The 72,089-nt window shown below is 38.8% G+C and overlaps 2 protein-coding genes across 2 annotated transcripts; both read left to right on the top strand.

The window, feature by feature from the left end:
- Window positions 1-14,830: 14,830 nt before the first annotated feature.
- Window positions 14,831-37,710, top strand: LOC145982050 (peptidyl-tRNA hydrolase 2, mitochondrial-like). The gene is made up of 5 exons (XM_083115632.1): window positions 14,831-14,943; window positions 25,429-25,573; window positions 28,878-29,123; window positions 31,578-31,666; window positions 32,849-37,710. The coding sequence occupies exons 2-5, from the start codon at window positions 25,442-25,444 to the stop codon at window positions 33,048-33,050; spliced, it is 669 nt and encodes a 222-aa protein (XP_082971758.1). The 5' UTR covers window positions 14,831-14,943; window positions 25,429-25,441; the 3' UTR covers window positions 33,051-37,710.
- Window positions 37,711-65,732: 28,022 nt separating this feature from the next.
- LOC145981917 (uncharacterized) lies at window positions 65,733-66,302 on the top strand. Its single transcript, XM_083115413.1, has one exon. It carries the CDS (start codon window positions 65,733-65,735, stop codon window positions 66,300-66,302), a length of 570 nt encoding a protein of 189 aa, XP_082971539.1.
- The last annotated feature ends 5,787 nt before the right edge of the window (window positions 66,303-72,089 follow it).

The following is a 72,089-nucleotide window of genomic DNA, read 5'->3' as shown; positions in this document are numbered from 1 at the left end:
ACCGTCCAGTTCATACATATGTACGTACAAGGAACAATTTCCGAATGGTGGTGTGTTTTTACAAACACACACATTTACAATAATAACCTTGCAAGAAACTACATACCTAGTAGTACATAAGACGTAATACCAATCTCTTAAGAAATGTATACATTGTATATGTGTGATTTTGTAGGTTAACTTCCAAAATTGGCAAAAAAAGTTTACTGGTAACAAGCATCCTTACGATGTTGACATGCATGTACAAGGAACAATTTCCTACTGGTTTTGTACCTAACCTAACTAACCCTACCCTAATATTCATGGGAGAGCATAAGACGTAAATGCCAAAGTTTTTTTCGGTATTTACTACTTAGAGGAAACGTTTTATGCGAAGTAACATATTTTTCATTACATTGTGCGAGATTTTGTACTTTAACTTTAAAACTGGCAAAGAATAATAATAATAGAGACAGGTACAGCAGTATCTTTACGGCGTTGATACACATATACAAGGAACAATTTCCGAATGGTGTTACGTTTCGTAGATACAAAGAAAATGCACCATTGTAATAAACCTTGCACGAATCTACATGCCTGAAGATGCATAAAACGTGCACTCAAGTTTTTTCTGTTTTTTTTTTTTTAACATTCATATGCAATACACATGATCTTGTATTTGATTTTTCAAAATAACTGGCCTAAAAAGACGAGCGGCTAGGGGCAGCATTAGCACCTTGGGAAATACATGCTAACAACACCAAACCTGGCCTGCCTAACCTATCCACGTAGGCATATAATAGCATAAATAAGCATGTAAATAGGTTTGGCAAATTATAATTTGTTTATTTAAGCTATTATATACATACGTGGATAGGTTAGGCAGGCCATGTTTGGTGTTCTTAGCATGTATTACCCAAGGTGCTAATACTGTCCCTATCTGCTCGTCTAAAAAGGAACACAGCTTGTACGTATATACAATGTATATTTTCCTGGTGAATATTACTGTTTTTTGTAAAGAAATATATACGTTCTTGCATTGCACTAGCATGTAACGTTGCACGAAACTAACTATCTGAAAGTATATACAGCCTGGAGTTTCTTCTTTTTTCTTAATAAGAACAAAACATGCGTACATACAGTACTACGGTACTTTACATTACTATGACACGCACCTTCTGGCTTTAGGGCTTTATGCTAGTCTAGTTATAACCCTTTTATCGGACTTCTCAGGGGCTTCTAAGGGTTAGTAGGACCAAGCCCTTGCGAGGTCTGTGGTGTAGGATTTAATTTTAATTATCACCTATGCAGGTTTGAAATAAAAGATCCTTAAGATCTTTTACTCGAAGATTTATTTAAACTGATGATGTTATACAAACACTTTTCCAAACAGACAATTCACCCGGTATAACTTGTAGGCCTAAACCTATTAGTTATACCGAAGTTTATAACCCTGGTCTTTTAATGATGCAGGAGAACACCTTATTCAGAGTTGGGTTTGTAGAATATCTGCCAAAATGGAGTACAAGTACACCAGCCAACCCGAAGATTGAAGCAAGATATTCCCCAACGTCCCCTGAACCATCAACCTTTCGGCAACCAGGAGAATGTCCCGCAGACTCACAAAAGTCTAGCTCTTTTATATCATATTGTTGTTTACAATTTACCATGGTTATTACATAGTTGTTTAATATTTCCATAGTTTCATCATTTTCCCCTGATTTAAGTTCAACAATTCATTACATTAACAATAACACATTTTTAAAGAAAAGATTCCAACATAGATTAATATAATACAGATTGAATAGTTTTTTGCTTGAAAAATCATGTGTTGACAGGGGCGACACATAGCGTTCCCCCAGATAAAAATAAAATTAAATATAAGTGAACGTTATTTAATTTTGTTTTTTAAACATCTTCTAGTCAAACAATCGTCAAATTAGTCTTTAACTCAGCATATTTGAATATTTTTTAGTGGACCTTCTTCATTATGAATCCTTTGGATCACTGCTTATTTAAGAAAGAGTACAGCAATAGTCTCACGGTTAGTGCTATTAAAAACAGTTAATGTCTATTTTTTAGTTTAAGGTTGATACTTTTCTCATAGTGTCGTGATTTGAACAACATAGTTTATCAATTTTTTAGAGATAAGCAACTAACGCTTCTCAGAAGGGACAAACATCAAAAATTTCCTCTTCAGTTGCACTTTCCCTTTCCTTTGGTAAGTAAAGATCCTGAATACTTTTTTAGCCAGACTGATGTCTTTTTTGAAAATCCTTGATAGCTCTTGGGTTATTTGGACCACATTTTTCTTGTTTTTCAAACCATTGTGGATGCAGTTAACGCAAATTATGTCATCCCTGCTGTTTAAAATGTATCCCTCGTTCCACTGTCCTTGAAGGGACCTGTCGACTTTGGCAGACGGCCGGGTATCATCATGTTCAGGGTCTTCAGGTAACGGGGAAATTAGATCGGGTACTTTAAAGGATTTTAAGATCTGCTCTATCTCCGGGGTTTTTTCTTCCTTACGAGAACACACCAGGATATCGTGACATTGTCCCAACACTGATCTTAGAGAGTGATATTGAACACTGCTTACCTCCCTGCTAGTTATTATCTCCTGCTTCAGTTCTTCTGTAGCTCGACTCATTCTTTCCTCCGGATGTTCACTTGTGTTGATCAGACCCCCAACATCTCTAAACCATTTTTGATAAGCCGATGAAAATTCTATATTCCAATCGTCTTCCGTGTTACTTGCCATAATTTTTTGTTATCTGTTTGTTTATTCTTTCACCATGGATTTCCAAGAATGTGAATACAGGTGGGTATGATGACTGCTATGGTTTCCACAATTTCAGTAGTTCCGATTTTCTTTCAGGAGTGCAATTTATTTTTTTTAAATTTTGGAAATTTTCCTTTCCTGAATCTTCTTGAGTCCATGGGTTTAGCAATTCTGCGGCATTGTTTCTGATCTCTTTTACTATAAATGGTTCAGTAAAACATTCGAAAAATTTGGAAATGACATTATTTTTAGCGGAACTTAGCTTGTGTGACTTTTTTAGTACCAAGTCCCCTTTAAGTAGCTCGTAGGCTCTAGGATTTCCCTTTTGTAGTCTTTGTTCCTTTCTTCGAAGATTATTAGACTGAGCATGGAAAAGTTTATCCTTCCACGGCAGTTCGTGAAAACCATCGTTTTGTGGCCAATTTATTTGTTTCAAAATGCTAACTTGCACCGGTTTATTGTAGAAAAGATCTAAGGGAGCATACCCAGTTTCTCCCGACACAGAGCAATTCAATATCCAACAGATTTTCGATATAAATTTGTGCCAATCCTGATGTGAATTATGACAAAAGGTCCTAATTAACCTAACTATCTCCTGATTCGTTCTTTCCACAATGTTGCCCGCAGGGTGATAAGGAGTGGTGTGAACTGCCACAAGTGAGGGTTTTTTTGCAAACTCATACCATTTCTTCGAGGTGAATTGACTTCCTCGATCTGACAGTATATACTCCGGCTTAGGACAATGAAGTAAGTATCCGCTTTCTAATTTACTTATTATCTCCCTGGTGCTAGCTGTACGTAGTGGATATGCCATCATGAATCTACTTCCGACATCTATCATAGTGAGCAGATAGTAATAGTAAGATGATTTTGGTAGCTTTCCGATTAAATCTATGGATAAGACTTCATGAGGCTTTCGATTTGTGGTGGTCAATTTTTGTTTGGATAGGCCTTTTTTATCAGGTTTGTTTTTGGAACAAGTTAAGCATTCTCGTATATATTGGGCTATTTCCTTCTTCATGTTTTCCCAAAAGAACCTATCTTTTATTTTCTTGTAAGTTTTATTGAAACCAAAATGTCCAGTTTCGTCATGTTCGGACCTTAGTACTTCTCCTTTTAGTTGTGCAGGCACTACTTAACCTTTTAAACTTTCGTTCACTTTTTCCTTGGAAGAACAGTAAGTCGTAATGTGAGTTATACTTGGTTGAGTTTCCATCATCACTTCGGACTTCTTCCAGCTTAAGTTTACAAAATGGATCTTCCTGTTGTTCCCTTTTCCATTTGTCTAGTTCTAGTTCCTCCAAAGGTTTTATAAGATTCCATACATTATAAGTCTGGCTCTCTCGAGTTAGTTCGGTAGGCTGATCTTCAGGAACAGGATATCGGCTAAGAACATCTGCGATCCCATTGTCTTGCCCCTGGATGTAGATTATCTCATATTCATATTGTTGCAACTTTAAAGCCCACCGTGTTAATCGAGCATTCCAGTTTTTACTGTTCTCCAGCCATACCAGATTTTTGTGGTCAGAATAGATCCTAAACCTTGTGCCGTAAAGGTATACTTTAAAATGTTCAATCCCAAATATGATGGCTAGACATTCTATCTCTTGGGTTGTGTAATTTTTCTCAGCGGGTTTTAACTTTCTGCTGGCATATTGAATTATACTAATATCTTCTAAGTTTCCCTTTTGTTCTGTTTGTTCTTGGAACAATATTGAACCTAGCCCAATGCTAGAAGCATCACACATCAGCTGGAATGGCCGTTGGAAGTCTGGTTGAGCTAATGCAGGAAGTTTTACTAACTCCTGCTTTAGTGACTGAAAAACTCTTTCTTTTAGATTGTCCCATTCCCATTGTCTACCCTTTTCTAGTAGTTCTTCTAGAACGGCAGTTTTTGACGCTAGGTCTCTCACAAACCTACGTCGCCAGTTAACTAAACCCATAAATTGTTGAAGGTGTTTCCTCGTTTTTGGACGTGGAAATTTTAAGATGGCTTCATTCCTTTTGGGATCTATTCTGATGCACCTTCCTGACACAAGATGGCCTAAGTATTTTATCTCTGGTTTGATAAATTCACATTTTTTTAACTTTATAGTGAATCCTTCACTCTGCAACTTTTCTAATACAAATTGTATGTGCTGAAAATGTTCTTCTAGAGTTTCGTCAAAAATGAGAAGGTCGTCTATATAGACAGTGAGAAAATCTTCTGTCCAAGGCTCGAAAAGGCTATGCATCGTGTGCATAAAAATGGCTACAGCGTTTGATAGTCCGAATGGCATCCTGGTGAAACACCACGCTCGACCTTTGTAGGAGAAGGCGGTGAACTTCTGGTGCTCGGGTTTAATAGGAACTTGAAGGTAACCTGAAGCCAGGTCAAAGCACGAAAAATATTTTTTATCCTGAAATTTTTGTAGAGCTTCTTGAAGTCGCGGCACCGTACTTTTAGGAACTATAATCGTTTTATTTAATTTCCTGAAGTCAATGCAGGGTCTTACTGATCCGTCGGGTTTGTCCACCACTAGCATTGGATTCATGTAAGGAGAGTTACAGTTTCGAATTACTCCCCATTCATTCCATTTATTTAACTCTTCTTCTAATTTTTCACGTTTCGACATCGGAACGGGATAAGGTAAAGAAAACACTGGTTGGTTGGTGCTTAACAAAATTTCGCAGGTATGAGGTATGGTTTTTTGCAAGTCCTGGTTTGTCAGAGAATATAGGGCGATACTCAGTTAATATTCGAAATAGCTTCTCCTTCTCCCTTTGATCTAACAATTCTGGAGCAAATGCTTTCTTCTTCATATCTTCCTCGGATGCGGACCACTTGTCTAACTGAGATTCCTTTTCCGTCACTAATAGTTTTACATACGAAGTCTTATCATTTATTGCTTCAACACTATTTCCTTGACTATCTGGAATCAAAGTTTCTTCCACGACTTGTCCTTTTACCGTTAGATATAATTTGTTCGCACCTGCATCTAAATTGACTTTGTATCTTTTGAAGAAAGGATATCCGAATAACAAATCGGCTTCTAAATTCTTTACCACATAGACTTGATCTTCAAAATTATGCCCTGCAATCTCAAAAAGAATGGTTCGGTATCCCACAATTCGGGACCTCTCATGTCCAACAAAATCTTTTAACCTTATTCCTGGACATCTTTGCAATTTTAAGCCTGGTAATCTCTCTCTGAGCTTTACCCAAACATTATAATTCATGACGGTACATTCACTTCCCGTATCCAAAGTACATCTTATTTTTAATCCCAAAACTTCTATTTGAATTTCTGGCTTCTTGCTGCAATTTCCAGTTACTTCGAAAACATTAAACAATTTCTCTCCTCCCGAATTTGGATAAGAATTTATATCTAAACATAAAACATCTAAATTTTCATTAGTAATTAGTTTGTCTTCTTCGCTCTCACAAACATCAAGATTGTGTCGCGTTGTAGAAGGGAGAGCTTCATCTACAACGACCTCTGGTTTAAATTTGCTCGACTGGTAGAGGGAATATCCCAAGAAGGAACTTTAATAGCGGAGGGGATTTCCCACACAGGTGCTCTAGGGTTCAAAGCACAGTCTTCTGGAATTTCGTCAGTCTGTATTCCACACTCTTTCTTACTAGACTGGTTCCAGTTTCTTTGATTCTGGTTCTTATTCCAGAATGTCCTTCTATAGGAATCCTTCCTTTGGAATCTTAGATTTCCATTAAACCTTTGGTTTATTGGTGTGAGCCTCTTATCTTCTTCTCCTCCATTCCTCCGGGATAGCTCTAGATTCCTGATTCGAGGTTGAGGATTTCTCCGTTCATCAGTTCGTTGGTGATCGGCTTTCCATCCTTCCATTTGTTCAGACGCTTCGAACTTTCCCAGGAAACTCGTGAGTTGGTCTATGTTGGCGGGATCTCGAGTTAGTACCAGTTGTCGCACTCGTGAAGGTAATTGGCCAATGATTAAGTTCAACACTTCTGATTGGTTGACGGTTTCCGTCAGATTGCAGTATGCTGCATATACTTCCCAGCAATATTCTTCCAATGATAACCCCGCACCTTTGCTATAATGTTTATTCCTCAGGGTATTCATTTCCCTTTGTTTTGCTTCAGGTGATGCGTATTGCTTCCTAAAAGCAGAGCGGAAATGTTCAAAAGTTTTCCATCTCTTTTCGTTTGCCATAAACCAAGCCTTGGCTTTACCCACCATTAACGAAGGAAGGACCTTTAGTCGATACATCATGGGCATTTTCATTAAATCCATATAAGTATTTATCTCTTCCAGGTACCTCTCAGCGGATACTGAATTTATTTCTCCATTAAACTTGGTGAGGGAATTGACGTCAGACATTCGGAGAATTCGATTGGATGAATGGTTTAAGTAGGAATTATCTTCAACCATTTTTTCCGTAGCGTATTCTCTAGTTCGCCTCGTTCCGCCACTCCTTTTTCGTTTCTTTCTTTGGCATGGTTCAGAATATTCGGGGGATTCGGAACTGGAAGAATTAGAGGAGCAAGATGTTCGTACACATATTTTCTTCGGCAGAGTTTCCATCTCTTCATTCCTATTCTCCCTGCCCAGCTGCAAGGTCTCCAATTTAGAGTTTATCGTTTTTATAATTTCCACTTGTTGTGTTTGGACCTCATTCGTTTTTCTTATTTCATTTTCTAAATTCACGGATACTTCTCTCTGACTTTCCTTCAGTTCGGTTAGTAAGCCGCAGTTTTCATTATCCTTGTCCTCTCGATTCTTTATTTCTTGGTTCAGATTTTCTTGTAGCTGTTTAAAACGGTCATCATTGGTTTTGGTTTGAGTTGCTGTTTTAAGTCCACTTTATGCACAGTAAGGCTAATTGGGACTGGACCTACAGTTTAAAGTGGGATCCGAACCACTTGTGCCTCCACCGGGTATCGAACCCGGGACCCCTTGATTACAAGGCAATGACGCTACCACTGCGCCATGGGGGAGGCCCCAAAACGGTCATCATCTATCTGCCGATCTTCTCTCCTTTTTTCCACTAGTTCTTCGTATTTTTCGTCTCTCTCTTTTCTGATTTCAGCTATCGCTTCGGATATTTCTTTTCCTAGATTTATTTTAAAATCTTCAAACATTTTCTTACTCATTTCTCGTTCTCTTTCTCTTTCTGCTTTCTGTTCAGTATCTCGTTCACACAACGTTTCGATTAAATGTGCGAACTTTTGGTCATTTTCTTCCTTGTCCTTTAGTCTTTGCTCTTTTTCTGCCTCTTTCTCTATCTGTCTTCGCATTCCCTGTTCGGCTTCACGTTCTTCTAGCTTCTCGATCAAACGTGCGAATTTCTGGTCACTCATTTCTCGTTCTCTTTCTCTTTCTGCTTTCTGTTCAGCATCTCTTTCACCCAAGGTTTCAATCAAACCTGCGAACTTTTGGTCATTTTCTTCCTTGTCCTTTAATCTCTGCTCTCTTTCTTCTTCCTTTTCTTTCTTAAAATCACTCATAAAGGAGATCATCATTTCCCTCCAACTATCACCTGTTGGGGTTGGCATAACTTGTTTTTCCACGCACTGTCTACACTTAACGTCTACCTCCGCTGCTACGTCAGATCCTGGGGTTTTATGTGCGCAACTTTCATGAACGTATCTGTTGCAGCCGGAGCATGGTAATAAGGTTTCCTCCTTCTTTTCTTCGTTCGTACAGCAAACGAGCCTCTCCTTTTGCTGCCTGGTCAAAGGCCTCTGGGAACCTATCATCTTTGCTTCTTCTGTTTCTGGAATAGGCTTCTTCTTCAGTTTCTGGAAAAGGCTTCTGCTTCAGTTTCTGGAACAGGCTTCTTCTTCTTCTGCTGGGCCACGAAGATCCACAGGTGGTTGCTTCGATGGTCCTGTCACGGTCGCCAAAAATCACTGACACGCACCTTCTGCCTTTAGGGCTTTATGCTAGTCTAGTTATAACCCTTTTATCGGACTTCTCAGGGGCTTCTAAGGGTTAGTAGGACCAAGCCCTTGCGAGGTCTGTGGTGTAGGATTTAATTTTAATTATCACCTATGCAGGTTTGAAATAAAAGATCCTTAAGATCTTTTACTCGAAGATTTATTTAAACTGATGATGTTATACAAACACTTTTCCAAACAGACAATTCACCCGGTGTAACTTGTAGGCCTAAACCTATTAGTTATACCGAAGTTTATAACCCTGGTCTTTTAATGATGCAGGAGAACACCTTATTCAGAGTTGGGTTTGTAGAATATCTGCCAAAATGGAGTACAAGTACACCAGCCAACCCGAAGATTGAAGCAAGATATTCCCCAACGTCCCCTGAACCATCAACCTTTCGGCAACCAGGAGAATGTCCCGCAGACTCACAAAAGTCTAGCTCTTTTATATCATATTGTTGTTTACAATTTACCATGGTTATTACATAGTTGTTTAATATTTCCATAGTTTCATCATTTTCCCCTGATTTAAGTTCAACAATTCATTACATTAACAATAACACATTTTTAAAGAAAAGATTCCAACATAGATTAATATAATACAGATTGAATAGTTTTTTGCTTGAAAAATCATGTGTTGACAGGGGCGACACAACTATTTGATTCTTCCTTTTGTGCTAAGATGATAGTAATTCCCAAAATGTACCTTGTACATGGAACCGTTGATTAACGATTTTTTTTGTGCTATTCGAATTTGTTTTGAATACAAAAATTTAATTTTCATCTGCATCGTTAACCAACTTTCACAAAAGCTGCATTATAAATAGAGAAGAAACCTATAAGATGGTCAACGTTGATAATACTAATACTCGCTATTCGCTAAAGAAGGGGTTACGGATTGATAAATTATTAACAGAAACGAATGATAAATTCCGTATATTTACACAAACTCAGATATGTCAGCCTTACACTAAAAATTGAATAAATGTAACTTGCATTTGTTACGACTTCGTAAAATTTTGGTCACTGTTTAGTAGTGTTTAATATTTTTAAAAAAGTGACCGTATGTCTTACTGAAAGATAAGACGAGGAATATTCTTTTTTGCAGTATGTTAATTGGAATACGTGAAAAATAAATTGAAAATTTTGTAAGCTTCCCACTACTTCGAAAGATTACGGGTTATATTGTATCATTTAACATACATTTGATATTATATGAGAGTACGACACATGCATTACCTACTTCTATCAGCTGTTTCATTTTATTGCAATAAATATTTAGTTTTTTAAACATATTTCAGTTGAAAAAGCATCCATTTGGAATTGACAAGCAGATATTAGCACGTAATAAACAAACAAAACACAATCGAAAACACAACTTTCTCCAGTTTCTGTTGCCAGGTCGTACGGCAAGCAGGAGAAAGTTCCACCTTACAAGGCCGAGGATAAAAATGCTTGGTGCAACCCACCGTCGCCTAAATCTCCCGCCTGTCGTTATCCAACACTTTGTAGAGTGGCAGATTAAGTGGCGATGGTGCAACCGGCCCTAAGACTCCAAATTATCTTGGGAGTTGCAAACAAATCACCTATGTTCCAAACTTGCCAGGGTGGTATTTCTACTTAAAAAGCTTAGAACATGCATTAGCAAGGACTTGTTGCTGCAATCATATTATGCATATTTTCATAGCCTTCTGACTTATGGAATTCTCTTGTGGGGAAACTCATCTGGTGCTGGGGATGTATTTATCTGGCAGAAAAAAGCTTTACGAAGCATGGCAGGAGTCTTTGATCAGTCTGTTTCCTGTAAAAATCTCTTTAAAGAACTAAAGATAATGACTGTGCCAAGCTCATATATATTTACCTGTCTAGTGTATACCAAAGAAAATGTACATAATTATAACGCAAGACACACTGTGCACAGACACAATACAAGATTCTGTTACAAGCTCGACACACCATCAATCAGATTAAGTAAAACACAAAATAGTTACAAGTATTTAGGAATTAAGTTATACAACATGTTACCAGAAGCTGCTCACAGTGTCTCTCTTAAAAAATTTAAAAGTGTACTTCAACCCTGGTTAAAAGAAAAGGTCTTCTACAATCTAGAAGAATTCGAAATCCATCCCAAAAATGATTTAATATTCTACAATGTATTGTATTGTTTATTTCCTGTTTTATGAATTATTGTTATGTATATTGCCACTGCCATATTTATATTATTTCATCGTCACTAATATTATAATTGTCTTATGTCTATGTACTCTTACTTTATATATGCATATACTCTCATATTAGTATCTATAACATATTGGAGTTCCATGTAATCCCTCTCTCTATATATAATTATATATTTACATATATACAATAACAAATATGTAACCAATAACTGACGACATCTATTGTATTGTACAATGTCTAACGATGAATAAATATATTGTATTGTATTGTATTGATTTTGATCATGACGTGATTTTTATTTCTCTTGCTATACGATTCATTGGTTTGTATAACTGAATGAAGCGCAGATGGTTACTTTTGGTAACATAATTTTGTACTTGGAAAGATAAATTGATCTGGAGAATTTATTATGACGCTGCAGGTTGTTTTCTGCTATATAAACTGTTCAGGCAGCAGGAATATTTCACCCTGATTTTTCCAGGACGAGGATAGTAATTCAATAATATTTAGTTTCTTGAAATTTAGATGAATATGAATCCTAACCTACTTCAACAGTGACGGAAAAAGGGGGCTATTACCCCCAACCTTTGTCCCTGCAGTAGAGGTGTGCGGGATCCCGAAAAGTCGGGACCGGGATCGGGGGCAAAACAGGCCCGTAGCTAGAGGGGGCAGGGGGGCAACTGCCCCTCCCTGATAGCCTTCTTTGGCACACCTGTGAAAAATACAGAACACATTCCTACCTGAAACTCTCAATAATCTTTACAATTATATCATGTGTTACTCTAGCAACATAACAAATACACTTATTGATTTTGTGATTTATTAGGGTGTGTGGGATTCCGTAAAGGGGGGAATTCCCTTCCAGATTCAGACTTCGGAAAATGATTTCGCAATTTTCAGTATCTAGAAGAGCTGTGACATTTTGAGTAGTATTGTATTAAAAGTGCGTAAAGGTGTCGGATGTTTTTCTTGGGATGTGTTGCTATGAACTTGGAACTGCTTAAATTTTTGCTTCATGTGATAGAGAGAGGGAGTGGATATTTGAGTTTTGTTACGTATCGTTGCATTTCTGCCACTTCTAGCTAATGGCAACAATGACTGATGACGTGAAATTGATGAAGAGACACTCACAAACAGTGCCGAAACCACACGGGGCATGGGGCATTGCCCCCCCCCCCCCCACCTTGGACGGAAGTCCATTCTATGGGAAACAAACATTGAAGAAAAAACAAGACTAGGAGAATCTAAGAATAGCAGGACAATTGGATACTCATGATGGAATTAGTTTTTACGTGTTCCTTGCATTTTTCTTACAGACGGCCAAGGGGATTTGCAAGGGGCAATAGCCCCCCTCCATTTCAAATTTTATACAAATAACAATACATTTCGTAAAATGTTCTTGCTCGCTTCGCTCGCAGTTTCTCCGATTCTTATAGTCCAAGTTCAGAGCCATAGCTATGGGGCGGCGGGAGTCGGCCCTGGGAGCCAAATGATCTATAGTAAAAAAAAATGTTAAAGAGAATGCCATGGCACCCCGTAAAGTTATTTGCCCCCTATTAAAACAATTTCTTTCTATGAAATTTAATATGAAATATTAAAGATGACACTGTAATCCAAGAAGTCATTGATCAGTCAAGGGATTCCTATTTGTTTGTCAGGTGTCAAAACATGTATTTCAACTATAATATAATACAATTCACACAATATTTTGCAAAATGGTTAACGTAACCAGTAGGCAAACATTGTCTGTAGTGATGCAAGAGTCTCCCCTTTGAAGGAAATAGAGTCCGTGGTGGACTAAGGGACCCATGCTTTAATGTTTTAGCAAGTACAAAAAACTGTATTACAAATTTTTACACAATTCATCAAAGTGTAGATAATATGTAACCATTATTATTTAATTAATTCGATTTTTCTTACATAACACAATACAATGGTGTTGTTGGATTCACATTAGATACCTTTGTGAGTAAAAATCTTGCATCCTGGAAACCAGAGGGAATAATTATGAAGCATGATTTATAAAGGGCTCCCTTAATCAGTTTTGCAGAGAGGCCCAAAGCTGTTGGTACATATTAATCATCTATTAACATTATCGACTGTAGATATCAAGTTGATACAGTCTCTATTAGCTTATTTATGTTAAACTTTATATTCTTTGAAGTGGCGTGCCCAGGATTTTCGAAAGGGAGGGGTTATGTCTACATTTTTAAGTAGTCAGTCCTCATTTTGCCATATTTTCCTGCCTTTGACGTTATTTTTTTTTAAATATTGGACCAAAAGGTAGGTGTAAACTCCCACTAGTCCCCCCTTGGCCACGGCACTGATTCTTTGACAATCTGGAAAGATCATTATCGAAATGTTGCTATTTGATGCTGCTCGAAGTTTTTATTGATCGTTGCAGTTTCAAGATATCATCCACTTATCTCTTTTGGGGGAGGGGGCAAGTGCCTGTGTGTACCCTGCTATATCTGCCAATGTGACACAATATATTAAGAAATTACCCCCTCTAGGGTTGACTTCGCCCCCCCCCCCTCCCCTACAAAGAATTCCTGGCTACGGGCCTGGGGCAAAAATTCCCGGCCCGATCGCGACTTCGGGAAATGACTTCCCGACTTTTCGGGATCCCAAGCAGTCGGGAAATACCGAATGGTCATTTTAAAAGGTCGTCAATTCTCGACGTTTTCTGTATTGTAAATGTCTGGAACTTATCGGAAATTGTTAGTTTTGTACCAGAAGTGCAAAAACAAGCACTTAAGATGGAAATTACGTGTAGAATTCGAGATTTCAAGTGCTTTGGGAAATTTCGAACATATCCCGTCCCGAAAATTTCCCGACTTTGTCGGGAAATTGAGAATTTTCCCCGTCCCGAATGTCGGGATTTAAAGAATTTCCCGTCCCGACCCAAAAAATTGTGTCCCGCACACCCTGCAGTATGGTAGACCTTATCTCCAAAGGTAAATAAACTCTCCTTGCCGCCGCTACACTCATAAAAATGAGTATCTTTTCTTTAACGACTTTAACTATAATTTACTGGGAAAAGGTTGACTTTCTTTTGTTTAAAACATGTTTTTTTAACTCGTGTTTAAAACTATGTTTAATACAAAAAAAACATGTTTTAAACAAAAAAAAAGTTTGTTTTGTTCTTTTTAAAAAAACACAAATTTTGCCAACCCTGGGCCCAAAGCCTATCTACCGACTGCCGGGCTCACTGCAAGCAGAGGTGGAAGATCATCCAGACAGTTTGCGGGGTGACGTGTGGTCACACTACGAACCTACAGTCGTTGTAATTTTCCATGACCGGGTTACTCATTCGTAGCTCCCGAATTTCCTTACGATGGTGGATGGCCACCGGTCCCATACGCGATACACACGTCGAAATTTTATGTAAAAAGTTGATACGCTTCCCCCAGGAGACTCGAACCTGCGCACGTCCCGTAGCCGAGCTAATGACGTCACGTCAGCCAATCGGATTGTTTAAAACTGTTGTGGCAGCAATCACTACCGGATTTTAAAAGCCTGAAGATCTTATTGTTGTAGATTAGGCACACACAGGATATGTACGATCTATGGTACCATGTAGAAATTTTCAGCGAGAAATGCAGGCTCGACAGGACTCGAACCCGGGTCTCTGGCATACCGTTCCATTTCTCTAACCACTGAGCTACCGAGCCAGCCTGGCTTCTTCGCTATCGCTGTTCTACCTGCGTGGAATCGTCTCTGCCAGTCCTATCGCAACGGAATCTGTTGCCTTTGAAACACAGTAGACTTCGACGCAGGTAAAACAGCGAGAGCGAAAAATCAGGCGAGGTCAGGCGGCTCGGTAGCTCAGTGGCTAGAGTGATGGCATGTATGCCAGACAACCGGGTTCGAGTCCTGGTCGAGCCTGCATTTTTCGCTGAAAATCTTAGTTCTGCAGTTTTGTCGTTTCATGATTCATGTCTGAAAAAGAGAGTTGGCGTTACCAACACTGCCAAGTTCCAACATGGCCGAAAGCGTCTGTCAGATGACGTTTGAAGCGTAAAGAAGTAGGCGTAGCAGTAGGAAGAGGGCACAGATTGCAAATTGCTGTGATAAATGCTTTATCGAACTTATCAGTGTAAGTCGGTCTGCTGAATTAAAAAAAATTATAATTACGTATATAGTTTGGAAACAGGTCATGGGGAAGTGAGCTGCATGCTCTTTACCTCGTGCAAGGTTGTCACTTCGTAATCAATAGGATGATTTGTTACACATGATAAGTGCATTCAAAGATGATTAAATAAAATTGCATTTTGTGGACAATTAGGGAAAGAGATACACTTACGAATATTGCTCGTATATACTTCTTGTACGTGGCAAGACTGAGAATAGAGAATTTTAAATATATTACTGCATGTTTTTATTCTCATGCTGTGTAAGCTGGCTTCTCCATTCCTAATAATTTAATGGTAAGTTTGATTTTCTAAAGAGGAAATATATTTTAAAAATATGTTCGTAATTACATTTGCCGATACTACTCTCATTTAGTCAAAACATCTATAACTCATTTATTTCGTCCTTTTTAAGATTGCTACTTACTTATTCTGCATTGCAGAACATTCGGTAACAGTTTCATGCATCGGAGACACATTTAAATCGGATATTTTGTCTTTCTTGTGGTTTGTACTTACCAATTATGTATTGCGGAACATAGTGGAAGGTGCCAATATGCTTTTTGCACGAAAACAAACACCTTTTCTGCTAAAATAAACCATTTTCCTTCATGCTACGGAAAGCACGTCACGGTGCGATATCGCTTGCTTTGCGAATTGTAACGCTTCTTTTGTTTTCGAATATCAATATTTCCAACTCTATTGTGCATGAAAGTTGTAAAAAACCGGGGATCAAAAACCATGCACGGGTAGCCCCACAAACCATTGACGTTAGCCCCAAAAACCATCCACGGGTAGCCCCACAGACCATTGACGTTAGCCCCAAAAACCATCCACGGGTAGCCCCACAAACCATTGACGTTAGCCCCAAAAACCATCCACGGGTAGCCCCACGAACCATTCACACGAGGTTAGGTTAGGCCTGTTAGGTTAGGTTCCATTAGCACCCATTTCACCCCTAAATTAATCGAAAAACCATTTTTCTTTCTCGAAAAAAAACCGCGCGTTTCTCGAAGAAAAAAAACTCGCGTTTCTCGAAAAAAATCGCGCGTTTGGAAACCCTGATTCCACTAGCGAGATCGCGTGACTTCCGACGCTAGAGCCATCTGCAGGTACATCTTGGAAACAATGGCATGATGTTGTCGATTTTCACAAAATGCGCAATATTATTACATGAAAAGTGATTATTTATTGTTCTGCTGCATTGTAGGATGAAGTTTTAGGTAGAATATATATCGACGGAGGTTGTAAACCTTGGACAAACTCATTTCCGTAAGTAGTTTCTTGTGTAAAATTGAAGAAATGTGTCTCCGATGCATGAAACTGTTACCGAACATTCTATAAGGTGTAATTATGAATTTCTCACTAAAATAATTTCAATTTTTCATATTACGAGTAATTATTATTGTTCGTTTTCTTCGCTTGTGTGACAGAGAATATGGCGCGAGCGTTCTGGATCGTCGTGCTTGTGTTTTGTTGAGTGATGCAGTGTTTCCAACCTTCTAAACCAAAAAAGTGCCTACTTCCGTGTTATTATTTTTTTCCCCCAGATAGCCCCACGAACCATTCACGGGAAGGTTAGGTTAGGCAAACATAGCTAAAATTTGGAGTCACCTCATCATCTTGAAAAACACGGTGGTTGGAAACAGTGACAGGGGGTTACGTCATCAAGCGCACGGAACATCCGGTTCGTACATGGAAGCAACGGCAATTGCGATATTTTTATACATAAAAACATGAATTATTGCTAAAAAAGATGAAACGATGACAGAAAATGCATTTGGGAACTTCAACAGGTACTACTTCCGTTTTCTTCCCGTGAATGTGAATGAAAGTGGCCGCGGTGGCTCAGTCGGTAACGCGTCTGACTACCATGCTCAAGGTCCCGGGTTCGATCCCCGGCCGGTTCAAATCCGGGAACTTTTCTAACGGTGGAAGTGGCCCCGGCACCCACCCAGCGTCGAATAACATGGGTACCTGGGGGAAACCCTGGGGGGTAAAGGCGGTCAGGGGCGTGATGCTGATCACATCACCCCCACCCACGACCGGATCAAGAAAGTGTGGGGCATTACCCCCACACCCCCTATATGCCTTCATGGCGTGGTGCTATGCACAGGGGAACACTTTTTTACTACTTCCGTTTGGTCAAAACAGCTATAACTCACTTATTTCGTCCTTTTTAACATTGCTACTTACTTATTCTGCATTGCGGAACATTCTATAAGGTGTAATTATGAATTTCTCACGAAAATAATTTCAATTTTATATATTACGAGTAATTATTGTTGTTCGTTTTCTTCGCTTGCATGAAACACAATATGGCGTGAGCGTTCTGGATCATCGCACGTCATGCTTGTGTTTTGTCGATTTGGAGTGGTTATGCAGTGTTTCCACCATCGAAACCAACAAAATACCTACTAATACCTAAAATGTGGGGTCGTATAACCATTCCCGAATAGCCCCCACGAACCATTCAAGGTAAGGTTAGGTTACTTTAGGTTAGGCAAACATTGTTAAAATTTGGGGTCATATTTGGTTTTTCATCATCTTGCAAAACAACGGCATGTTTGGAAACACTGACTCGGGGGTTACATCATGAAACGCACGGATCATCTGCTTCACGTACAGGAAGTACATGGAAGCAACAGCAATTGTGATATTTCTATACATAAAAACATGATTTACCCCTAAAAATTTCACCAGGTGGTGAGAATAGCATACAGAGGTATTTTCATCAGGTGCTGAGAACAGCATATGGGGTTATTTTCACCAGCAAAAGTATTTACCTGCATTATACCATAACGTTGTCTTCTTTCAAAATTTTTGGCACTTTTGTAGTGTTGCTGAAGTTAGTACTAAGAAGTTAAATGGTAGAAAGTGCTGAAAACCAGAAATTACATGATTAGATTTAATGCTAATAGTCCTAAATCTGACCTGCCTAATCTAACAAATATGTACACCATGTGACATATTAGAAGCACCAGCACCTTGCAATATTTTTCCAACTCCACGGTGTGCAGGAAAAAGTACTTGTTGCTGACATGAAAATAGCAGACCAGACTTGTTGAGTTAGGTACCCCCCTTGAGAATTGTGTTTAATTTTTTTTAATCGATAATTTTCGGTGTTTTACATAATATAAAATTGGTTCCAGCATGCGAAAAACACAAGTAACAGAGATATTTGATCCAAAAGTATGGCATGTTTAAGTAAAATCCTGCCATTTCTGAGTACTTTTGCATTTTTTTATTAGTAAAAATGGTAACAGTTCGTTATATCGGAGACACATTTCTTCATTTTTACAGAAGAAACTACTTACGGAAATGAGTTTCTCTAAGGTTTCCAACATTCGTCGAGGTATTTTCTTTCATCGTGGAATCTATTTGACCGGGAAATCATGTATTTTTCAAGAGAAATATCTCACTGATGCACAAGTGCCATTGCTTTTGCTACATGAACCGGATGCTGCATACGTTTGATGATGTAACCCCCTGTCTGTGTTTCCAACCCTCTTTTTTTTTTTTTTTTTAACTATGCTTGCCTAACCTAACCTTATTGGAAATGGTTCGTGGGACTATCCGTCAGCTACCCGTGCATAATGTACAATTTGCACACGTGATGAACACGATAGTAGGTATTTTTCAGTGAAGAAGTTTGGAAACACTGCATACCTACAACGTTAGTCAACCTCTGCCTGCCATATTGTGTGATACGGAAGCGAAAAAAGGAATAAGAAAAACTACTCTCTATGTGAAAAATTGTGTTTGTTTTCGTGTAAAAAGCATAATGGCACCTTGAACTATGTTCCTCAATACACAATTGGTAAGTACGAACCATGCAAAACACACAATATCCGATTTTAATGTGTCTCTGATATAACTAACTGTTATCAGTAAAATAGTTTGTATGGACACTCAAATAGTGAAAGAACATGTCAAAAACCACTATCAGTCCAAAACCTAACCATGTAAAATCATATCGGCTGTTGTGGAATATCATGGCTATATTCACTTGCGCAAAGTGATCGGGCTGTTCTGCTTCACCATAAGGTAACACACTAAGGTAACAGATGTACTTTACTTCGCAATAACAACATTTCCGAGAACTAAAAATTACTGAAAACAACAAAATCTTCATAATCAATGCAAATTTTTTCACTTTCTCGAGTTGGGGGGGGGGGGGGTTACAGAGGGTCAAGGCTATTGTCGTAGATCATAAACATGCACTGGTGAAAATAGGTTTACCACCTGGTGAAGATAATCGCTCCATTTTTTCTTCCCCATAAACAGACATCCACCGTGAGACTCCATTTTAAACAAATATAGTGGAAAGGACCGTTATTACTGTACATGAAAATTTTAATGTAACTCTCAAAGTTTTATGTGTAACTCACACAATTCAGTTCAGTGCACTTGCACATGGGCACCTTTGGTGGCATAAAGAATGTCCGACTTGTAGTCAATTTCACCTCAAATGCTGGCCAACACTTGGCACGAGCTTAAGTATACTTTGGATTTACAGATGTGTTAAGTCCAGTATGTCCTTAACTCTTGTAGTGTACACTGTCTTTGACATGCTCCCAAAAGTTTTGTTGCACTTGGGTAATGTATTTTGTACCATCACACAACTGTGGTTCTAGCACAAACTACATTTAAAAAAAGGAAAGTTAAAGCCTTGTAATTTTGTTGGTGGAAGATAATTATCAACACTGTTGAGGGGGGAGGGCTCACAGGCCCACACTTATTTTTGTCACTAAATTTCAAGAAACCATTTTATTATTGAATCACTACTTCCTTTCCTGATTATACAGGGTGAACAGAGACTATAGGGACAAACTTCAGGAGGTGATTCCTGACAGGTAAAGGAAAAAAAAAAAGGTTCATATCAACATGTCCGGAAATGGACGGTGAGTCTGCGATAAAGCAATAAGTACACATTACATGGCATGACTTTCATCCATGTTACAACAGGTGTTCAAATTGGCCTCCATGGGATGCAATGCAAGCGTCCACACATCGCATCATGGATTACCTCACTCGTTAGAATATTCCAGCCTGTACCCGAATAGAGTCACAGGCTATGCGGACACACTGTTCAAGGGTCTGCACATGAGGAAATGGCTCAGCATACTCAACAGTTTTCAGGTAACCCCACAAGTAAAAATCAAGGGGCTTTAGTCCGGAGATCGAGCGGGCCATGCCGCAGGACCTCCTCGTCCGATCCATCTTCTGGGGAAGATGATGTTGAGGTGTTGATGAACAATAATGCGAAAGTGGGCTGGCGTTCCATCATGCATCAGCCATGCATGATGCAGGATTAGTGCAACTAATACTGGCTTTTCAGACCATGAAGCACAATGCATAAACCAAATACACTCACCATGCTAATTCATAAATACCACAAAAAATCAATATAGAATAGAATAGAATAGAATGGTCTTTATTTAAGCAGGCGTGTTTCGGCCTCATGGGCCGTTCTTACAACCAACCCTTGTCAAAGATACAATAAATGAATAAAAACAAAAAGAAAGAAAAAAAAACACATAATGATCATGATAATACAATAAAGATAATATAAAGATTATACAATGATAAAATAATACATTGAATAGATTAGTATATATACTGTTGAGTAAAGATAAGTAATAAGTCTTCGGTAGTTCAATGTGTATGCCGGGGGGGGGGGGGGGGGTAGGTTAGGTATGCATTATATGATGTATAAGTGCAGGTGCAATTGTTAACATATGAAGGTTAATTAAGTTGTTGGGACAATAGTAAGTTCTTCAGATTTTTCTTAAAACTTTGATGGCAAATAATGTTAGTCAATGGTGCAGGCAGTTTGTTCCATTCCCTGATCCCTGTAACAATGATGGACTTGTTATATGTGGCGGTTTTATGTTTGGGGATTTTTAGATTGTGCTTGTTGCGGATATTATGTTCGGCTGATGTTCTATGAGAACAGATCTTATCGGATAAGTATTTTGGGGAGCCACTCTTAAGTATTTTGTGCATCAAGGTGAGTGTTAAGTATTTTCTTCTATTGTTAATGTTTAGCCAAGAAAGTTTCTTTAAATAGGGGGATACATGTTCCTTTCTGTTTAGGTTAAATATGAAACGTATACAACAATTCTGAATTTTTTGAAGTTTATAGTTTAAGCCCTGGGATATATTACTGTACACTGGAGCGCAATAGTCTAACGTGGATAGGACAAGTGATTGCATAAGACGATCTTTAACATTAGCGTCCAGAGCATGTTTTAAATGATACAAAGATTTAAGTTTCCCCATACAGATTTTCACAATAAATTCGACTTGTGGCTCCCAATTTAAGTGTCTATCGAACACAATCCCCAAGTTTTTGCTTGTATCCACTTCGCATAGCGGTATACTGCCAAGAGTTGGAGGAGAAGGTGCGTTTTTGTGAAGTTTCTTAAGAGTACCATGAGTTCCTATGGTCATGAAGCAAGATTTTGTTGGATTTAATTGAAGGGAGTTCCTCCGTGACCAATTTGTTATAGCATCAAGGTCGAATTGAAGTTTGGTCATCGCATTATCGTAGTTTTCTGTATTACACTGAATATAGATTTGCGAATCGTCAGCATACTGATGGTAGTGGCAATATTGGACAGCGCGGTCGAAATCAGCTACGTAAATCATGTATAGTAGTGGACCCAATATACTTCCTTGAGGGACGCCTTGTTGAACAACTAACCATTTAGAGTATGTGACTTCCGGTTCCCGATATTTCACACGTTGTTTCCTGTTGCCGAGATATGATCGAAACCAATTTAACGCGTTTCCGGTAACGCCATAGTGATACAGTTTGGCCAATAACAATTCATGATTGATCGAGTCGAACGCTCTTGAATAGTCCAACAAGACTAAAAGTGTAACTTCATTTTCATCTATTCCTTTACTTACATTGTCTACGATATCTACCAGCGCAGTGCAAGTACTATGCATTTTTCTGAAACCAGATTGAAAGTGTGGTAGGAAACCTTGAATATGTGAAAGTATTTGTTCATAAATTACTTTTTCAAGTATTTTGGACATTGTGGATAGAATGCTAATAGGTCGTAGATCTTTTATTTCTGTGGGGTTGGATTTTTTAGGTATAGGTGTTACTTCGCATTTTTTCCACTCTTGAGGGAACCAACCTTTGGAAAGGGAAAGATTAATAATGTGCGTAAGAGCTTCTAAACAAAAGGGGATGCAATACTGTAAAATAGTTAGGTTTATGCCATCAAAACCGCACGCTTTCGATTTCATTTTGTTAAAAATTTTACGTACTTGTTCGCTACTTACTGGGGTAAAAAAGAACGTGTCATTGTTGGGTTGCTCAAGATACGTGTTGGTTTCATCAATCACCGCTGCATTGTTATCTGAGGGTGCACTCGGCTTAACAAAGAACTCGTTTACCGCATTCGGCCGAAATGTATCTGGGGAGAGCGCATTACTCTTTTTATTTGGTAAATGTCCCTGGCTTCTGAGGTTAGACCATAAATTTTTAGCATTTTTTACATTCATATTTACCGTTTCGTTATAGTGCTTAAATTTTGCATTTCTGACTGCTTTTTTGGCTCTGTTTCTGAAGTATTTGTACGATAGGAGAGCGTCTGGGTCTCCTGTATTTACATATCTCAGATGAAAGAAGTCGCGCAACTTCCAGAATTCCCTTACTTGATTTGAAATCCAGGGGGCGGGAGGTTTGGTTACACGAATTTTTCGCTGGGGGGCGTGCTTATCTATTAATCTGATAATGTTATCATTCAAGGCCTCCACCGCTGCATCTACGTCCTCGTTTCTTTCGATTTTGCACCATTCCACATTTTCCGCGTCTTTACGAAACTTGTCCAAGTCCATGGTTTTGAAATTTCTAATTTTGATAATTTTTTTAGGTTGCTTTGGTGTGTACAGGTCAAATATGGAGTATGTTATATGGTGATCTGTGATTCCAGGTAACTCGCTCTGCCCAATTTGCTTTACAATTAAATCTTGTGAACAAACGATTAAATCAATTAATGACTTTGACGTCGCTGTCACTCTGGTTGGCTTGGTAATTAATTGTTTCCCGTGAACTTCCTTGATTATACTCTGAAGGAGTCTAGTACTGCTTTCGTTTTTTCTTAACATGTTGATATTCCAGTCGCCTAACGCAATGAAGTAATCGTAATTTAAGTATAGGTGTTGGAGGATATCTGCTACGTGACTGATGTGAGTATAGCTGACATTTGGGGGTTTATATGCTACCATAAGTCCAATTTTTTTCCTATCGATAGTTAATTCGATTACAAGGTACTCTACGCCGATATCATTATTAACGAACCCGTCTAAAAGTTTCCATTTAAGCGATTTAGAAATGTATAAGCACACACCACCTCTAGATTTGTTTAATCTATCTTGTCGAACTAATGTGTAATTTTCGATGTCTACTATATTATTACTAATATTCGGTTTTAACCAGCTTTCTGTAATGGCTATCAGGTCAAAGTTTAAGTTCGATATCATTTCTTTAAATTCATCTATGGAGTTGAGTAAACCTTGAATATTTAGATGACATAATTTAAAGCCATTTTCAGATCTATTTATTTCAGCTTCAAGCTGTTCCTTTATATTGTAATTGCTGTGGCGGATATTAATGGGCGACTCATCAAAGTAACTGGAGTGAATTCTGATTGGGAGTGGCGTTTCTGCACCATTGACTACATTGGTAGGGTCATTTATATTTATCGTTTCCTCCACTGTTGGTCATGAAGTATATATTCTGTCCCAAGTGTGAATTGCATATTGGAATAACAATGAAAATGTGCATACGCATAAAAAAACAGGTGCTAGTTATCATAGTGACTTATTACTACAATCAATTTTTTTTAAAATGTAAAAAAATAATGAAGATAGCTTTAATTTCTTTAACAGTCTAATAAGTAAAGAATCTTGGGATGAACTCTACACACACACACAGATATGTACACATACTTTGAAATAAAATGAAAGTGGATAACACCTGATATCAAAGAAAACTAGAAAGATTTCATTACATTGAATAAATGCAGACACCAACTCAAAAGTGAACCATTTGTTGCATACCAAAAAGGAACCTTGACAATGAATCACTGAAATCGTGATTTTTTTTATACCCTTGATCCTCTGTACCCCTTGAAAAAACGGAAATATTTTGCATGGTTTCTGACGATTTTGTTGTTTATGAACGTTTTCAGTTAGATTTTAGCTTGCAGAAATGTGTTATTTTGAAGTAAAGTATGTCTGTTACCTTATTGTGTTACTTTAACGTGTAGCAGAATCGCTAGAAGGCTTCGTGTTTGTGCAAGTGAATATAGCGCCCAAAATGACTTTCCACAACGGCAGCTATAATTTTACGTAGTTACGTTACGATTGCTAGGTTTGGTACTGATAGTTATTTTCGACTGGTTGTTTCACTGGTAACATTATAGTATAAGGGAAACTGATTTCTTCAAATTTACAGGAGAAAGTACTTAAGGAAATCATTTTCTGTAGCGTTGTGGAAGTTCGTGAATGTAGTTTTGATGCATTTTAATGTCAAAACATGTTGTTTTCTGCGAAAATCTCTGTCCGACACGCTGTTTCTGCTGCCGCCATTTGCTTTCTGCAAGAGAGTACAATGTTCCATGTGTTAAGATGATGCAACCCCATAGTCAGTGTTTCAGCCTCGTCGTGTTTTCACTAGACATGACTTGTAGAGTATTTTTAATTTTGTTTTTATTTTTTTAACTATGCTTGCCTAACCTAATTTAACCTAACCTTATGGAAAATGGTTTTTGGGGCTAACGTCAATGGTTTGTAACGTATTAGCATAATTTTAAATCTGGGCACGAAAGTAGGTATTTTCCGGTGAACGAGGTTGCAACACTGCATAAATCGACAAAACGCTCGCACAACGTGCCCTGAACCAGTACGCTATCGCCCGCCATAATGTGTTACAGAATCGAAATAACAAGTAACAGTAAGTACTCGGAAATGTAAGAAATATACATTATCTTAGTTAGAAATGCATTATTTCACCTTAGGAAATGTTCCGCATTCCAAAATAGTACGTTAGCAATGTAAAAAAAAGTGCGAAATATATGATTTATAGGTGTTTCCCTTATACTATAATAGTACCCTTTCACTATTTCAGTGTGCATACAAACAGTTTTTACTAACAAAAAAAACTGAATTGCAGGTTTTAACTTATGTGAGCCATACTGTGGGATCAAATATCTCCATTATTTGTGTTTTCCGCATGCTGGAACCAATTTAATATTACATAAAACATCGAAATCTGTAGATTAAAAAGATATTCAACATAATTCTCGAGGGGGTACAGTGGGTCAATGACCCTGATTTTTATTAAAACTAGCATTAACTAAAATTATTATCTATTTGTGTGAGAAACGTCATCGTTAAGTGTCCATAAATAAAGTTCTTTTTTGCAGAATACGAGAGATAATGGAGAAGGAAGGTGAGGAAGAGTGGAAGTCTGGGGCAGTAGCCCAGCCCCAGCAAGTAGGTTGGCAGCCGAACGAACAATATTTGGAAATCTTAATGGGTATGGGGATATCAAGGAATGTTGCAGAGAAGGTGAGAACCATTAATTAATTTATATAGTGTTGATCATTTCTTTTATATAATCGCCTAAAAGAAATATACTAACATTATATGTACAGTGCTTTTTTCCTGGAAAAAATTTTCTGGTACTCTTCAGTATGTTTTGTTACTATTATGTTGTTCGTTATAAGAATTGCTGAAAATATTGTGGTGTATGTTCATAAATGATGGTGCACCAATGTAGTTACACACACATTTATTTTGTTGCAAGGATTGTCATTATTTTTATTCTCACCTACACAAATGGTGCTGGTATGACGTACTGCCAGAATAAAAAGCACTGCGTATATATACAAGCAAATTTATCATAATTGACAATAGGGGTGTGTGAGTGAAAAATTAGTTCAATAAATCAATACAGCCAGATCCTTGATGGTTGAAATTACTGATGGGACAAAAATATAAAAATTTTGTATTTGTAGCTGCCTGAAATGCTAAGTAATAGAATCCTTCCTATCTGCGTTATCTGCAATCATGTGCCTGCACTTACTACCTCCCCCTGCCTTTCTCAATCACATTTAAGAAACCTCAAAAATTATAAATATAGGAAATGGTCAGGTTGGATTTAAAAAAATCATGATTGGTGATTCATTGATTTAAATCAATTTTTTTATCAAAGAAAACATGCTTAAAATTATGCGTGTTTTTTGACACTCTACATGTAGATTTATCATTTTTTGTAGAAAAGCTTTTTTTGGTAAACAGGTCTGTAAAATGTTTCAACAGTTTGATTCAAGCAAAATAAAAATTTTTGTAAATATACATTTTTCTGTTTCTGATATGAACTTAGTTGGAAAAGTTGGTTGAGTGTGGTAATGCAACTATAATAATTTCAGTAACCTTTCTTCCAGTGAAAATAAAACATTCTGGATGCACTATATAATTGAACTTAAAATATTTAGTCTTTGTAGCTGAATTTTGGTAATATATTTTTTTAATTATGGTTTGTAAAATATCAGTTGCCATGTTTATTTATAATGATAATGACACTGTATGCTATTTTTCCCTATAAAGATTACTGAAATTCAGTGGAAATTTAAGTGTGTTATAGTTTATGTATGAGCTTCATCCCATCAGTTCATGTATTTTGTTCCCTTGCTTTTCCTTTCAAAATATTAGAGCCTAATTAAATGATTGCGATATTAAAGTACCTTCACCAAAGTGATTTAATCTGATTTTAATGAAACCACCTTGAATGGTTTCAAATGTTTGATGATTTCATCAAATTTTGTAGGAGTTTTAGGAAGTCTTCTTAAAATCGTTTTAGTAAACGATTGTGGAGAAATTATGATTTGGAAAGTAGTTTACCAGAACATTCACACTTCCTAGTATATGGTCATCTCAGACACAATTTTCATGCAATACCCCGAGACCAGATATTAGATGATCACTAATATGTTACTATGTCATGTGGTAGCAGAAGCAAAGTCCAAATCCTAGACAATAGTAAACAAATGGCTGCTAGCAAACAAATACACTAGAAATTAGGGATGAAACAGATTAATCAATACTCTATTTGGTATGGGTTGATATAGACATATCGGTTTATCGGTAAAATTACAGATTATTTTACGTATCCGATATCTATAAATATCTTATAATTTAGTGTAAAATTCTTAACATTTTGCTATATTTTTTATGGATAATCTGCCAGTTTTAAAAAGGAAATGTCTAAATAGGCAACTTCTTTTGCACTGCAGTCACCTCGAAACACACATCTATTAAGAAGGGCATGAACCTTTCAGACCTTCAAGGAACATTTGAAATTTTGTATCAGATCTGTAGAATATTTGTTATCGGTATTGGTAAATTTTTTATCGGTATACTAGATACTAGAAATCAAGCCATGTAAAAATGTGCGCCATGATAAGTTTACAATAAAACAATCAGAACTTGGGCTTTAATATGCAATAGGGAAACTAAATATTCAGAAAAATAAATCTAAGAGTATGCAGATAAATATCTTTCCTGCTTCTAAAGTATCAGAGCTTTTCGCTCAATCTCCTCTGTAGTTTGCACAGGTGACGCTAGATAGCATGAGGGATTGAGGAACATTCCCTCACCGTGATGTCGGAAGATTGAAAAGTGCTCGATTAGGTAAACCAAGTGACGGACACTCAGAGCTACACAGTATGTTGTCAGATATGGAATGTTAAGTGAAATTATTATGCATTGAGAGACATTGTCCTGTGTACATCATGAGCTGTGCAGCTGGTGCTCTTCTGACCACGTCTGCGATTTCATCATGGACAGAAAGTTAGAACAGAGAAAACCTGAAATTCTGTGTGAAACTAAACAAATCCGCCACAGAGACATGCGTGCTTCAAGAGTGGAAGAACATCACTGGAAGACGTCACGCTGACGGAGTTCTTGGCAGACTTGGACGTGCTGTTCCTTCTGCTCCTGGGTCAGTAGCCTGGGGACAAACTTGGTAGCAACACGGCGCATGTTCAAATCACACGTGAGGATTGCCTGCACTGTTCCGTATGACACACCGACAATGGCAGCAATGTTGTGGATTGTTCTCCGATGATCCTCATGCACAAGTTGCCGAATGGTTTTGACATTTTCGGGTGTTGTGCTCGTTGAAGGTCGTCCGGATCTCTCGTCATCTTCCAGTGATGTTCTTCCACTCTTGAAGCGAGCGTGCCACTCAAAACACCTCGCACGACTCATTGCAGCATCGCCGTACACTTGCCGAATCAAGTCAAGCATTTGCCCCGTTTCACACAGAATTTCACGTTCGCTCGTTGTTGTAACTTGCTGTCCATGATGAAATCGCAGGCGTGGTAACACACGTGGTCAGAAGAGCACCAGCTGCACAGCTCACGATGTACACAGGACGATGTCTCTTAGCACACTGACTTATGAAGGTTGGTGCTCCCTGTGCCTGTGCATGCAGCCTTGCGCTGCCATCTGTTGGCATGTTACAGAACTAGTCTCGAAACTTTTTGAAACCACCTTGTAATGTTCAAATGTATCAGGTTTCAAATAGTGTAAGGCCTGCTGTAGACGGATGCATTTCCTGTAACATTTTTGTTAGCATAAATGCTATGTAACTGCCTTAAAAAATCTTGTATATAGTGGCTACTTACTGAGAATTCCTTGAATTCTAGGAATTATGCTTGAATTATTGGCTCCAGGAATTCTGCATGAATTTTTCTCCATAGACATGAAAAATTACAACTTTTATTAATCCAAATTTTATTGAATTTATACATGTTAATTTTGTTATTGCATCTGCCCAAGAAGATTAATATGTTCTCTTTGATTTCAGGCTCTGTACTACACAGGAAATCATTCAGCTGACTTAGCAGCGTCGTACATATTCGATAATCCAGATAACGAGGACATGGAATCACCATTGTTCTTTGATTTCGTAGTAGAGAAGAAGGCAAGGAAACATAGAGGTGATGGGGAAACTGCAGATGAAGAAGATGACGACGATGAATTAGATAGATTCAAAATGGTATTTGTTGTCAACTGTGGACTGCAGATGGGGGTTGGCAAAATAGCTTCTCAGGTATGCTAATGAAAATTGTGAATGTAATGCACTTTAAGTTGCTAACAGCTTTTAAAAAATATATGAGTATTGATGGATATAGTCAAGACAGATGGGAGTATATTTTGAGTACAGATGCAGCAACGTATGGGGTTACTCAAAAAGTATGGTGCACATTGCAATACGACACAAATTGCTGTGCGGGCATGAGTGTTCATTGTGAGTGTCCATCAATTTCTTGATACCATGACTCATTCTCATTTTTGCAGTTAGCCAAAAGTGGAAGAAATATGAAGTGAAATAAACCGAATAAGTCAATCAATGAAAAAGAATGGTGCAAAAGTTTAGCTGATGTATTCATACCATTCATTGGTCAAATGGTGTATGTCAGAGTGGATAAAAATCATGATTATTATTAAAAAAAAAAAATTGATGATTTTTTTATTTAAATCCGATTTATTTTTATTTAAATCTATTTTTAAATTTTTGTAAAAAAAAACATGAATTTAAATTGCTTGCATGGTTTTTGGCACCATACATATAGATGTGTTTTCAATGGAATGGCTTTTTCTAGTAAACAGCCTTGTAAAATATTTGAACAGTTAGATTAAAGAAAATGAAAATTACCTGTAAATATACATGTTCCTGTTTCCGATACTGTATATATGATCTTACTGTGGAAATGTTTTTTGCGTGTATTAACAAAACTATAATAAATTCAGTAACTTTTCTTCCAGTGAAAATAAATCATTCTGGATGTACTCTATAATAATTATAACTTAATATATTTTTAAAGTCTTTGTAGCTGAATTTTTGTGTTTTTTAATGATAGCAAAAATCAGGTGCCATGTTTATTTACAGTTTAATAATAATGACACTATTAACAGTTTAACATGATTAGTATTTTGTATACTTTTCTACACAAAATGTTTGCTATTTTTGCCTATAAAAAATATTGAGTTTTAACTCAAGAGATATGTAAGTGTGTTTACAGTTAACATATTACATTTCCTTTCGTATGAGCTTCACCCCATCAGTAGATATACTTTGTCTCCTTTCTGATCATTTCACCCTGATTTACATCAGTCCACCTTGGTATATGTGGAGGTAGTCATTCAGTACGGCCCATGAGGTGATATCAAGTTCCCAATTTACACAAACAGCCACAAGTGAATTTGAACTGTTTCGTCAAACATGCAGTGCAGTTTCAATAAGATGCATTCTTGTAGATTTTGTTTTCTGAAAATAGCACTACAATGTCATGACAGGCCATGTTTGAATTCTAGCATACAAAATGCATTATCCTTACAACAGGGTTTGTATTTTGCACTAGCACCAATAGTGATGGTTACCTGCCTATACATATTCAGACGAGATTTGAGGCTTTTCTTGTTAATTTCCGTACTTGTATAAGTTGCCTGTTGCTGCCTTTTTCTTTTTTGTTTCTTTGTCTTCTTCTTTTTTCATTCTTTTTTATTTTTATTTCTCATTTATTTATTTATTTTTGTTTCCTTCTTTTTTCGTTTTCTTACTTTCACTTCTTCACCCTCCTCTTTGATTAACACTATTTGTAGCTATCACCTTGAGTTTATTATGCTTGTCTCATGCTTACCCATTGGTTTTATGACTTGGAACCAGTTTCTCATATTGCCAGTTCTAGAATTGTAGAATGTGGAATTCATGGTTTGTTAGTATAACTGTGGGCAGATGATGTTTCATCCTTCAAGCTCCAAAAGTGTTATGTACGAAGAGTTTTCAAGGTCTAGCACATCACCTCCATATTCTCAAGATCGATGAAGGGGCCTCCCTGATGCAGTTGTAGCGTTGTTGCCTTGCAATCAAAGGGACCCAGGTTCGATATCCGGTGGAGGCACAAGTAGTTCAGATCCCACTTTATATTGTAGGTCCAGTCCCGATTAGCCTTACTGTGCATAAAGTGAACTTAAAACACCAAATCAAGATCGATGAAGTCAAGATATAACAATAAATTCAGGATTGTTGCTTATCCAACATTGTGAACCATCACTGATCAAGGCTGTTTTTTTTTTTTTTAAAAAAAAAAAGAACTACACATTTTTGACTTTTGAACTTCAGTTAAAAATAATGTAAATCCTTATTTAATCAAGATATTTGTATTTTATTATGTAACGTCACTTTTCTGCGTTATGTTAATGAGAATGATGAAGATAAAAATTAGGTGAAAAAGATTAGTGAATTCAAAACACTACCCATAGACTTCTACTCAGAATCCACACTGAGGCATTCCATATGCAGCTTTTCTTTTACGAATGCACAGAGATCTCATTTCATGATCTGAGCTTCAATTTTTTTCTATTTGATTTTCTCTTGTTTCGTGCATTTTTTAAAATCTAATTACCATTTGTCCTCATTTTTGCAATTAATCAACCTAGGTACACAGAAAACCAATCACAGCATTTTCTTCTGACATTATTCTGTATTCATGATTCTGTACAGGTTGGTCATGCAGCAGTTGGCCTATATAGGAAGTTATTGAATAGTCAAGCAAAGTATGGAGAAGACCTTTTACAATGGGAAGATCAGGGGTAAGATATTGTTTTGTTTTCTTTAAATGTATTGCATGTAAAATTTTTATCTCCATGATTTCTTAAAGAACTTGCATGTTTAAGTAGCATGAATGCTATGAATTTCCTGGTGTATATATTCATGTCATCCATTTCATATCTACTTATAGTTTATAAGCATCAAGTACCATATTATCCAAAATTATGATAATTGGGCTAGGACCCACTCATATACTTTCTAAGGGAATGGATTTACATGTAGCAAAAATGTGTTAAACATGAAATTACATATTTAGTTTATTTTCACCAAAATATGGACTTAAAATTGTAAAAAAAAAATACCTTTTTATTAATATAACACACTACACGAGCTACAACAGCTATACATATTGAAAGTGTAGATGAAATTGAGCAGAATGCTACAACACAGATGAGATCTATTATGAAAAATAGGTTTCAGGAGGCAGGAAGGATGGGAGCACTGCATTGCAAGCACGAGGGAGTACAGGGTGATTCTTCTAAAAGCAGCCCGACAAAATGAGCTGTAATATAAAATATGCCATGTAGACATTAACATAATTTATACATGACGTACTTTGGATAGTGTTCCATTGATTGTGATCAGAGCATGTGTTGAGTGTGTCCGCCGTTTTCAAGAATTCACGCCTCCACCTGTGTTTGCATATTCGTTGTTACCCGTGACTCACCGGTGTTTCTTCGGTGATGTTCCTGATTTCAGCCGAAATGTTTACCCTTTAAAGCTTGTAATGTCTACGGGGTTTACTGAAGGACAAGGTGTATGCAAACATATTGCGTATGTTACAAGATGTAGAAGACAACATTTCGGCTGAACATCAGCGAAGAAACACTGTGGCAAGTCACGGCGAATATGCAAACACGAATGGAGGCGTGCCTTCTTGGAAACTGCGAACACTCAACACATGCTCTGATCACAATCAACGGGACACTATCCAAGGTACTTCATGTATAAATTACATTAATATCTACATATATGTTTTATATTACAGCTCATTTTGTCAGGCTGCTTCTATAAGAATCACCCTGTACTTTGAAGGGGACAAGCATGTGTAATGTTGTAATTACAGTAATAAAGTTTGTCTTGGAAAAGTCCGGTCTTTCAACAGCCCATGTACATTACAGATTATTATCGTTACTAATTGGTTTCTTTTCTTTTGGTTACAGTGAGAAGAAAGTTGTTCTAAAAGCACAGAACTTATCACATTTAATAAATATTCAGAAGCAAGCATCTTTTCTTAGTTTACCCACCTTCTGTGTTCAAGATTCAGGGCTCACTCAAGTTGCCCCTAACTCCACCACGGTGTTGTCCATATTCGGAAAAGAGGAGGCGCTGAATCAACTGACAGGCGAGCTTCCCCTGTTGTAGAGTGTACATACTTCTTTTGCTCTGATGGATACTGTTCCGAGGACTGGATCGTAACTACGTAACCTAGTTTTGAGACTTCTCCAGTGAGTTTGTTTGTTTTTAATCAAAATGAGTTGATGTATGTTTGAGGTCAGGTGCTGTGGGTGATTCATTCATTATAATGCATTTTGTTTTGTCAGACTGTTGCGTGTGGGTGAAACAAAAAGATATTGATAATGTACAGGGTGTGGCTGTACAAAGCTGACACACTTTCGCAGCACGTAGAAGATATAAAGACGAATAATTTCTTATTAACATGGTGCTTGTTATGTCTTCATTAAACAGCATTTTCTATCCTGTATGTTTGCAGGTGTGTAGCAGATATTCTTGTTTTTTTCTATTGGTTAACATACTAAATATGATAATAAACTCCACACAGAAAATCATGCCAGCAGACACACCAGCATGGTGGAGTTGCTAAGCTTAACTCCTCCCATATCATAATTTGTGCTTTTGCTTCTTAAATGGGTTTCATGCTTTTTTGTCTAGAAGTTTTCACACCTGACAGGTCAGCCTTTGCCGCAATTTTCAATTGTGCACTGCATATTTGTTTCTTTCTGACAGAAAATATAACTGCCAGTGGCAACCGTGAATCTATGCTGCATTACTGTGTACATACAGGATAGATAAATGCTGTGTTTCAAGTTCTCATAAGGTCCAAAGTAGGCCTTAAGAGAAACATTATCAAGAAAAGTTGTTGTCTTGATATACTCTACATGCTGTAAAAGCTGTGTTGTATGACAACACCCTATTGTTTATGTATAATGTAATTTTAAGTTATTCACTATACAGTATTGTTTGTCATTTTAAGTCTTGCAGCATTTTTTTTGTAGCCACATTCATGTCCGATATAATAATATTAATAAGAACTGTACCTTCGTTTTGAAGCTACCATCTCAAAACTATTAGCGTGTTATGAAGTTACAGACTTGCTTTGTAATTACAGATGATAATTCATTTAAAATCTTTATTTATAGTTCTAAAGTTGGGTACATATTTCATACATTGGTTTTTGATGATTGGAAATAATTTATCTTGGTCACTTATGTTTATTTTTGTGTAATATTCCCTAAAGTTGGTGACAAACCAGCCTTCTATAACTTTATTACAACTACTATTTGCATTAATGGTGTTTCTGTTTTCTTATTTTGTTTTTGTTGACAATTCTTCCTGGCCCTTTGTTAATAATTGCCATTATATAGTATATTCATTATCAAGGGAGTAGCCTACTGAAATAGTGCTACAGTCAAATAGGGGGTGGGGGGATAGGGCTGAGCCGATACTAATATGGATGTATTGGTATTAGCTGATACCAGTGGTATCGAATATTGGAATGCATTGGTTGGGATTTATTTTATGTTTAAATAATGGCTATTTTAATATTTCAGAATAAATATGTTGAATGTATTGGAACAAACCAGTATATTGCTTCATGTAATTGCGGTGGAATTACAAATTACAGTTCCTAAAATGTTTAGGAAGTGTGTTCCAGAAAAATACAAATACAGTGGAACCCCGATTATACATTCCGAAGTTTTACATTTTACCGCATTATACATTCAATCTTGATGGTCCCAACAAAGCAAAATGCTGTTAAATTTTCCTCGATTTTACATTTTCTCTCATTTTAAGTTTTTTCAGCTTGGTCCCCTGAAAAAACGTAAAGTCGAGGTTCCACTGTATAGTTTTATTTATTAACAAAATCTTATGGTATGTCAGTACTTCGAGATGTATGGTATTGCAGGCAGCTTTATGTTGTGATTTGTGAGCAATATCTGACTTTCTGCATCATTTTCTGATTTGACACAAGACTTTGTTTGGATAAATATTTTTTTCTTTATTTATTATTTCTGGGTTGATGTTGATTCTGCATTGGGTCTGATGGCACACAACACATTAGTATACAGGAAATGATTAGTTCCAAGAAAATAATTGTTGCAATTTAATGTCTTACAAAATATTATTTGTGAAAATAATGACTTAAAAAATAGGGTATCCATGCTTCCCAGCAAGCAGTCATTCTTCGTTCACTTTCAACTTGGACAAGGACTACTACAATTTTTTTACATGCTGCAGCGAAGTCATTTTCGAAAATTCCTCCTTTTTGAGAAACCACCTGGTATTCCAAATTATGTAAAATTACACCTGTTTAGATTTCCTTCTGAGGCATTCAAGAGAATTTTTGTGTGGTTTACTTTGGGTGTGGTCTAGATATCTAAGATAGAAAATAAGCTTACAGTACCACGAAACTACATTAAGATTATCTAGACCAGGCATGTCCAACTTCAATCAAGTAGTAATCGACTTTTTATTGTTACAACAGGCAATGACTACTATTAATCGTTAATCTTTGCAAAATTTTGTACCTACTCAGCCATTATACATTATTGAAGTTGAATTCAAATAACGTAGCTATATTCGTATCATTACACTAGATAACTGCGATCGACGCGTTGGATATGCCTGATCTAGACAATGCTGAAAGCAAACCACTTTAAGATTGGCTTCAATTCTCCAGGATAAACATATGCATTTTTTTCAGAATTTCAATATCGTAGCTGTTCTCGAAAGGGTAGGAATTTTTGAAAAATGACTTTACTGGTGCAGTGCAGCCTTAAGAATAGTCAGACATACATTTGTGTAATTTCATCTTGCCAGCAATATAAGTTAGGAATTCATGCTTCTTTTATATTTGTATCACTGATTATTTTGTATACATATGTATGAGGTCTGGTTAAAAAAAAAAATATATTACTGAGTCTGGCAATCATGTTGGAAGTGTGTGTGCAGTATAGGGGAGCACATGGACATGAAGCAACCCTGAAGCTTCAAGAAGTTGATGACAGAACCCTAGATCGCTGTCACTCGTAGTTAGTCTGTGAGGAGTGCTAGAGGTCCTCAATCGTGTTGCCGTAAAATTGCTAATATGAAATTCGAGCAGCACATTAACGTTAAATTTCTGGTGAAATTGAAAAAAAGCACCGAGTGAGTGTCTACTGACTCTTCATCAATGCCCCACTATGTCTGCTATCATTCGAATGTTGACCTGGCCATCGTTCAGAATAATGTCATTAAATTTGCCACTTTTTTTCTGTTGTGGCCATGACAGGGTGGCCTGGTCTTTCATTGTCTTCAACATTGTTGCATCCTGCAGCGAAGCGTTTGTGTCAATCAAATACACGCACACCTGACATCCCATTATCACCATATGCCTACTTCAACAGTTTCACACACTCGCTCGGTAATGTGCTGCTCAAGTTTCATATTTGCCACTTTACGGCAACACGATTGCGGACTTCCATCTTCAAGTAATGTTCACAGACTAACTATGAGTGACAACGACCCGGTGTTCTGTCATCAGCTTCTTGATTCTTCAAGGTTACTTAATGCACATGCACTCCCCTCTGATGCACATACACTTCCAACATTGTTGCCAGTCTAATTTTTGTTTTTAGCCAGACCTCATAAAGTTTTAAAGTACCTTTTAGTGTTGATATTTTTTATTAGAATTTCCCTAGATGATTTGAGTTATGTATGTTTTTAATGTACATTGTAGTGAATCATCCATAAGCACTGTACCAAATTTTTGTAGACAGTTTAGAAATTCCATAGATTCTCTTTTGTAAATATTATTATACACATATGTATGGTAAAAACTTAACATAAGGAAAGACACACCAACTCATAGTATTTATTCTTTTTTAAAGTCACACACTTCAACCCTCACTTGCATTATTTACAATATATAAGTATGTATGTGGATTTTATAGGCTCATTTTTGTGATGTTTTTTACTCTTAGAATTAATAATTGTTCATGTTAACTATATTATACGCTTACATTTTTAAGAATTTTTTAGCTGGTTATGATAAAGGAATTTATGTGCATGTTCCCTATGTTTGTACACTCCTGTTGAGATAAAGTGGCACATATTTAAACTCTTCGACCTTATAAAATGTGTCATTTTATGTGAACAGGAGTGTACATAGAGTGAGTGAACGTAAGTTAATACATAGAGGTGAGGCTTTACGGGAATTTCCCTGTGTAACACTGAATGTATTTCTAATTGGATGTAGAGCACTGATCTGACCACACGTGTGATACGTTGCATTGCCAGAATGTCAATTGATGTCAAACGTGTTTGTTTATTGTAAGTCACCACATTGAGTGACTGTGCATAAGTTTGTGTGGTGTACATTTTCGGCAGCTGATTTTCTTGTTCGTGTTGAGAATACTTGACGTTCGTGAGACAAAACAATCTGGACTCTTGTGCGTAATTGTTGAACGACTTACGTGTCTTTGTTGAAAATACATGACAGCGTTGATGCTTTTGAGTTAGTAATATGCTTGTATCTATACTGTGTTATATGGAAAGTGCCATACGACAAGCTTGTTTGAATAGTTACATACTGTATATAAGGATTAAGAAAAGTTTATATGTACATATGACAGAGATCTTGGAAATAGTTAAGGATAGAATATAATGTAGTAAGTAACTTGTTTCTCCCCTTGCGATGGAAAACACTGTATTGTTTTTGTTGTTCAATAGGGTTTTATTACATTACTCTTTCACCCCCCTTTCTCCAGTGATGCGTCTGTATTACCTCATGCAACAAAATGGATTGTGAGAATTTACGACTTGACCAGTTGAATCTTTTACTATGTTTTTAATGCTTTGTCTAATGAGACAATTTTGAAATATGATGTGTGAGAATATAACCGTAAAAGACTTATCATTTGACAATGATTACTGATCCAAATGTTGTAACACATTATGTCTAAAGGTTCATATTACCATCGTTAATTATTATAAGCTCAGTACAAGTCAAAGTAATTACGTATGGCATTTTCTTCTCATATTCAATATTTCAGTCATCTATGTGATGACCATCCTCAACTAGAACTGTGAATGACTGACTTAAGCCATTTTGACCTTAGTGTTAATGTTTTAAACATGTACTTTTGTGTTTCTGCAGAAGGTGGATGACTGAAAAATCGAACGAGGAGAGAAAAATACCACATAAGTACTTTATCTTGTATTAATGTTATTGTAAAACTCTGACTGCTACTTTAAAAAATAAAGAACACTGTATTTTTGTCCACATTGTGACTGTGTGCCACTACACTTTCACCTTTTATATTAGAAATTTGACATAATTAGTGTTTTATCCCCCAATTGATGAAATTCAACTGTTGCAAATTAAGGGAGCTTAGTTGCTAGTATTTTTACCTTGAAAATTGACTCTTCTTTATTGAATATCACAGAAGTAAATGTGTGTTAAATTAAAATTAGACATAAATGTATTTATTGGCGGAGAATTTCAACATCAAATGTTATTAATGCTAAGAATGCTATATTTGCATCTGATTAACAGAATACAACTCTCTGAAGAAACCTTAATAAATTCAATTTGATATATTAGATCTACCCCAATACACAGATATTTTAAAAAATGTTAACTATGTTAGCAACATTCAAACTGAAGCAACACACAACATGGTGGGGTTTCTGAAGATCTGAAGGTTCGTTTTGAGGTGATATGTGCTACGTGTCATCTGTCACATCAGTCTGAATGCTGCCTTGAGATGCATTTCACTCAATATATTGTGAACTACGAGCATAATTAATCTTTGTCTCTTAATGTATCAGTTACTTACGACTGTTAAAAGTATTGTTGAAAGTGAACAAAGAAGCTAAGATAATATTGCTGTTAAGGGAATATGAAGAAAAGCATTTTAGGTATCGTGTAGTGAATTTAATGTAAGAATTAGGGATGGGTCGATATGAAATTTTGGCTGATACCGATAAAGTACCGATATAAAATTTGTCAATGCGGATAACCGATATTCTACCGATCCGATAAATCATTCCAAATGGTTCACTGATCTTTTTAATAAATGGTGTGTTACCAGGTGAATGCAAAAGAAGCCTCATATGTAGTCATATAATTTAAAAAAAGTACATGTCCAGATTGTTTATATACATAAAAATTATGGCAAAATGCTGCACTAAACTAGGGATGTGACGAAGCTGAAAATTTACCGATGCCGATGTACTCACCGATAATTTTTGGAACCGATACCGATATTTAACCGATTCCGATACATAAGATTATTAAACAGAAATGGGATGTTATTTTCTGCATGACAAAAATAAATTTCCTATGTACATTTCTATTGCATATCATATGTATATACATATATATTCTCAAGAGATGCGAATGTACAGTTCCATCTACAAAATGTTATGTGAACCTTTAAGAAGAACATGGATTCTCAAGAGATTAAACATTAGTACACAAACAGTTCTTTGAAATGCAAAATGAATTCCTGTTCTGCCAGATTCAACTTCAGAAACACGAGATTTTAAAGCACTTCAGGAAGTAGCCTACTTCTTCTCTTATCTCAAATCTGTTCAGCAACACTGAACACTCAATCACTGAATACTGATGCAGCAGGTATGCCCAAGTATTTTCTCAGGACTTGCTTCAGGTTTGAGTATTCATTTTTGAATTTCCAATACAACAGCAGATCCTGGTTCAGCAATGTACTGTTTTATTTCCGATTTATAGTTAGGTTGATCCTCTGAATGAGTTTGCAATAATATTATTACAAAAACTCTACAATAATGACGAATCATAACCAAATTGTCAATAAATCTTAAAAAACTAGAATATAAAACTTATTAGAAGGTAAAAACTCTAGTATAATCTGTACCGGTTTAAATATCGGATTTTTGCCGATTCCGATGCCGATGTCGATATGTCAATTTCGGCCGATTTTCATATATCTGTAATCGGCTTCGGCACATCCCTACACTAAACTATTAGGATATTTATATCGGATCAGTAAAATTATCAGAAATTTTACTTGTAAATTGATACACCGATATGCCTATATCGGCAGTTACCGATAAGAGTTCCGATTAATCTGTATCAACCCTAGTAAAAGTTATTCACTCATTTATTGTTTGATGATAAACATTTGTCGAATGTGGTCATAACTTTTATTTTATTCATTGATGCAGTACCATAGAATATTTGCAGAACATTCTTCGGTTTACCAACTTGATTTTTTTTTTTGTTTGTTTTGTTTCTTTATGGAACTACTGCAAAATTGATTCACATGAAGGAAATGAACAAAAAACATAGTGATAGTTGTGAACTTAGCATTACTTTGAATGGGTAATATCGTTGGAATAAAATACAGTTAAACAAGTTGTTATTGAAGGAATCTCGAAGAATTTTACTGCATTTAAACAACTGATATTGTAATGTGTACAGTATTTTGCATTGTATTATTATTTCTTTCGTTCAGAATGATTTTGCTTTTTATGGTAAAGATATTGTATCCAGCATCTCGCACATGTGAGGTGCTTTCATGTTCCTCAATATTTTTCATTTGACGACCATCACTAATGCATTCAGGGTGTGGTTGAGATACATATATAATTCTGATTAATTGCCTCTATTGTTCAGTACACTGGTATGTGTAAAGGAGTAAGCACTAAAAAAAAAATATCATTCAATGATGGGCTTCTTTTGCCAAGTATTGGAATGCATTTTTCTTGCAAGGGAATTTGTGTAAGAACTGCATCATCATTATGATGATTAAAAAAGTAAGTTGTTTTTGCAGATTGTTTACACACCCAGTCTTGCAAGAACTGGCAACTTTCAGAATTATTGTACTGCATAAAATGTGTAATTTGCTTTCATGTTTAAATAACATCAAGCCTAATTTTTATCTATTTTTTCCTTTAGTGTTTGTGTGTAATTCAGTTATTAAAAGAATTTGCTTTTGTTAATTTTCTGTAGAATATTCCCATGATTTTGCTTTTCAGAATCGACACGTTTGGAAACCTTATTTCAACTCTCATGAAGATATTGGTTACTAAATAATGTTTAGACTTCATAAGAATGAAACTACTTGAACTAAATTATTATGGGTATTGTATAAATAAATTTATGCATGTAAGAGAGATGAAAATATATTTATTTGGAGCAAACAAGATGTAATCCATACAGCTATTCAAGATATCATCTATAGAGTTCCCCAGTTACTTCTGAAATCTAACAAAAGTCTAGTCCTTGCATATACCAGTGTCCCAAGCATAACATACCATGAAATGTTGAGTAGCATTTATTCTGGTTCCAGAGTTTATGTATTCTGGAAATAGTCATTACCGCATTGTAGAGTAAGAGTACTATTGTTAGATTCTTGATATTGTACTTTATATTAAAGAAGTAAAATTTAAAGTGTATACCTGTGATGTACAATAAACATTGCTCTGTTGTTTTTATTGAATTTCGATCTTTGTAAAATGAATTTCACAAGTGTACAAGTGTAGTTTGAGAAGAAAAGGATAATATGCAGCCTACTTGAACTCTTAGAAGAAAAAAAAGTAATTTTCTGAAAATTAAATTTTCATGTTTGAAGGAATTAAAGCCATTGTATTATAACAAATAGTACAAGTAAGCGAATTACTAACTTATTTCTGAGAAATAATACTATTTCTCGAAAATAAGTTAGTAATTTGCTTACATATATTTGTAATGATATTTTATTGGATGCAATAGCAGATATTCCAGTGAACGAAAACATAATTATTTGGCTAACTTGGTTGGCGATCATGGTAAGTGATCAACATTCAATTTCATGACTGAAGTTCCCCGGGTTCCAATCTTTGCCTGGGCATGGGTGTTTTTGCAAGTGTCCCTTCATCAGTATCGCCTGATCAACATTCATCAGCATCTTACAATAACAAAAATACAATTGTCAAGTCATGAACACTTCTGTTTTGTAATGACAAAGAAATGCTCTTGACTGTACAACAAAATTTTAGGCTTTAGTCCTAATGAGCATTTGTTTATGAAAATCACTATACCTAGTCTGGCCATAAGTACTGTTACACTATTTTGTGAATAAATTTAATATGGTTTCAGATTTTTAAATGTTCTTCTAGTATGGTACACTTACATATATTACACACAAATAGCACCAATCAGTTTTCAAAATGCCCACTTTTTGCCATCTCTCAGGCTCGAAGTCTCCCTGGCCAGGCATCTATTGCAGCACGGATGGTCTTGATGGGAAAGTCCGCCCCTGCTGCTATCAAGGAGAACTTTTAACTTTCAGTTATAGGGTGCCTCTTCTTGCAGACGGACCCCTTTAGCTCTGGGCACAGTTTGTAGTCCAAGGTACTGAGATCATGGCTATCAGATGGCCAATCAAAAGTGGAGATGAAATAGAGTACACTGGTCTCCAGTCACCATCGTGTCATCCTTGACTTATGAGCTGGGCAGAATATTTCTTGAACATCCAGGATTCATTATGAAACATTGTTTGGTTCAACAGTGTCACGAGAGGGTCCAGGACACTTTCCACATACGCTTTCACATGGCTTTTAAGCCCTTTTCTCAAAAATGAGGCCTGGTGGAACTCGCATAGCTCACCCCCCAACAAACCATGACTGAGGAGGGCTGGTGCCATCTCTGATTTTTGGGAACTTTCTCCCAAAGTTCTTGAGAGTTTGAAGCATACACCCTTTCATTTTGGCGATTAAAACTTTCTTTAGTGGTGAACATTTTCTTATCAGTTAAGAGAATCCTGCAATGCCCATTGGCAACGTACCACTGCAGGAGCCATCTCGATTTCAGTTCCCTCAGCTTCTTCACTTGTGGGGTCAGAAAATTTGCAGTACTCCACCGGTAAGCTACAATTCCAAGGTCTTCATTAAGTACCCTGAACATTGATTGTTGTGAAAGGTTCAGCTCCTGTGCCATTATCACTGGCTTCCGGATGGGATTTCGGCGGATGCGAGCCATCACTGCTTTAGCAGCCGCAGCTGTCCATACGGTGTGAAGTCGACAAAACTCTCGGGTGATCTTTCGTGCTACCAGTCTCGGTGAATCTCTGGATTGTCTGATACACAAACGTTTTGCTGATCCTCTGGATTTTTAGGGGCTGGAAATTCTCAGTAAGTGACTTCCCAACCATATACAGAGCAATTACGGCTACTCTGTTTTCATATTCGCCCCACTCCATGCTAAGCACAAGAAGATACACGCTTGCTCTTTCACAGCTGAACACACAATGGTCAGGAGTGAACTTCAGCACAAGCATGGTTCATGAGCCTGACTACCAGATGAGTAGTAGTATTGATGCTATTATAAACTCGAGAAAGGAAGAGCTCTCTCCAGCAGAATTGTTTACACTTAAACCTAGCTCAACATGCTCAACATGAGCTTTTTGCTCTAGTGTGGAACCCCCTATAATCCAAGAATTTTGTAAAAATGCCCTCGGGAATTTCCTCAGAAAGGAAGAGCTCTCTCCAGCAGATTTGCTTATACTTAAACCTAGCTCAACATGAGTATTGCTCTAGTGTGGAACCCCCTCTAATCCAAGATTTTTGCTCAGAAAGGAAGAGCCTCTTGCCCATACTTACAAAAGTTGCATCAGCCAGATTTTTGTCCATAAACTTGTCAAAAATATGCCCCTCTTGATATTTTTTTGGCCACACTTAAAACTAGGCCATGATACACCTACCCACATACACACCTACACCCACCCACACCCACCTATACCCACTCACGCATATTTACTTCCGGTCCACTTCCGGTTTGCTGCAAAGACCCTCTAGAATTGCTCCGTGACTCTCTCATTTCTTACATCATAAACATATGATTTTTCTCCTATGAGAATAACACTACATATAGTGTCATCAGGTAAAGCCTCATGGAATTCACAGATAATTTTAATGTTTGTTCTGTCATTCACCACAACCTGTTTTCTTTTTGAAGTGTTGATTACAAACATGGGTCTCTGTGCTTTGAATTCATCTGGTGTGTAATACATGTCAGTATTGCCTGTAGTGACCCTCTTGAAAGCCGAAAAAGCCTCATATAATTTAAGGAAATCATTCTTGGACATGTCTAAATTGTAATTTTCTCTAGGAAAGACCTCATTTCTGCCATTTTTAAGATAAATGTTCTTGATGTTGCAGCTATCAAATTTACTTGAATTTTTTTCCTGATTATTGTGTCTCCCAGTCTGAAACAGTACTACTACAAAATCAGGCATGTCATATTGAATACTGGAGAATGAATTTGTAGCATCAAACTCATAATATGTACCAGATGCGGGCTTCTGTACACATTGATATGTATAAAATTGCAGAGGAATCTGTGGATTTTTTATTATATCTGCTTTGTATTTAAGACCATAGCTGGCCTCATACTCAACAACAGGGATTCTTAGCTCCATAGTCTGAATAATGCATTTGCCTGCATCAGGTAGGGTATTAGGCAGAGCTTCTCCTGTGGGGTTTATTGCACTGTACCTCATCAAAGCATTGTTATCATTTGCAGCTCTTCTAAATGTGATTCTTAAACCACCCTTCCACATAATTTCTTTGTAATCCGAGAAGAATCCTGGCAACAGGCGCATCGGGAACAGCACAGTGTGGTTCTTAGATAATATCTTATCACCAGCCTCGAATCCTCCTATTTTGTAGTATGAAGCCTCGGTTTTGGATAATTTTAATGTGGCCAAAGCTGTGGAGGTAATGTCGGGATAATCCACTCTGTTTATGACAACACCATGCTTTCTGATCTCAATTTCAGAGAATAGATGTGGTACAAAATTATCTACAAGTCTTATATTTGAATTTGCCGGATAATCTGTTCCATCGAGCTTTACAACATCAAACTTGATGTATAGATCTGCTCTGTGGGGGTGTATAAATCCGTCCCCTACATCAAGATCAACCTCTATCTCTGTGTTGGGTTGATTTAAATTTGCAAATGTCCTCCTGTTTGGAGGGAATGATTGTAACTCATAACTCTCAATATTTTCCATTGTATGTATTTTTATTTAAATATTAATCTCTATGATTGCAGTTGTTGTGGCTCCAGCAAAATCAACTAATTCTTCTTTTTCATTAGTGACCATCAATTCAATATAATCTATTCTGTTATGGCACACAGGAAAATATAATGTTGGGGATGGATTGTAGATGATTGGCTCCATAAATTCAGAATTAGGTTTGAATGTTGCAATGATGCCGGTTTGTTTGTGAGTGCCTATGCCATTTGATTTGGTGATCATACCCTCGGCCACATTACAGTGAATATTCAGAGTCTCTATGGCTAAGAATTTAGGTATATTCATAGCAGTGTGTTTGATGGCAGGTTCAAGTTTTGTGTTGTTCTCAAATCCCAACAGCTCTCCTATAGTACCCAGATCCACTGTCTCTGTAGCAGATACAATTTCTACTCTGTGAGTGACAGAATTTTGACTTAACACTACACCTCTGGGTAACTGAGCATTTAGAGTGGAGAGATTATACTGCCCTGGAGTGATGACAATTTTTTGATCCCCAACTGCAATTGTGTTGTTGTGGTGTGTTATATTAGGGATCAAGTACATGCCGTAAAATGCTCTGAGAGCTATTGTTTTGGGATACACTATGTCATCATGTAATTTGAGTTTCAATATTGAATTTTGGCTGGTGAGATGGAATACCCCCATGATGTTTCAGATACCACAAGGCTTTTTGAAAATCTTCAATTGATGGTTTATTTATTTGAGACATATATCTAAGAACAGATAAACACAAATGTCCGCAATTAACATCTTTGAAGTTTTGAACACGGGCATTATTGTAATAAAGATTAACTGAATTTAGATATTTTATTAAATTTTCAGGTGGAACACCTCCAAATGAATCAAACACAAATGCCTCATTTTTTAAATATTTAAGATAGCAAATCCAGTGAGTGCCCTGATTTTTGTACTTATCCAAATTAACAATGCCACACTCTTTGTTGAGTGGTTGTTCCGGTAAAGAATCAGACATGTACACACCTCTAAAATGTTTGATGCCCAGTGGCTTGATTAAAGCTTCAATATCTTGGTTCGTAAGCGGCTCTTGTTTTTTTAAAACTTATTCATGGCTCTCTTAACACCTTTGCCTTTTTTCTCCATTGCCAGGTTATGGCGCTTCTGCTCATCTAATTCTGCCCTATTCTTCTTGGCATCTATTACTGTTTTTGCTATGGCGGCTGATCCCCCGGCCAAGCTCCCAACAGCCCCGAGAGCAGCTAAGATGGCAGGGATGGTAAATATGAATCCCCCCACATGTGATTTTTTTCTTGATTGCTGTAATTTTTTTAATTGGGGGGTGCTAAGCAACAATTTCATACCATGACCCTTTGCAAGACAAGAATTTTTCTTCTTGCGCTGCTTTTTGGTCAAAAGACTGTCAATAGTTTTAAGAGATTTGAGACCTGCATAAGGTATTTGGTACATAACACCCTTGGCCTTCATTGTAGGTTTATTATATACATAATCACAGCCCCCACCCCAGTTTTTGTTTGGTGCTCATAGCTATGGTGGTCCCCAATGCTGCTATTTTTTCACTCAAAGATGCATCTTTGCTTACAAATCTGCCAAATGCAGCCTCTTCTAATTTCTTGTCTGCAACATGTCTTTTGTCAAGATCAGAATGTGTGTTGTATGCTATGTCATGGTCTCTACAAGCAGCATCTAAGAGATTAACACCAGGATCACCTCTGTTTAATCTATGATCTAGTTTTGTGCCTGGACCACAATACTGATAGCCTGGAATGTGTAGTTCAAATGGCAGCTTGTTTATAATGTCATTAACAAGGCCCCGACCCTCAGAAATATTCCAAAATTTAGGTGGTAGAGTATTAATAATTTTTATGAGATATCCAATCCCCTTAGGATCATTCACTATAAAATTAGACAATTTTGTGCTTATCATGTCCATAATTCCAACCTTTTCATTGTAAAAATTGTGGTTCCCAGCATTTTCCTCCCCAGCTATCACCAGCAGCCTATCTACAAGTTTCCTGACATCATCAACCCACACAAATTCTTTAGGCAGGGTGTTGTATTGTTTGATCCCACTGCCTGTCTTGATCTGTGACCATATGGGCTTGATTAAATTATTGTATTTTGCTCCACTGCTCGACTTGACTCTTTTTTGTGTGGGATCATTGTTCTGGTATAGAGCATCTGATTTTATTAATATTTCTTTGTAATCCTCATAATCTTGATCTGTGTAGCTGCCAGGTCTCTTCCTAGTCATCAATTCCCATAATCCAGGTGTGCCGGTGTACTTAACAAAAGCACCTTTTTCTCCGAGACGAGATTCTGAATATACAATTATATCATCCCCCATAAATGTTACCCTAAAATTGCCAATTCTATGTATGATGCTCCCATCACGCTCTGTGTCAGCATATAAGCCAAAAACCTCATCTTTGTTGTCTTTAGGTGTTGTTAAATATTTTTGAGCAAGAAGACCCAATTCAATAGGATCCTGACTAGCCTCAATTCTTCGAGGAGCAATAGGACTAGGTGTGTGAATACTGGAAAGTGGGGTGAATGGATAATCTAATATGTTTCTTGCAGCTACAGGTACAAGCTCTGTGATCAAATTTTGATTTTGCTCTGTAACAGTTTTGATATTCTTACCTAAATTATTAATAGCATCAATTACAGGCTGTTCTGTTTGTTTGTGTTTTTCATAAATTCCCCGGTTCTCTGATTTCCATCCCTTAAATCTTTTTACAAGATAATCTCTTAACTTAAGATCATCAATTATTGGCCTTTTCATGGTTATTTATATACGTCTCAACGTCTAGAAAATCGTTGATTTTATTTCTGTATTTGCCACTACTGGGTGTTCTTGTCATATCAATTGTGACAAACCCATAACTGTCCTGGTTCCAGCACCTGCTGCAAAACTTGGAAAAATCATTGTAGCTCAGGTCCCCACCTACATATTCATCATGTATGTGTTTGAGGTTGGTATGGTCTTGATGAAACACACATATAAAATTGCTGTTGTCTCGGATCAGCTGCTTCGGTATTTTTGAAAAAGTCTGTGCCAGGTAGAAGCAATCAATGTTTTTGTGCCGGCCCTGTGTAAAGAAATTTCTAACCTTGTTTTGATTATCCAGTATAATGTCATCAAACACAACAACAGAATTATCGAGACAGTCATCAAGTGGCTTAACATCTGGTTCAAAAGTGGCAATATCCAATCCATCATATAGCTTCATCAGCTGCTGATATTTTAATTGTTCCAAGCTCTTAGAGAAGATATACAAGTGCCTATTTTTCCAGTCTAACCAGTTGGGTGCCAATAAAAAGTTATCAACCATTAGTGTAGTTTTACCACAAGCAGATGGCCCAACAATAAGACACCTAATATTATCAGGCAGCAAGTTGCCATTTCTCTTATTCTGCTGTTCAGGTTCTGGCAGCCTTTTTATAACATCCCAGGTGTTCATATTATCACTTTGTTTGCATCGATCCAGCTGTTTTCCGGATGACCCAGCCATTTGACAAATAACTTGTTGCCTTTTCTGCGGATGATTTTTTCTATGAGATATGTGTCAGGCTGTTTAGTTTTGCTGAGCTCTTGTTCATAGAACCTGCCTTTGAGAATTTCTCCTCGGTGGTCTTTTATTATATATGTGTTAAGGGTCCCGGGTTTAACCTGAACCACTGTAAATAATTCAGTGCTCCAGTTTCTTGTAAAGCCTCTCTTGAATAAGTGCTTATATTTGCTTATTCTTACTTGATCACCTACCCTGTATTTGGCCTTTCTTGTTGTTGGCTGATATTTAGGATAATAAACAGTGCTGATCAATTTTTGCTCATCAGATGAAGTTACTTCAGAGGGTTTCATGTTGATTGTGGAATGGACCGAGTTATTATATTTATGTAGAAGTTCTGGAAGAATATTAATCCATTTATAATTACCTTGCAGGGTAAATTGTTTATACATAAGATTTTTTAAGGTTCTGTTGAATCTCTCTACAATTGAGGCTTTGAGATCACTGTAACTCGAATAATGTTTTATTGACTGGCTTTTAATAAATTGTTGGAACACAGAATTATAAAATTCTTTGCCATTATCTGTTTGCAAATAGCGCGGGGATCTTCCACTCTGATTGATGATTGTCCTGAAGGCTTCTGTAACACATTTGCCAGTCTTGGATTTGAGTGGCACAGCCCAGGCAAATTTTGAAAATGTGTCTATTACAGTGAGTAGATACTTGTAGCCCTTGTTGATTTTGTCTAAGTTTTTCAACTGTCCAGTTGCTAATTCAATCAAGTCGCTCTGCCATAAATCATCTATGCCCTTTGTGACTACTGGCAGTCTCTTAAAATTATGTCTGGCCTGTCTGTGTAATTCATCAACAATAATTTGTCTAGACATAATATGTAAACAAGAATATTGCAACTATAGGGTGTTCAGCAGCTGATACTGCAGGATTTTCTAAATATAATTTGTCTCCAATTTGTATTTTAAATTCCAAAGTGCCATCATCTTCGGTATAGGCTGTTTCTAATGTATCGGGATCTGTAAAATCCTCCAATTCTACACTGGTGATTTTTGGTTTGTTATCAGCATTTGTTATTGATAATGTAGGGTAGTGGTGTGCCTGTGGCTGATGCCAATATTTGATCTTGATTGGTCTCAATGTGCCCCCAACAAAAAATTGGTAATAAAATTGTGCAGGGGACAGCATATATATTTTGCTACCTGGTGTAAATGGTGAATCATATTCTCTGTTGGGGATGCTGTACAATTCAAGAATTACTGTATGTTTTGGATTCTCGATTATGGCTGTTATTTCCTTTTCTGCTGTGAGCAATCTGCTTGTTACAGATTCAAGATGCTCATTGATGGTCCTAACAATGTTATCATGGTCGGGCTTTATTTTTATGTCTATAGCAAGTTTCTTGTATTGTTGCACAATTTCTTGTAGCTGGGTGGCAAAAACAGACAGAGCATTTGCTTGATTGGATTCCATGGTCCCTAGCTGTTGCTTGATATTAGCTACAATTTGCTGTAAATTTTCAACAACTGCCAATTTTGAATTTTGAGCAGTAAGATCATGGACCTGTCTTCTGATATCCTCAAACAGGGCATGCAATTCATTAATATGTTGATTGGTTGGAAGAGTGGCCACTGTCTGAGTAAGTTGTTTGATCTCTGCTTGGATATTCTTGATATCTTCTGATTTCAATATCCTATTCACTGCCCTCTTAATATTTTTAAGTTCCTGTGATGTAGGAAGATTTGACACAGTATTTTGCAAATATTCAAGTGCCAATTTTACATTGTTTAATTCAGAAGCATCAGCCACATTTTGCATAGCATTTTGGAGCAGGGCTATATCTGCCTGAGTGGGTGTTGAATGTTGTAAAATTTCAAGCTTTGTTTGGATATCATCGATCAAGTGATGAAAATGAGATAGTTCAGATTCAGTGTTGAGGTTTTCAAGCTTTGTGATTTGTTGCTGGACACTGACAAGGGTATCTACAATCCCAGGCAATCGGGATTCTAGTACATTTGCCAAATCACTTTGCACTGCTGCTATTGTACCTTCAAGATGGGTTATGGAACTTTGAATTTTTCCAAAATCTTCATATGTTTCAAGTTGCAGCTTAATATTTGCAACACTCCGAGTTATTGCATTCAAAGCATCAGAAGATGGCAAGTTGTTCATAAAATTTTCAAGTGTCTCAATTTTTTCTTTAACCTCGGCTATGGCATTGTTCAGAGGGTCCAGATTAGGTATTTGGAGTGACTGAATCTGTTCTTTTAGAGTGGAAATCACTAGATCAAAATCTTCTTGTGATTTTATGCTTTTGACAATTGTTTGGAGCTGCGTCTGGACATTATTTATCTGCTCTTCCAATTGTTGTTTCAATTGCTCGGAATTGGTGGCCTGGGTCTTAAATTTGGCTTGAAGAGCTGCTACAGCTTCTTCTAAACTTTGAATATTATCCAATGTAGCCAGATCAGTATATTTCTGAAGCAATAATTTGAGTTCAGAATCAATTTTAAGAAGAGGGTCCATGCATTGTGATTGTAAATTTGTAATTTCTAATTGAAGACTGGCATTGAGTGTGGTTTGTAAAGCTTGTAAATCACTTCTTAATTTCTTGACTCTGACATCAAGCATCAGAATCTCATCACTGTGATCTTCATGTCTTGTATGGCCAAAAATATCATTAGGCATTTTGATTTATTGGTTATTTATAATAGAGTATCTGATTCTTAATTCTATAAAAAAGGGTATAAGCTTATCATAGGATCCCGGGACCTCAATATATAAGCAGTCACCAGCAGAAACAGTATATACAGTGCCAGAAACCATGTTTGAGTGCTTAATTCTGTAAATATTTCTCCCTACTGAAATTTTAACATCACCCTCAGGGGTTGTAATAAATTGCAATTGACCACCTACAGGTAATTGGTAGTGATTCAAATTATTGTTAAATATGTACAATATTTTACCTGTTTTATCGTCAACATCTGTAAGTATGCTGTTCAGATGAATAATTAAGAAACCACTCAGTTTAGACAGCATATCAGGAGAGGGTTGTGGTGTTGGCAGCTCCATAATAGCCTGTTTTTTGAACCCAAATAAGTTCATAGGCATGTTTATTTATTTCAAATCATGCTCTGTAATTGAGCATTGATTGCCATTTTTCAAATCACAATGCCCCCATGGTAGAGTATGTATGCCACATGACAAAATGCATCTCTTATCATCATGTGGGTCCAGAGCCACTTTTCTTACAACATTTGAAGTCAATAAGTGATCCACACTCTGAATTCTGGATTCTGAAGTTCTGATTGAACTCTGGGATTTGAGGCAATTTTTATAATCTTCAAATTTAAGCTCTTTTTCCACAGCTACTTTGCCAATACCCTTGGCCTTTTTGGCAGCAACACCACTACATGTTTTAAAACTATACACCTTGGCACTTAACCCAGCAAATTCCACAATAACATCACCAAGTGTTTCATCTTTTAACTTGCCAGGCACCTTTTTGTTGTGGGGTTGAATATTCAAATGGCCTGGCAATTCACTGATATCAAAATATTTAAACAATTCAGGCTGGGCCATATCTTGATAAACATCTTCTGTTTGAATATCAAGAACAAAACTATCAGTGTCCATGTATATCAGTTTTACTCTATCACCATAAAAAGGTTTGAGCACATCATAATAGAATGTTAACATACGTAATTTGGATAAATCCAATATTGCAGCCCCTACATAAATAGGTTTATCAAACTTAATCTTTGTTTTTTTCATGTTAAAAAGTGCCATGTGCTCATCATAAATTCTTCTGTAATTGAAATTAGGCTTTGCAACCAATTTTTTGCTCAGGCTGGGGTCAGTAATTATTTTAACATCGGTATGTTTTCTGACATTTTCAATTGTTTTGCCATATACAGAATTCACCATCAATTTAAACAAGCCCTTATCAAATTCGCTCTTTGCAGATGTTCGAAGCTCCGTGTTTGTATCAATATATGGTTTCAACCATTCTGAGTGCCTGAACCTTAAGACTTTGCCAAGTTTGGTCACTTGAACACCATGTTTCATCAGGAACTGGAGGTACTTGTAATGTATGACATAGCCCTGTTTTGGCTCCAGTGTCATCATGAGCTTCTTTTGTTTAGAGCCAGGTGAGCACTGAACCTCAGGAATTGGGGGCAGATCAGAAAATTTGTTGTGCAAATCATCAGGAATTGCCAGATCAACCTCTAAGAAGAAGCCATATTCTCTATCAACATAATTCTGAAGATCCTCAATATTAAAATCTTCAACCCATTCAAGCTCTGCATATGGCAGTTTTTGCATCATTGCGTGACCATAGAGACTGTTTGCATCCACATACAGTATATAATTTGATGGCCGTGCTGGATCATAATCAGGCATATATTTGTTATTTGCTCTGGCATATCTCTGAGAACATTGCACCATCCCCCCTCTTATATTTTCCTCTATAAACAGATACTTATTTTGATCTGGGATCAGATCCAATGGCTTTTTGATGTTTAAAAACATTGCAGACCATGCTAGGCCCGGGGCACTGAAAAAATACACTGGGTCCAGTCCATAATTTTGCATAGAAAATTTTCTGAATGCCTGCATTATATCAGCTAAGAGGGTCACATCAAGTTTCAAATAAGCCATGTGATAATCGCCAAATGTCTTGCATTTTAAATTGTTCCACATCAATTGGGCATGGTGATAATCATCATCAGTGATTCCAGATCCTCTGATTTTGCTGTAAAACTCATGTTGTGGTGGCAGGGAACACTCATCAAATTTAGAAAAATCTGTAACATAATCATATGGATATACACCCTTCCGCCTAATTAATTTCAGATCCTGATTTGGAAACAATGCACGTGTGATTTTGAATTGATCATCAGATAATTGACTGGCCAGTGTAGCCAGGCTAGCAGATAAAATTCTGTAAGAATCAAGAAATCTCATGTGAATAGGAACACCATTAACTTTAATTGTTTTGCTAATAGATATATATTTCTCATCATTTTCAGCTAAAATATTTAAATTCTGCTTGTCAAACCCCTCATATCTGATTAGATGATGGAAATCATAATTGGATGCTCCATGGCAAAATATGGGGACAAATTTTGGTCTCTTGATCTTAATATTACAGCTATTACACAGGGCCATTAAGAATTTACCATCTGTATGAGAATGGTGTTTCACCTTGATATTTATATCTGAAAATTCAGAATCACATACCGGGCATTTTTCTGCATTGTTGAAATCTTCAATCTGTTTCTCTGTTAAAGGCAACATGGGCTTTGATTTTAATAAGATGTTAGATGCTATGTCACGGCACTCATTTTCTATTCTATGTGCAAATATTTTGATGGCATCTGGTCCCATGTATAAGTGTGGTTCACTAGCTACACCATCCCGTATAACTATATAACAAAAGCTGGAAGGCTCATGTAGCTGGTATGGTGTAATTGAAGAATCTTCAGGATCTGGATTGCAGAATGCAAGAGGTTTGAGGTTCGATTCAAAATCACAGACAATATATGCTGGGTGTTCCAACAAGGCTTCAAACTTTTTGAATTTGCAATTTTCACTTGGATTGGGCATCACCATATGAACAGGTTTATGATTTTTACAGTATTTCAAATGCTCAATTAATTTGTTTTCGGCAATTTCTGCATTTTTTTCCCGAACCCCATTCACCATTTTTTGACCATCAAATACACTAAAACATCTTCTGCACAACTTGAATATTCTATTAGATTTCTCTAGTTGTGCCCTCACTAAAGCTTCAAGATTATGTATCAGAGTGTAATGATATTTGCCATCCTCTTCAATTAAGAGCAGATCAATCGGAACAGCTGAATCATCATCAAATGCACTGTCTCTGAGAGGTTCTATCAAGCATTTATCACGGCCAGTGGAGCAAATATATACATTAATAGATAATTGTTTGCCATTGATATCCCGGGCCTTTTTTTCAAATTTATCAATATTCCGTACAGACATTGGATATTCTAAACCCTCCATTGCATCATCAAAATCGTGCTCATGTTGTTTGTAATAACTTATTCTCTGAGGATTCCTTGAAACTGGAAACAGGGCAGCTAATATACACCACAAAAAGCATTTCTGGTCGGTATTTTCTATATTAACCACGGCTCTTCTGTTTTTAATATTGGCAGGTAATGGCAGATATGTAGATCCTTGTAATGGGCTGAATTCAGAAATATTAACATAGAGCCTGTGTGGAGAGCCGCATAGGCTCCATCCAGACTCTCTTGCCTCAAATTCAGAGTGTTTAATATTCAATTGATTTATCAAGCTGTTTATTATTGTATCTGAATTTATATTTGAATATACCGGTACAGTTTCTGTTATGTGGGGCTGTGTAAATTTAGTGCCATTTGGTTTCTTATATTGAGTATACAATTTGAGGGACAGCTTATAAGAGCCATTTTGTGCATTGAGAATTGCCTGCAGATCAGAATTTATACTGTTCAAAAAATTCTGAATACCACATCTTGGCTCTGATACAAACCGGTAATCCCTAAGTTGGCCATTAAAACTGCTATGGATGGGTGCATAGCATGGCTGCTTTGCTGCTCTGGCATTAAGAGGTGATTCATGTTTTCTTTTCAGACCAGATGTAGATGCTTGTGGGGGCAATGTTGATGACTGTGCAGAACAAGTATCTCTATGTTTATATGTGAAGTATTCCATGTTATATTTTCTATTGCATTTGGGGCAAATTTTTGTGGGGGTTCTGCATTTGTCTGGGTTACAAATCTTTTGGTGTCTAGCCCAATTAGAGCTAAATATATTTTTATTGCATTGGTCACAATATTTTTGATTCGGCATTTTTGTTGTTAGTTTATTATATATATTTCCCGGGCTTCAATTCAAAACTCTATGCTGGATCAGTTGGGTTCAGCACTGTACTGTGTGTGTGTCTGTGTGTATGTGTGTGTGTGTGTGTGTGTGTGTATTTGGTATTTATATAAAATTTCCCGGGTTTTAAATCTAATCTCTATGCTTATCTTATGACAGGTTGTAAGGCCAATAGCCCACAAGTGGAAGAATATTGATTCACACTGACCTTCCGCAAATGCCTGCACGAACATGTATATCTTGAATAGCAATAACCTTGTTATGTATTAATTTTTGTATAACAAGCTGGGGCAAATATAAGCCTGACCCTAAATAAGAATAGATTACAACAAATATCAGATTTTATATTGTTCAATATGAATATTTAAACCAAACAGGTCTGTAAGTATGAGGAGCACTGTTAACAACACATCTGTTTTCCCCTGCCACTCTCACAACACTGACTGATGTAATCCTCGGGAATTTCTGTAACCAGCAGCACCGGTATTGATTTTTGTTTTACATGTTCTCCCCAGCGCCACTAGTTACAAAAATTCCCGAGCATTGCGTCAGTCGGTGTTGTGAGAGTGGCAGGGCTCCAATTAAACTTAAATTGGAAGTAAATAGGTGTGTATATAGGTATGTATGTGTGTGTGTGTGTCTTGGCTTAATTACTGGTGTTGACAAGTTTATGAACAACAATCTGGCTGATGCAATTTTTGTAAGTATGAGCAATAGGGCTCTTCCTTTCAGAGCAAAAATCTTGGATTAGAAGAGTTCCACACTTGAGCAATACTCATGTTGAGCTAGGTTTAAGTGTAGATAAATCAATCTGAGGAGCTCTTCCTTTCTGAGAAATTCCCGAGGGCATTGTGGGTGGGTGTATGTGGGTGTATGTGGGTGGGTGTATGTGGGTGTGGGTGTAGGTGTGCGTGGGTGGGTGTGGGTGTGCGTAGGTATGCGTGGGTGTGGGTGTATGTGGGTGTATGTGGGTGTATCATGGCCTAGCTTTAAGTGTGGTAAAAAAAAATATCAAGAAGAGCATATTTTTGACAAGTTTATAGACAACAATCTCACAGAAGTGCCTTTTATAAGTGTAGGCACTTCAATAGGAGAGGCTCTTCCTTTCTGAGAAATTCCCGAGGGCATTTTTACAAAATTCTTGGATTATAGGGGGTTCCACACTAGAGCAAAAAGCTCATGTTGAGCATGTTGAGCTAGGTTTAAGTGTAAACAATTCTGCTGGAGAGAGCTCTTCCTTTCTCGAGTTTATAATAGCATCAATACTACTACTCAGATGTACGAAGTACAGTCCAAGCCGAAAGTTTGTAACAGTATTTATGGCCAGACTAGGTACATGTGTTAACATGAATTAGAACTAGGTACATGTGTCAACATGAATTAGAACTATAATGTTGTAAATCACTTTTGAAAGTACATAAAGGATCCAAACTTGCAATTATTTGTATGGATGCAAGCATATTTCTAATTTTGTTGTTTTACATTGCTTTCCTATAATTGTGAAAATCTAGATGAATGATTATGTGAGACTGATGGGACCATCTGTCACAAGATTAACTTCAGTTTTTTCATCTTGGTCTTTTTTTTTTTATTTATTTAGTTGGTAAAGTCTGTAATTTTTGTGTTTGTGACTGCACTTGTGTATGTTTTGTTGGGAAATTCTGAGAGATTTTTTCATTTCAATTAAACTTAAGATACTGGGTTGGCATAGAAGTCAAGCCCCTCCATATTTTTCTGGTCTTCCACCACTCCTCTCTTTCCACGGTGTTCCAATCTTGTCCTCTTCTCATAACACGATCTGCTCTTTCCACCAACATCTTGGTCTCCACCTTGACCTTATTCCCACTCCTTGTGTATGGTAAGCTCTTTCTGCATCCATCCTCTTCATGTGTGTGAAATAAGTAGCCCAGTTATTGATACATTCATCAATGCTGAAATATTTTAAAATATTTTGTTTTCTTATCTGCTTCCTACTGTGTTATTCACTCTGCTATGCTGCCACGTGACCCTTGTTTACAGTGCATAATGTCATCTTCATAAAAATATTAGTTTGTATTCAGTAAGAAAGTGTTGTAACTGGCTATGGGGAGTTTGGATGTGGGATAATTTTTACAAATCAAATCCCAGCTTCTTTTAATTAATTTACCCCTGCCATAGATATACTGTGGAGACCTAGTGAAATTTAATGAACTACAACCATCTGATACATGTAATATTATTCGAGTCCGTGATGATGAAAAAATGAATGCATTCAATTTTTTTGTGCGCATCTGCACATATGGCCATTTCCTTTAAAGTGTATGAGGAAAAATCCTCATCTAAAATCCCTTACCTTAAAGTGGTGTAAAGAGCCCTTTGAGTATGGTGAAAAGTGCAAGGTTGTGAAGGGACCTGCACAGGACACGCAGACGTTAAAAAGGTAAGAAGCGATTAAAAATGTCCTCTTCAACAGTGCAAGAGGCTCGCTCTTCTCAAAAAGCTAAAAACATTTGTTAAAACACTGTCATCTCCCAGCATGGATGATAAATAGTCAATAATGGTGGAAAAGTTACTGGAAGGGTATGAAGCAGGTTAACGGGAAGGTATAGAAATTATATCTTTATTACAGTCCAATCATCTAGATTGTGTGTGTGTATAAACAAACTGCCAGACAGTGGTGTATTCTTAAAATTCCACAAATTCTTATTTATTGTATATATATATAAAAAAAATATTATGCACTCCATGTAGGTTAATTGGATATAATGGAATTAAAACACCAGTGGAGACATGCAAGTACAACAAAAAACAGAAGTCCAACAAACTCAAATGTTCCGACAATTCCTATATACAGGAGAAAGTAAGCCAGATAACATGGGAGAATATGCCACAGCTGCCAGAGTGGCAAGTGTGCAAGGCTTTTCTCGTGTTCACCCAAATGGTACACTAGAAAATGGCAAAAGAAATAGCAGGCCAATTGTCCATGACGATTTTCAACCACACTGTTTTCCACAATGTGGTGGGCCTCCCCAGTGGTGGTGTCGTTGCCGTCTAATCAAGTGGTCCTGGGTTTGTTACCTGGTGGAGGCACATAGTGGTTCGGAACCCACTTTAAACTGTAGGTCCAGTCTCAATTAGCCTTACTGTGCATAAAGGACTTAAAACACCAACTCGACCAATCCACAATGTGGTGGTGGTGAAATAAAAATGTCAACAAGCAGAGGACAACATATGCTTTGCTTCAACAGGATTCCTTCCATTTTACAGAACATGAATAAAAAAGAATGAAAATAGTGATGAACAATTTGCCTATTATTTTCTTTGCCATTGGCTGTATACAATTCTTTGAATATTATATTGCTGCCTGAACCTGTTGACTCAGTCATGGAAAATTACAGTTTGAAGTCCTGTCCTAGACCATAAAAAATATTTTAAGTTAACAGTTATATAGTACACCCAATGGCGAAACAGTAGGCAAATTAATTGTCCACCACCATTTTCATTCTGTCTGAATTACAATGTTATGACTAGGGCCCGGATTTATAAGCACAATCAAACAGTAAAATAAGTAAGTTAATAAGCACAAAAACTGAAAAAAATAAGCATAAACAAATACAGGAAAATCTTAAAAAACATTTGTTTATTAGATCTCTTATCTTATTTAAAGCTGTTACAGTATGTAAGGAAGGTCATCCTGAGATTTTCTTGTGTGAAGCTCCTGCGTCTGTCAATGAAGAATGATTTGTACAGTGAAAATGTTCTTTCCACGTAGCATGACATTACAGGATCATGTGAAAAACACCACAGTTCTTCTTCGGTGAATTCCTCTTCAATGTCTGTTTCCACCAGAAATATTTTTATAAATTTGACACAGTGTTTTGTAACCGGAAGTTTTCAGTAATACCTGACTGAGCTTGTTGGACACAATTTTAGCAACACTGTGAGTTTCTGAAGACATCGTTACTGAAATTTCATCAATGAGAGAAAGCGAATGTTGCAATGGATTATTTCGAGCTTTCAACTGTGTTATATCAGGTAATTTGGAAAAATGATTTTGGATGTACTGCATCTTTTCTTGGATGCCGTTTTCGTTTAGAAGCATTGATCTCGTCATCCCAATGCCACCGTGTGATTGAAATAGGATTGAAATATGACAGATTTGGGTAAAATATGCTATTTTAAACCAAAATCATAAAATAAGCAAGCATAACCGTTTCCTGCAGAAATAAGCATTTATAAGCACTTTCAACCTTAGTTAAATAGCTCATCAAGGTATGTAATACAAAGTATAATCTTTCTCCTTAACATTAGAAGTGTGGAAAAAAATATGCATTTCGCTTACAAATCCGGGCTCTAGTGCTTGCAATAAATTGAAATAAAGATGTCAATTAACAGAGAACAATGCCTGCTTCGAACCAACATAGTTTCATTCCTTTAAACAACACAGGATGTACAATACAAAAGTAGTGAAAATAACAGTGGACAATTTGCTTACCATTATCTTTGCCTTTGACTGTACATACAGAATGTTCTATTTTCACTGGAAGAACAATTTTTTAAAATATTATAGTTTAATGCATTCACACACCCGACAAACTTTTCCAAAGTAGGGTGCAGTATATGATATGTTCTGATATGTACAGTATCACAAACAGAAAAGTGTATATTTACATATAATTTACCATTTGCTTTGATCAAACATTTTACAGGGCCATTTACAAGAAGAAAGTCTTCCTATAAAAAAAGACATATCTATATCTACAGTGCCAAAAAATATAAAAGCAATTTTAAGTTTTTTGAAATCAATTTAACTGAAAAAAATGATTTAAGTATGAAAAATCATCAAAAGTAATTTTTTAAAATAAAAATCATGATTTTTATTCACGCTGATTCTTACCAACTGAAAATATATTCACATCACCAAACAAATTTCAAAATTTATTTAATGTAGTCGGGAAAAGTACACGAGGTACCATGCACAACCAGTGTACATTCACAGTGCTGATAAAAATGGAGGAAAAATATGTATAATTCTGAAAAACCCTCCATACATCACTTTGATTTCGTTACACCTATTGTTTTTGGGGTGTATTTTTTGTTTTCTACATATTCTGTACAATGTTTTGTAATGTGATTAACTGCAAATAGAACAGTGGGGCATTGGAAATATTCAGTGTATTTGAAAAAGAATAAATTATTGATCACATAGAGAAACAAAGGAAAATTCAGGGAATTTTATAGATTTGGTGAAATGGCTTTTGAAATGAGGCCCAGTACTATAAAAACATTTTAAACATATGCAACAAAATTATATTCACAATTATTATCCAACTTCTGAAATTTAAAATGAACTGATACAATTAATGAGCCACAAAGTCATAACGGCTATATTTTATAAAGTAAAATTATCTAAGTAGTGTTGCTATTAGTTGATTGTACCAACGGTTTTGCATGCACAGCAAATTACTATCATTTTAAGATTTGTTGATACTGTAACCAGTTGTGCATTTCGTTGGTTTCCTTTCCGTAGAAGAAACAAATTCTGTTGTACTAACAGACACCATTTTGAAAGAAGTCATCAACAACAACTTTTATAGAACTTTCAGCTTTACATTTAGCTGTTACTTGAGAAAAGTAGAAACCTTGAGTAGAACATTTGGGTCTTGGTATCAGTCAGGGTTATGACAATGGGGCAAATATGGTTGGTGTAAATTCAGGTTTTAGAACACAAATACAAGCATTGAATCCATGACCATGAGTATTTTTCATGCCATGTGGTTATAATTTCTCATGTGAGAACCAGAGGGATGTAACCATAGGCGTAGCTACGGGGTGTGCCTAGGCACACCCTAATGGGCTGCTTTATCAAAGAGAATTAAAGATAGATATTTCAATAAGAGAGAAAATAAACTGCAGTTTGTAAGAAGTTGAATATGTCATTACTTGATACAAACGTGTGCATTATCGCTGATGTCTATAGATTTTCGATTTTTTGATGTCATTGGAGAAAGAAGATATTTACTGCATTCTACTCTGTACTACAGCACCTTTCTTCTATACCTGTCACAAGCTGCACGTGTGAGAGAGCTTTCTCCAAGCTTTCCCAAGTTAAAACTAAATTAAGAGCAACTCAGAAGCAGGATAGATTGGAAGCCCTGCTCTTGCTATTTGTGGAACAGGAAAAAAGCTTAGTCTATTGATGTAAATGAAGTTATTGATGAGTTTAAGAACATTGTACCTTTTGACAGACATCTCTTGTTATAAATGATGTGTATTTTGATGTATTTGTTTGTAACATTTATGAACATTTTGTGTGTGTGTGTGTAATTTCTATGCAATTTTATTTTTTTTCTACTACATATATTCAGAAATTTTCAAAACTGTCATTTAGTGAATTTATATTCCTTTACAAACACCAGTGCAGTTAAAGAGCCAAGTGATTGTGTTGCAAAATATGCTATTAAAAAGGTACAAGACCTCATTTTTTTTGTGCACACCCAAATATAAAGTTCTAGCTACGGCTATGGATGTAACTCTAATTTATCATGGACGAGGAAATAATATATTCATAGGAATGTCCGACTTAAAAAACCCGGAATCTTTGGCATCGCAGCACGTTGTGATAACCACTCTGCCACAGAGACTGCAGTTCGACACAGACACACTTGGTCTGACACTGTGTTTTGTTTACCTTTCTATCATGGATTTATTTGACGCTAGCAGGCTTACACTCGTTGATAAATAATATTGAGTGCGATTGCACAACTCTCCCCCTTTAATTTTTCTAGGTTTTTTTATTATGCTTAACTTTTGGACACTATAGTGTACATTGAAGTAGCGCGAGGAAGGCATTTCTATTTTTTTAAATTTTATTACATCCTGTTCGATTTTGAAGCCTCACCGCAGAAAATGTGCAATATGGCTGCAGACAGATGTTGCACTATTTATAGATACGAAGGTGTTAATTATATCACTAGTCCAGTGGCGACGATTAAGGGGACCCCCCCCACACACACACACATTTTGTAACTTTTGCTCCCGCACTATGCTAAACCTTATCTACCAAGGGAAAGTAAACTGTCCTTGATCCCCCAGTTTTGGAACCCAATCGTCGCCACTGCACTAGTCTTATCTTTAAGTGTAAAAGAAAGCTAGAATTAATTATGTTCGACAGGTATATGGTTTTCATTATCTTACTTAGTAAGTAATGCAAGGTAAATCCAAAAGACTGAAACCTCTTCTCTTATACATAGTACGATGGCCATTCTACAGAGCATTCCCTGACATTCGCTACGAGACTCGGCGGCAAGCGCTTGTCTTTCCCGGTGAACGGGTCCGCGACAGTCGCACGCTACAGTCTGTTTTTTTCACTCTCTTTCCCTTTCTGTTGACGATGCAGACTGACGCCAGTATAATCCTCCCTCAGAATTTGTGTTGTGTCGTGTCCGCGCGTTGAAGATTGTGGCTTAATATGGCACCACAAAAGTTTACATTCCAACAAAGGATTTATCTTGTGTGCACCTGGAAGTTTACCACCAACAACCGTAAAGTTCAACATCATGATCACTTCAACGGCAAATACATTGATCCTTGGTGCAACCGGTGTAATTTGTTGGCCCAGGACCCTCGCGTCATTCCTGTGTTTTTCCACAATGGCTCGGGGTACGACTTCCACCATCTGGTGCCACATCTTGGGTACGACGACATGCGAATCAACGTCCTGGCACAGAACGAGGAGCGTTACATTAGCTTGAGCAAGTGGGTGCGAATCCCAGAAAAAGGCTCTCGCATCGAACTTTGTTTCCTCGACTCCCTAAGATTCCTCCCGGCCAGCCTCGATGCCCTGGCGAAAAAGCTCAGCGACGAACAAATGCTCATCACCTCTGCCATCTTTCCGAACTTGGACGCCGGTCTCTTCAGGCGTAACGGGGTCTACCCCTACAAATACATCACCGACTCTACCAAGTTTGCGGAGAAGTCGCTGCCTCCTCGAGCAAACTTCTACAGCAAGCTGCGAGGCTCAGGCATCTCTGAGGACGACTACAACCATGCTCAGTCCATGTGGCGAGAGCTGGATTGCCAAAATCTTTGGGACTATCACGATGCCTACCTAAAACTCGATGTGACGCTCCTTGCTGATGTGATCCAGGCGTTTCGTGCATCTGCAAAGACCATATACAAGCTGGACCCTGCATACTTCTACAGTCTTCCTGGACTGGCATGGTCGGCCATGCTCCTTGTTACGAAAGTCAGGCTTGAGCTTCTTTCGGACGTGGACATGATGCTGTTTGTAGAACGTGCCGTCCGGGGTGGAATGGTCCAGGTGTCGCAGCGACACTCGCAAGCCAACAATCACCACATGACCACCGGTTACGACCCCTCCCAACCGTCCAGCTACATCATGTACACAGACGTCAACAACCTCTACGGACACTCCATGATGCTGTCACTCCCCTCCAGAGGGTTCATGTGGGCTGATCCCTCCAAATTTGACGTTGAAGGTTTCAGAGATGTGGAATACAGGTTTTTTTTGCCGAGGTGGACCTTGAGTTCTCCGAGAAGCTGCAGGATTTTTTCTGCGACCTTCCGCCAGCCCCGGAATTCAAATGTCCACCTGGCTTGAACCAACCAAAGCTCGTCATGGACTTCAAGCCCAAAGAGCGTTATGTTCTGCACTACCGAAACCTCCGGTGGTTGATGAAGCAAGGGGTTACCTTTCGCACAGTACATCGAGTTCTTATGTTCGTGCATTCTCCATGGTTGAGGCCATACATCAAGCTCAACACCGAACACCGCACAGTCGCTACTTCTGATTTCGATCGTGATTTCTTAAAGTTAATGAACAACGCAGTGTTTGGGAAAACCATGGAGAATGTGCGAAATTGTGTGAATGTGAGGCTAATATAAAAAAAAGCACAATGTCGCAAGCTTGCTCTGGTGCATATGAGGAAGAGCGAGGTGTTGCTCAACAAGCCAATCTATGTTGGTGCCTCAGTATTAGACCTGAGCAAGCTGCGCATGTTTCAAATATATTATGGGATACTATGCCAGCACTATAACAACAATATCAGCCTACTCTACACGGACACAGATAGTTTGGTGTACCACGTTCGCACGGACGATGCATATACGGATATAGCCACGGTACCAACTTTTGTGAACCTTTTTGACACGTCAGGCTATTCCCAGCCGAACCGATACAAAATACTGGCTCGCAACAAGAAGGTGCCTGGAAAACTCAAAGACGAGAAGGACGGAGATGTAATTCTTGAGTTTGCTGGTCTTCGCGCCAAAGCCTATGCTATTCGGGCAGAGGGTTCCATCACAAAAAAAGCGAAAGGTGTGGGCAGGCAATTCGTCCAAGAGCACCTCAAGTTCTAGGATTACGTTGAGACTCTTCAAACTAGGATGCCAATTCTAGGAGTGGAGCAGCGCATCCAGAGTGTCGACCATGTGTTGACAACCAACAAGGTGAGAAAGGTTGCCCTGGACGCACACGACGACAAGAGGTGTGTTCTGAAATGTTGGATTCACACGCTCCCGTGGGGCCACTATCGTTTAAAAACTAGTGTAGCGACAGCCACTGTGGTGTAGCGAAAGCCACTGACTTTTGCTGCCACCTAACGGGGGGAGAAGGAACTCCTTCCACCTTACCAGATGCGAGGTGAGTGACCCCTGGAAGCAGGGGTGAAAGACAGGGGACAAAAACACCACAGAGAGACTCGAGGCATCGCGGAGACGACGGGAGCGGTCTCCTTCGGTATTACTCAGTGTTTGTAGTGTAGCTGTAGTGTTCATCTAGAATAAACAATAAGGTAAGACAACATCCTTTGATTTGGTGATTCTACCCCAAACTGGTGACCCCGACGTGATCTTTTTTGGGGGGCCGTGAATTGTGATTGCCCCCTTTGTGTACCATACCCGCCAGATCGAACAAGTGCACGCTAGACGACGCGCCCAATCCCCCTTTGTTTGTTCTGGACGCACCAACTACACCGCGATGACAGGAACTTCAAGCGCAGCTCGACCAACTGAGGCGGGAAAACGAGCAACTCAGACAGCAAGCACTTCAACCGAGGACTCCAGCACCACACCCAGTACCACCACTACTGGACCCCGTACATCGAGTGAGTGTGAAGCTCCCCCCGTCCTGGCCCGAGGACATGGAATTGTGATTCTCGCAAGTGGAGGCCCAGTTCACCATTGCCCACATCACCCGGGAAGAGACGAAGTTCGCATACGTCGTGGGACAGTTAGAAGGTCGGTACGCGTTCGAAGTGAGAGACATTATACGTACACCACCGGCGACCGACCCTTATACCCGGCTGCGGACGGAACTCACGCGAAGATTTTCCCTGTCTGAAAAGCAACGATTGCGGCAGATCCTCATGGAAGAAGAAATGGGCAGTCGCAAACCGTCCCAGTTCCTACGTCACCTCCAGTCACTCGCATGCACCACTCCCATGCGTGACGACTTGCTTCGTACGTTGTGGCTCCAACGCCTGCCCGCTAAAGTTCAAGCGATTCTGCAGGTGCAGTCTTCGGAACTTCCGCTGGACCAACTTGCCACGCTCGCGGACCGCATCGTGGAGGTGAGCCCCTCCATGCTCAACCCCACGACAAGCAACATCGCCGCACAGTTTGTCTCGCCCAACCCGCCGGCTATCTGCGCGACCGCGACGCCACTCGCGCCCGCCTCCGAGACGGTTTGGCTTCTCCAACGCGTCGAGGAGCTAACTCGCCAAGTCGCGTCCCTGCAAAGCGACTTTCGCGCCTTCCGCGGCCGCTCGCAATCGCGTGACCGTACCAGCCCACGCCGTTACGGCCGCAGATCGCCGTCAAGAGGAAGAGATGAGGGAATATGCTGGTATCACCACCGCTTCGGCGACCAGGCTCAGAGGTGCAACGACCCATGCACGTACGCGTCCGCGACAACAAACACCAACGGCAGCCGCTAGTCGCGGCAAACGGCTGCCGGCCTGGTGGAAGCCGCCTGTACGTGACCGACCGCTATAGCCGCCACCGCTTCCTCGTCGACACAGGGTCGGATATTTGTTGTTTCCCGAGACGTTTGCTCCCGGACCGACTACGTGCTCAGTGCCGCAAACGACTCGACGATCAAGACGTACGGAATTCTGCCCCTCTGCCTCAAACTCGGCCTGCGTCGCGAGTTTTCATGGCGTTTCGTCGTCGCGGACGTTTCCGGGGCCCATCATCAGATCGGACTTCCTGGACCACTTCGAGCTGCTACCGGATTGTCGCAAGAAGCGCCTGCTCGACGGACGAACGGGACTCTCGGCACCCTGCCAGCCAACGGACACCACGCAACCCAGCATCAAGGCCTTGTCGGACGATTCTCCATACAGCGACGTCCTAGCCGATTTCCCGACTCTCACGCGTCCCGCCGGCACGCCGCGAGAAGTGCGTCACTCCACGGTTCACTACATCCGGACCACCCCGGGCCCTCCCGTGTCCAGCCGACCTCGCCGCCTCGCTCCAGATCGCCTACAAATAGCCATGGCCGAATTCGACTCCATGTTGCGCGAAGGCACCGCACGTCGTTCCGACAGCCCCTGGTCTTCGCCGCTGCACATGGTACCCAAGAAAACGTAGGGCTGGAGACCGTGCGGGGACTACCGTGGTCTCAATGCCCGGACGATTCCGGACAGCTATCCAGTGAGGCACATCCACGATTTCAGCAACCACCTCCACGGATGCACCGTCTTCTCGGTCATCGACTTGGTCAAGGCGTACACACAAATTCCTGTCCACCCAGACGACATCCCGAAGACAGCGATCACCACGCCATTCGGGTTGTTCGAGTTCCCATACATGACCTTTGGACTACGCAACGCCGGGCAGACGTTCCAGCGTTTCATCGACGAAGTGCTCTCAGGACTGGATTTCTGCTTTCCATTCATCGACGATATACTCGTCTCAGCACGCAACCACGAGGAACACCGCGAACACCTCCGCGCCCTCTTCAGACGTCTCTCGGACCACGGCATCCTGATTAACACCCAGAAGTGTGTGATTGGGACCCCCTCCGTCATGTTCCTTGGGTACGAAGTCTCCACTGCCGGCACACGACCGCTTCCCGACGGCATCGCAGACCTACAGGACTTCAAACGACCAGCCACGGCTCGCGGCGTGCATCGCTTCCTCGGCATGATCAACTTCTACCGTCGTTTCCTGCCATCCTCTGCCGAACACCAAGCTCCTCTGCATGCTGCCGTCACCACCCTCCGAGGATCCCAGCCATTCCCATGGACGCCGGACTTAGAACAAGCTTTCGAGGCCTGCAAGACCAGCCTTGCCAACGCCACGCTCCTGGCCCATCCGCATCCCGAAGCCCCGCTGGGACTTTTCACCGATGCCTCTGCCACCTCCGTCGGTGCATGCCTGCAACAGTTCGCCAACGGCTCGTGGCAACCCATTGCCTTTTTCTCCCGGAAACTCACCACCAAGCAGACCGAGTGGCCACCGTACTACCGCGAACTTCTCGCAGTCTACGCAGCCGTTCAGCACTTTCGTCACATCCTGGAAACGCAACACTGCACCATATACGTGGATCACAAGCCCATCACCTACGCCTTCCAGCAGCGGCGTGACAAACTACCTCCAGTGCAACTCAACCAACTTTCCTTCATCGCTCAGTTCACCATGGACATCCGCTACATTGAAGGCACATCTAACGTGGTGGCGGACGCGCTATCGTGGGTGGACGCAGTTCGCGGGAACACCCACTTCTCCCGATCTGTGCTCCCTCGCCTCCGCCCAAGAAGAGGACGATGAGCTCCGTGAGCTCCTGAATGGCGATTGCGATCTCCACCTCCAGCTCATGGACATACCTGGCACTGAAGTCAAGCTCTACTGCGACACCTCCACCGCGAAACCCCGGCCGTACGTACCTGCAGCGCACCGCCGCCGCATTTTTGATGCCTTGCACGGCCTCAGTCATCCCGGTACCCGAGCATCCGCGCGCCTAATCGCGTCGCGTTTCGTCTGGCCCAGAGTCCAGCAAGACTGTCGCGCTTGGGCCCGATCGTGCCAAGACTGCCAGCGCACCAAAGTATCCCGACATGTGCATGCACCATTGGGCAATTTCGTTCCTCCGTCTGCAAGGTTTCAACACGTGCACATCGATCTGATCAGGCCTCTCCCATCAGCGGGACCCTATAAGTACTGCCTGACAGCCGTGGACCGTTTCACCCGTTGGCCCGAAGCCTACCACTTGGAACGCATCACCGCGGCGGACGTCGCGACGGCCTTCACATCGGGCTGGATCTCGCGATTCGGTTCCCCTGCCCGCATCACAACAGATCAAGGGCGGCAATTTGAATCAGAACTCTTCAGCGAACTAGGATGGACCATCGGCTCCGATCGCCATAGCACCACCAGCTACCACCCATGCGCCAACGGCATGGTCGAGCGTTTTCACTGCCACCTCAAGGCAGCACTCATGTGCCACCCTGGCTCCACCTGGATAGAAGCCCTGCCCCTCGTGCTCCTTGGAATTCGCGCAGCCATCAAAGATGACCTCGCAGCATCGCCTGCCGAACTGGTGTACGGCGAACCTCTCCGACTCCCAGGAGAGCTCATCGTGCCACCAACAGCCACTCGGATGGAAGACCCTTCAGAACTGGTTTCCAGACTTCAGCAACACATGGCTCGCCTGCGACCACAATCCGGTTGCCGTCACAATCAATCCAGCACCTTCGTCTTCAAGGACCTGTCAACCTGCACCCACGTCTTTCTCCGTGACTACTCCGTACAAGGCAGCCTCCAACCACCGTATTCCGGACCACACCAAGTCCTAAGCAGAAACGGCAAGACCTTCACCCTGCGTCTCAACGGTCGTGAGACCCGCGTCAGCATTGACCGGGTCAAACCAGCCTACACCTGGACGGAGGACGTCCCACCAACCAAGGATTACTCAGAGACGCCAACGCACCCCCCCCACCAACCAACCACCATCGGCGCAACGTCAAGAGAGTCCGTCACCCATTCTGGTCGACGCGTAACATTTCGCCTCCCACACAAGGTGTAACCCTTTTTCTCCGTGGGGGGCTGGTGTAGCGACAGCCACTGTGGTGTAGCGAAAGCCGCTGACTTTTGCTGCCACCTAACGGGGGAGAAGGAACTCCTTCCGCCTTACCAGACGCGAGGTGAGTGACCCCTGGAAGCAGGGGTGAAAGACAGGGGACAAAAAGACCACAGAGAGACTCGAGGCATCACGGAGACAACGACGGGAGCGGTCTCCTTCGGTATTACTCAGTGTTTGTAGTGTAGCTGTAGTGTTCATCTAGAATAAACAATTTGATTTGGTGATTCTACCCCAAACTAGTAAGACATGCCTCAAATGTAGTCTGAAGTAGTAGATAGTATGTAATAATGAAAAAAAAACCTCATATAACAGAGGTTCCAATTTAATATAGCCAAGATACTAGAACAATAGTGTTTATCTTCAAATGCAAACAGGTGGAGGTTTGGGATTTTTTTAACAGAACTAAGTCCCTGCCGTGACCTACGGGACGAAAAAGGGGCACACGCAGGGCCAAAGAGGAAGTTTCTTTGTGCGCTCAAGTGTGATTATTTCTAAAATGCATCAAAATTAAATTTTATTATTTTTTTTCTAGATTATTCTCAAAAAATCTTCTCTACAAATGTAAGAAGATGTTCCATGAAGTATGTTCAATTATCAACCTCCACTCTTCGCAGTACATCCTGGACACTGCGTTGCAAGTTAACAAAAAATCTAATGTTTGAACCTACGGTCAGTATAATTTTTATAGAATTATGCGATTTTTTTCTTGTACTTAAAACTGTTCGGTCACTCTTTCATTCTTCACATCATACACAAAAGTTTTCTCTGCAATAAGGATGACGCTGCACAGGGTGTTGGCGGGCAAGGCATCGTGGAACTCACAGACAATCTTGATGTTGGTGCGATCGTTAACAACCACCTGCTTCCTCTTAGATGTGTTGATGACGAACATGGGTCTGCGAGCTATAAACTCGTCAGGGTTGTAATTCACCTCCACGTTGCCGGAAGTCACCCTCTTGTACACTGTGTACGCCTCGTACAATTTCAGGTAATCTTTGTTTGCAATGTTTAGGTTGTAGTTCTCACGTGGAAAAACTTCGTTCCTACGATTTTTGAGGTAGATGTTCTTAATCTTGCAATTGTCGAACTGGCTGGAATCTTTCTCCTGATTATTGTCCCTCCCTGTCTGGAAGAGTACAGCCACGAACTCTGGCATGTCGTACCGGATGCTGTTGAACTGTGTGGTAACATAGAATTCAAAATGATTGCCAGAAGCAGGTTTCTGCATGCACTGGTAACCCTAAAACTGGAAGAGGACTTAGGGATTCTTCAGGATGTCTGCTTTGTACTTCAGGGCATAGTTAGATTCGTATTCCACTACGGGCATGCGCAACTCCATGGACTGGATGATGCAATTGGCAGGATCGGGTAGTGTGTTTGGAATCGGGGTGGTCCCGTCCGCACCCAAGGTGCTGTAACGCATCAGCACATCTTTGTTGTTGGCGCTTCTGCAAAAAGTGACGCGCAAACCACCCTTCCACATAATCTCTGTGTAGTCTGAGAAGAAGCCTGGAAGCAGGCGCATGGGAAACAGTACTGTGTGACTTTGGGTTTTGATTTTTGCACCTGCTTCGAATCCCCCTGCCTGGTAGTACTCTGCATTGGTCTTAGAGACCTTTCAGCGTTCCCACAGCTGTGGAGGTAATCCCGGGGTAGTCAACCCTATCGATGACGGTGCCATGCTTTCTAACTTCCACCTGCGAGAACAGGTACGGTACAAAATTATCTACAAGTCTTAAATTTGCATTGGCAAGAAATACTTCGCCGTTGTCTCTCTTCACAACATCAAACTTGATATACAAATCAGCTCTGTGAGAGTGAATAAACCCGTCCCCAACGTCTCTCGATTCGCTTCATTGAGGTTGGCAAATGTGCGACGATTGGGTGGGAAGGACTGCAACTCGTAACTTTCGATTTGCTCCATAATGGTTATTTATTATATGTTAATATCCACGACGGCAGTGGTCGTGGCTCCTGCAAAATCAACCACCTCCCCCTTCTCGTTGGTAATTGCCAATTCTATGTTGTCTATGCGATTACGAGATACAGGAAAGTATATTGGTGGGGAGGGTGTGTAGATAATTGGCTCCATGAACTCGAGAGTTTGGTTTGAATGTAGCGATAATACCTGTCTGCTTGTGACTCCCTGGGATGCCGTCCGAGGATTTGGTGATCATACCTTCTGCCACATTGCAATTTATGTTCAGAGTCTCGATGGCTAGAAATTTAGGAATGTTGGCACCGATGTGCTTGATGCCAGGTTCGAGCTTTGTGTTGTTCTCGAATCCCAGAAGCTCTCCGATGGTACCCAGGTCTACAGTTTCCGTGGCAGACACCAGTTCCACCCTGCGAGTTACAGAATTTTGCGACAGCAGTACACTTCTTGGCAATTGAGCCTGCAAGGTAGACAGATTGTACTGGCCAGGGGTGATGCTGATTTTTTCGCTGCCAATTTTGATGGTATTGTTGTGTACAGTCACATTAGGTATCAGGTACATGCTGTAGAATGCACGAAGAGCAATAGATTTAGGATAGATGATATCGTCATGCAATGCGAGTTTCAGAAGTGAAGTCTCGCTTGTGAGATGGAATACTCCCATAGTGCTTCAGGTGCCACAATGCTTTCTGGAAATCCTCG

This window comes from Lepisma saccharinum, chromosome 30, assembly GCF_977018435.1.
Source record: "Lepisma saccharinum chromosome 30, izLepSacc3.1, whole genome shotgun sequence".
In the NCBI taxonomy this organism is placed as follows: Eukaryota; Metazoa; Arthropoda; class Insecta; order Zygentoma; family Lepismatidae; genus Lepisma; species Lepisma saccharinum.
This window is presented reverse-complemented; position numbering and strand designations above follow the sequence as displayed.

Excerpts from the sequence above, each read along its gene's own strand:
- LOC145982050 (XM_083115632.1), top strand. The coding sequence starts at position 25,442 with ATGGAGAAGGAAGGTGAGGAAGAGTGGAAGTCTGGGGCAGTAGCCCAG. Across the intron at positions 25,574-28,877 it reads CAAGGAATGTTGCAGAGAAG|GCTCTGTACTACACAGGAAA; the intron begins GTGAGAACCATT and ends CTTTGATTTCAG. Across the intron at positions 29,124-31,577 it reads TTGGCAAAATAGCTTCTCAG|GTTGGTCATGCAGCAGTTGG; the intron begins GTATGCTAATGA and ends GATTCTGTACAG.
- LOC145981917 (XM_083115413.1), top strand. The coding sequence starts at position 65,733 with ATGGAAGAAGAAATGGGCAGTCGCAAACCGTCCCAGTTCCTACGTCAC.